Genomic DNA, 71,244 nt, shown 5'->3' on the forward strand with positions numbered 1-71,244 from the left:
ATACAGGCAACCCCTGAAGAGGCACAGCAATGTCAACACAGAGGCCTAAAAAACAGCGGAGGGAGGGTGGGGATCAGAAATGCAGCCAAAGAGAAAGAGAAACCAAGCATTTAGCCATTTATACCCCAGGGGTTGGACTTACCACTTGCAACATGCTATTTTGCCCAACAACAGCCCAGGACCAATCGGGCGGTGGCCACTCATGCCCCCACCTTTGACTCAGGAGTGGTTTGCTAGCCCCCACCGCAAATCTCTATGATAGAGAACCCGCATTGCAGTTTTAACAGGTTTTCCACACTATGTGATTTCTGCTGTGATAATAGTGTGTCTAGAGCAATCATGTTCTTCATTTAAGAGTATGGAGCCTGGCCCTGGCAAAATCGTCATAGGAAGAAATTACAGGTACTTTGCCAGCCCTCTTCACAATTTCTCTTTCCTAAGAATATGGCACAAATGCTGGACCTCCCAAACCACTACACATATTGATTGGGACATAGAATGTGTATATAAATGATTGAGGGATGGCCTTCAGATGTAGAAATATGCAAGAACCAAAATTTGTGGGTTCTTATGAGGAGGGAGCTTTAACATTTGCATCTACTATAGTGCCAATTCAGATTAGAACCCAGGAAGTAGCCAATTGCTCGCATTGAGTGCCCAAGCCATTAAGACACACCCAGGTCACATATCAAGAGTTTAGGAGCTCTGTTGATTATAGCTGAGGAGCACTCCCGTCAACCCATATGTAGCCAGACAGGATGGAGGCAGGCAGTCATCTCAATGGAGACACATTACTGGTACCCAGGAGCATTCATGTTTTCATCTGTGATTTTTTTTGGAAGGGATGTAATGATTACATAGTTAGAAAACACACTTGGATTAATGATTTGTCTCTTTTATTTTCCCCATGTGTGCAGTCAAACTAGTCCAGCCCATGTTTGTGAATAGGATTTGAGGATATATTAAAGGCCAAGTAATAGCAGACTGCTGCTCTTTCATATAAGGAGTGGTGAACCAAAAATAAATTTTGGTCCCTTTTTAGTGGGAGTGCTTGTTCTAAGTGCACCGACTTTGAAATAAACTCAACCAGATAATTAAGAAACTGTGCAGCACCGCTATGTAAGTGCATCATAAACAACACTGGGGTAAACATCAAGTGGAAACCATGACTGCAACTAAGGTAAGTGGGGGATATGAATTAATATTGACAATGCAGTCGGATATTTGCATGCTGAATAGTATTTTTCTACCACTTACAGTAAAAGAAATCTCAAAGAATTTAAAAAGTTTTTTTTAAAAAAAAACATGTTAAAGCAATTTACAACGTAGACTAGACTCACTGAAATAAATGAATCTAAGTTAGTTGTGTCCATTAATTTCAGTGTGTAATCATAAATTGTGAATCGTATGATGCCATTCGAACTCTGCACCATACTTAATCTAATAATTATTTGCTATGCAGTTCTTTGAAACTCTTGTTTGTGAGCATTTACTCCAAACTAATTGGCCAAGGAGTTGCGTGTTGAGGTCACAGGACATCCCCCCAATAATTCACACATCACACAGCAATTTAAGTTTTCAGTTTTTGACATTATTTTGGCCACAACTTTATTTAAAATACAACAAAATGTGAGTGGTTGCTTAGGCAGTAAATGTGAGTGGTTGCTTAGGCATTGCTTCATCCATCTGTCCCCTGCCCTGGGACAGATCTGACATCCCTAGCCATCTTGGGAAGTCAGTAGGTAAACACCCCCTGAGAGAGGATGGAGCCGTGTGTCAGGCCCTTCACCTCTCCCTGAATGCTTTTGCATGGCCCTAGCCCCTAGCGGGGATACAGACGAGAGCCCGTCGAGCCCCAGGATTCCTTTAACGGAATACCTCTATAAGCAGCAGCAATTTTGAGGGGTAGGCCCAGCCTTCCCATACCCTTCCACCAACCAATTTTTAAACTAATGCCTAATCACCAACCTTACAAGTTGTGATGATTTGCTACGCAGTAGGCAAAAACCAAATGGCAACAGCCAATCAACCAAATAGACAAAATTCCTACCAGGCCCTGCCCCAAAGCAGGCGACCCCATGACAGGCATAGCAATGTCAAAGCAAAAGGCCCTTCAAGAGTGAAATCAAAAGCTGCCCACAGGAATTTATAACGGCTATCGCTATCAATCATTAACTTGCAACATGACTTTTCCTCCAGCAACCAAACTGCCCAATCACCCTGTGGCCATTTAGACTAATCTGCCCAGCAACCCAGGGGAATGTACTGTTAACCCTTCCGCAACATGTGCTCTCAATGAATGGAGAACCCGATCTATGGTATTGCATGGTGAGCCATACAACTCTCAAAGCTGCCCCTCCTCCCAGAGGCTTGATGAATGTCCAAGGCTATATGATCCTATATATACTCAGCTGTGGGATTATTCCAGTTGATCTCAGTGGATGTTAATTTCTTAGCAGAGATGTCCAGGATTGAATCAGCTTAATGGTCTTCCTTCTTTGCAGTATCTCAAAGGAGAAGACTTCTGACATTGCCAGGTGCTTTTCTTTCTAAAAAAGAAACAAATCTGATTGTCAAACCTTTCCAGTTAAAATTAATTCTCTCAGTGTGATCCAAATGATATGCGGCCATGGAAGTTAACAATCAAACTTCTGTGACAGAATTCATCTTACTGGGCTTCTCGGGCTTCTCTCAAGCACAATTTCCCCTCTTTGTGGCTTTTGTATCTGCCTATGCAGGAGCTCTAGTGGGCAACGTTTCTATCATCACATTGATCAGGGTCTGTCAAACACTTCACACTCCCATGTACTTTTTCCTGGTCAACCTCTCCCTTCTGGACATTTGCACCATCACTGCAATCATTCCCCAGATGCTGTTGAATTTAATGGATGAGAAAAAGACCATCTCCTTCCAATGCTGCTTAACACAGGCATATTTCTTTGTCGTCTTCCTGGCTGCTGAACTGCTGTTGTTGGCTGTGATGGCTTTTGACCGCTATGTAGCTATCTGCCACCCTTTGCGCTACACCATTATCATGAGCCAGAAAGTCTGCAGTTACTTAGTGATTGGGACATGGGTGCTTGGTATTCTACTTGCCAATGTTCATGTTCTCTCTGTCCTCCGCTTGTCCTTCTGTGGACCCAGTACTATCAACCACTTCTTCTGTGAGCTGCCACCACTGCTTCAGCTCTCCTGCACAGACACAACCTTCAACCAGTATCTAATGTTGGTGACGGACCTCTTTTTGGGCTTTGGTTGCTTTCTGATGACTCTAGTCTCTTACATCTACATTGTTTCCTCTATCCTGAAGATCCAATCGGTGCAAGGGAAGAAAAAGGCTTTCTCCACATGCTCCTCTCATTTGATGGTGGTGACACTTTTCTACAGTTCAGTCATTTACACTTATGTTAGACCTCCATCCATGTACCTTGACATGGACAAAATTGTAGCGGTATTGTACACAGTGATCACCCCTATTCTCAACCCCCTTATTTACAGTCTAAGAAACAAGGAGGTAAAAGAGGCATTTAAGAAGTTTGTGAGGCTGGACAGAAACTAAGGTAATCCTCAACTCAGAATTGAAGAATTAGAACAGATTTTCTTCTAGCCTGATATCAGAAATACTAGGGGTATTCTACATAGTGGCCACACCATCACTCTTAATGTAAATCTCTCATTGCCTTGGAGCTAAACAACACACATTTCCTATGTATGTCTTTTGGGTACCTGTATCCCTACACTGAAATTCTCTTTAAAACCTGTTTAATGTGATAAATTTCACTAGAAAAAGCATGCTAAATAATGTTGCAACAAACACTGGAGCTGTTGGGGGGGTGAGAGGCAGATCAGATTTGTCAAGAGGAATGGTTAAATAGCCAAGACTGTGCATCACAATGAATTATCACAGTTAATTTAACATGATTTCCTTTTATTATTAAAACATGTGGCAAATTGTTACATATGTGAAAATTCATCTTAACTACATGCTAACACTAGAAAGCCTTCAGTTGCCTTTCTTTTTAATTAGAAACACTTCAGTTTCATTTTCTTTTTAATTAGGATGATTCTATATCATGTAGCAAACTCCCTCAGTAAAGATGGGAACAAGAGAATGTGACCAGGTCTGGGTGATTTAAACTTAGACAAGTCAGATATGTCAGACACTATGAATTCAGAGGTTCTCTGTATGTGGCAGTGTTTACTATATTCCAGCAGCAACTACTCTTGTTGTAGGGGTCCTGTGACCACTTATTTCTTGAATTGGGAACACCTTAACACTCAGGGGGTGGTTCCAATAGAGCATAAAGTCTTCCTTTGGGTCTGCTGTTGGGGCATTTAAAGCAGCCTGCCCTGGCTCTGGTGCTCAGTTCCTCGTTGGATCACCCCCCTCCCATTGTGTAAAGGTTTGTCTTGGGTAATTTGACCTAGCTATGGACTCTGTCAGTTGCCATATTCAGGGCCAGGCAGGAATTTGTCCACCAGGCCAATTGGCTCCAGTCTGTTGGTTTTGCCTACCAAATAGCAATGGTCATAAATTTGTTGGCTTAGGCATTGAGTAAACCTTAGTCTTGGATGGAGAAGAGATTGTAGTCTCTGCCTGCTCCTTCAAGTGAAAAGGTATCCTGCTAAAGGGATCTGAGATGAGTTGCTTCTGTACATGGGGAGTTGTATATACCCAAGGGGTGGAGGAGTGGGGCTTGGGCCACAACACTCCTCAAGATGATGATCCCCACAGGGGCCCTCCTATTTTATGTAAGTCCTAGGACCCTGCACTGTCAGGTTGACCCAGGGATTCACTTCTGGAAGGCAGGCCAGAAGTTGGGGGTTATCCCCAATGCCTATGCCAGACCTCTTACATCTTTAACCAATAAAGTTGTGGCCTTATTTGACCCCTAAACTGTATTATGTCTGGTTCTTCCTAAATAGCTGAAGGGCGGTGGGTGGGTGGAGTCTTGACAAAACTTAGTTCATTATTTCCCTAGTGGAATAGGGATTAAAAAAATGTCATATGAGTAAAGTCACGGATCATGATGAAGTTCAGCAGCATAAACACAATCTATGCTTTTTGCACATGCACTTCCAGGTGTATTTCTATCACAATTTCCAAGAGTTGTCGTGCAAAATGATTGAACCCAGAAATAAATGTTATCACTGGTGCTATTTTTCTAGAAAAATATGTGCTTGAATTCACCATGAACACCTCCCTTGTTCTCCCTTGTTCTCTTAGAATAGCAATAGAATTCATCTGAGAGGTGCCGGAACTGAGTTCCAGTGAATGAATGAATAATTTATTACGGTCGGAGACCAGCTTTTAAAACACGTTTGGGGGAGCAATCCCAAAGGACAAAATATACATATAAAACTTTGTACAATGATAAAATTGTACTTTAAGATAAGCTGCTGCAGAGAACTGGCTCTGGCCCTGGGTCGCTCGGGGAACCGGGTTTAGGGACTTTGAAACAACCTAGTTTGGCTCAGGGGAAGGTCTATGTCTGCAGATCTGAACACAGAATCTGGTCGATCATCCGGGTTGTCTTCTGATCTTTTCCTAACAGGAGCAGGTTGTATATTTGCTTTTCCGGGAGGTCAGCTAGCCTCACCAGCATGGAATCAAGGATCTCCCTACGTGCCTCTTCGTAGAAGGGACATCTAAAAAATAGATGCTCTGGGCTTCCTATTTCCCCCAATGAACAGGCACAGAGTCTTTGGCCGTATGGGACTTTTTTGTAGGATCCTTCCAGGACCGGCAAGGGCAGGGCCGAGCTTCTGGTGAGTGTGAAAGCCCTTCTTGCATTTTTGGCTAAGAGGAAGGAGAGGTAAGCTGCCGGAGCGGCTATATATCTCTCTGTTTCTCCAATTGTATAGTATCTTGAGTAGTCCTGTTCCCTCTCAATGTCTATGATTCTTTGTCTAACTGTGGCTTTTGCTTGGACCAACCACAGACTTAGAAGGGCTTGGGGAGCAAAACCCATTTTCTGGAGGGTGTTCAGGACTGTTGTCAGCCAGCCTGACTGAGTTCCAGTGCGTTTACATCAGCGTAATAGAGTTAGCCAGGATGCCAGAAGGGATGCAATTTATGAGCTTTCTCCATTATCTGCACAGCAGCAGGTGTTTAGTCAACAGTGCAAAGCTGAGCTGAAGCATTCCCCACTGGTTACCTGTTTTCAGCAATAGGGGTCGCTGTTCGGTAGTACCCAATTGGTTAGCTGTCAGATTCTAGAGCTCCCTATTGGTGTCTCTTAGGTAATTCACAAAATACAGAGTGCATTCATGAAACACAGTGTTCATTCAAAAGCAGTAACATAAATCTCCATTGCTACATATTGGGTGTATATTTCAGCGCTTGAACGTACAGGTTTATGGCCATGCTGCAGTGTAGTGCTTATGCGACTATGAATAAAAGGTGGCTGGGCTCATTGTCTCAGGCTTTTTTGGGGGGGAGGTGACAAAACTGATTTTCAATACCCCCCCCATTATTTCCACAACAAGTCCTTGAGTCTGTACTCTGAATAGTGACACCAGGGACCTAGAAGGTGCAGGGCTTGTCAGTCCAACCCCTACACTGTCTCATCAGGGCTGACCTTAAGGCAATTGGAGCAATTTGGCCAAATTGGGCCCCTTACCAGGACAATCTATATGGATTTTATTTATATCTATAGGATTTTTCAGACTTTGGCTGTGAACTGGGGCCCTACAAAAAAATTCACCCCACTGTTGGGCCCCACTGGCTAGCCCTGAGTCTCATAGTTGCTGGGCCTCAGTTGCCCTGCCCTTGCATGAAGTCTTGAGTTTGCAATTTTAGGAGAGGGGAGACTGCAGCACTGAGGAGAGGGCAGGCTGGTGAGGCCCCCTAGATTTTGAGTCCTGAGTTGCTCTTCCCTCGCATGAAGTCTTGGGTTTGCAATTTTGGGAGAGGGGAGACTGCCTGCTGGGGAGTAGGTGGGCTGGTGAGACCTCCTAGATTTAGAGGCCTTAGACTTCAGTCTACTTAGCTTGTACATGAATCTGGTGCTGCCTCTAATCATTTCCATTCAGTGAAAAGTGAAAATCTTCCCAGAATCTTTAGCAAGGCAGCTTTGACTTCCTGGTTCCTCAAAGTATAAATAAGTGGGTTCAAAACTGGTGTGACTGCACTGTATATAAGGGTCACCGTCATGTCCCTTTGAGACGCATTACCCACAGAGGGGAGCATGTAGTTAAACAAAACAGGCACATAGAGCAAACCAACCACCATCAGATGGGATCCACAGGTGGAGAAGGCTTTCTGTTGACTACTTCGGGATTTCACTTTGAAGAGAAGGAAAGTGATAAAAGTAGGAGAGGAGTGTTGCTATAAAAGGACCGATTGCAATGCAGCTGGTTACAGTATTGAGGAGCATGAGGTTGAGGTGGGTGCTGCCACATGCCAGTTTCAGCAAAGGCTTGATGTCACACACAAAAATGCTCAATGTGATTTGGCCCACAGAAGGGCAGACGGGCAGTTGCCACTGCATGCATCAGGGCATGAAAAAAGCCAGTGGACCATGTGGCTGCTGCCAAGAGTTGGCAGACCTGCTTGCACATGATGATGGAGTAACGCAAAGGATTGCATATTGCAACATATCAGTCAAATGCCATTATTCCCAGAAGAATGACTTCGCTGCTGCCCAAGAAATGGAAAAAGTGGAGCTGAGTCATGCATCCAGCAAAGGAAATGGTTTGTAGCTGTGACAGAAATCCAGCTAGCATCTTTGGAACAGTGACTGTGGAATAAAAGATATCAAGGCAGGAAAGGTGGCAAAGAAAAAAGTACATGGGAGTGTGAAGTTTTGGCTCAGCTATTGTGACAACCACAATAGCTGCATTCCCCACAATGCTGGCTAGATACATCAAGAAGAAGATAGCAAATAGTGTGTGCTGAAGGTCCCAAAGATTGGTCAGTCCCATCAAGATGAATTCTCTCACATCTGTTTGGTTCTCCGTTGCTAAAAGACAACAGGGAATAATAAGAGGAGGGGAGGGCATTACAGAATGCTAGTAAAATCATTTACCCGCATCAGAAAATTATACAGTCAGTAGGCTCTGAACCTGCAGTGGAAATAGAAGCTGGACGAAACAGGCTAATGACATGCACACAAATGATGGAAAGTGACTTAGAACTTCCCAGTCTAATTGTAAATGCACCTCTCATTTGGTTTAGAGACATCAGCTAATAATATGAGCTTCATCTTCATCTTATCTCTTATCTCATGGGGGGAAATGACTTACTAGAGGTATTGACCTTGTAATAATGTAGAGAACAATACACTGCAGTCCTCCTGAGTCTTTAATCATAAGAATATTCAATCCAACATTCTGTCCTGATACATGGACAGATTACAAGGAGAATATGAGGGCAACAGCACTATCTCACCCTTTGATTCCTAGAAAATGGTACTGCATTATGCCTCCAACCATGGAAGTAGAACATAGGCATCATGGCTAGTTTCCATTGTTAATGTACCTTTGTAATTTTAAAAACAACCGTTCATCTCAGCAATAAGGCAATATTGTCAGACATATGATTTTTTTTCCCTACGAGTCTTTTAAAAAATAGTACTCCTGTATCTCAGGGCAAAACATCTTTTGGGTCCATTTTGTCTTCTATTCCTCAGAAGCGAATTTTTCATATATTAGCAGGTGGCAAAGGGGTACAACTGTCGCCAGCTCTCATGACGTTTGTGAATGCACACACAACACAATTAATGATGTCTCAGTTGATTATTTGAAGCTGCAATGTAGCATCAGAGTCCATCATGACCAATAAAATCCATACTTTCAGTCAACAAACTCAAAAACGTTCATCCTCCAACATTCATACTTCTTTGTATTTTGCTATGCAGTCTTCCAACTAAGTAATGTGTACAGAAAAATCACATGCTGAAATGAGGAGTGAATGAATATGCATTTGTTAGTGAGGCAGACATACACCAATGAATTATATTACATAAAATTTGTTTTGAAAAGATGAGTATATTTAGAGAAATTCATGCAAACAGGGTGCTGGATCTTCATGCAGATAGATAGCGAGATGTAAAGAATCAAATTTAAGTTTGAAAAAATGAGATGCTGAGGAAAACCAAACAGAGATATTTGGCCATCCCTACCACAGGTACATATACTAGGTGAATTTTGTAGCTGGTACACAGTCTTACAATCTAGCTAGAATCTGGATTTCCTGCATCAAAATACAAATGGGGGAAAGAACCAAAACAATGGCAGTTATATTTGGAAGCATACAAGTCATGAACTTAGGTTACAGTAGTTTGCCTTTTGAAAAAAAAAGTGTGCCTATTTGTGTGGCAGAGATAGGAAGGAGGCCTAATTTCGGTCAGTGTTTGGCCTCTTGGGAATAGATGAACACCAGTGTTTGGGATCTGGATGAAAATTCAGAATGAAGTGGCTTATGGAATCTGCTGTAAGCTTTTGAAGGGAAAATGGGTTATAAATATGCAAATACCCTTTCTTCACCACATTTTACAGTTGGTGAAAATAGCATTCAGAATTTCAAAATTATAATGAATGCAAAATGTTCATAAAGAGTTCTAATGAGACTATGAAACTTTGTCCCTTCTGCAGTTCAGGTAAGATGCTACTTGCATGTTAAAGGTGGTAGACTTTGCTGAAATATTTTCACCTTGCTTAGAAGCGCTTCTGAAGCACAGCAAAGGGTATCCTGCCTCAAACCACAATAATGCAAGGGGCATTGCCGCCAAACATTGATGATAACTCAGTTTTAAAATTAAACACTTGATGCAACATAGTGTTGTGTCTATGCCCGTGTTACCCATGGAAACATACGCAAACACAAAGGAACAGGCACTCATATTTTAATATTGAATTCCATAAATAACGAATGCAATATTGTTAGTGCTTTCTCTTTCCAGTATGCCTCTTTGGGGATCTTCTGACATGCTGTATAGGATCAAAGAATGGAAACAGATAGCATTGTTTAGGATCAATGTGTGCTAAACAATTATTTGAGTTGTAGACCACCAATTCTATTCAGTTTAGACCCACTGAAAATAAAAACCTAACTATGTAATTTTCAATAATTTCAGAGGATGCTATCTGTGTAGGACACAATATTTGTATTTTATCATGAGCCTTTTCATTTTCTATTGTGTTCTTTACCAAGGTTTATCAGCTGTTGCTTTCTGCAAAACAGACTGTAACCTCGAACATGTACACTGCAACTTTCGTTAGAAAGAATGGGACAAACATAAAGGGCTTCATTAACTTCCTGTTACATATTGTGTTCTGTAAAGCTACAGACAGCTCCTACCTTGATCAATCCACTTGTCCATAACATAAAACGAGAAGTTAATTGAAGCTGAGAATACTATATGAGGTAGGAAGCCATATGACTTTTAATAGATAAAAAGAGTGTCACTGATTGCTGAACCACACATAAATTTATTTGCCTAAATCCTGGTATGTAACATGTGACAAATTGGGGGGAAAGAACTACCAACCAGCATTAAGCTAGAGACTCTTGATTGCTCATTTGGGAATTGAATCTAGAAGCCTATCTATTTTGAGAAAATTAACCAGTTGCACTTTTGAGATTACAGATCGTGCCTTTGAGAAAATAAACATTTTGTGCAACCAATGCATGCTGGCAAGTTGCATGCAATGATCAAGATTTGATATATATATATATATATATATATATATATATATATATATATATATATTGTGTGTGTGTGTGTGTGTGTGTGTGTGTGTGTGTGTGTGTGTGTGTGTGTAAAGGGGCCCCTGACCATCAGGTCCAGTCATGTCTGACTCTGGGGTTGTGGCGCTCATCTCACCAGGGACCCAGGTGGCGCTGTGGATTAGATCACAGAGTCTAGGGCTTGCTGATCAGAAGGTCGGCGGTTCGAGTGTGTGTGTGTGTGTGTGTGTGTGTGTGTGTGTGTGTGTAGGATTATGAATTTTGTGTCGTCCCCCCCCCCAGTAATATCTAAAAGGACTAGATTTCAGACTAGCAAGACCCACATAGGAAATTGTTATGTGTGGCAAAGGGGGAAAAGAAAGGTCAATGAAGGGTTTGACATTTTAGTCTCAAAGCCAGATAGAGAGAACTGGATGGTAGTGCTGAGGTTCCCCACCCATAACTTACTGTTACACCGAAACCTGGGGTGGTCATTCCCCCCCCTCCAAACAAACCACAGTGTCATGGACAAGCTGGATTCAGAAGAGTGGTGGGAGGTACAAGCTGAGGAAGCCTTTAGGGAAGACCCAGAGGGAGAAGGCTCAGAACCAAGTAATTTGTGGTAAGATGACAATGAGTGGTCAGAGGGAGAAGGAGCAGACTGAGAGGAGGAGGCATCAGAAGCAGAAGAGCCGACCCTCCGAGTGTCCCTATTTTCCAGGGAGGTCCCTGATTTAGAGAAGCCATCCCGGTTTCTGATTTGATCCCAAAGTGTCCCACTTTTCGTTTGGACGTGCCTATTTTCATTGGAGAAATGTTGGCGGGTTTGGAGTTATCTGACCTCCGAGCCATCTGAAGGCAATCCTGTATAGGGAAGTTTTTTTTAAAAAAATGTTTAATGTTTTATTATGCTTTTATATATGTTGGAAGCTGCCCTGAGTGGCTGGGGCAAACCAGTAAGATGTGTGGGGTATAAATAGTCAAGTTATCATTATGGAATGGTATGTCCCTATTTTCATTGGAGAAATGTTGGAGGGTATGGAAGAGGTGACAGGGTTTAGGGAACAGGAAGAGGCCAAGGGAGAGCACAGTTCAAACTCTGAGGCAGAAGAGGGGGCTGTAGAGGGTTGGAACCAAGAGATAGAGAGGCAGGCTGCTGAAGAAGTCAGCTGGTCTACCCCCTCCTGCTGTGACCAGCTACCCCTTCCCCGGTCTCCTAGAACATGCTGAGAAATGAAAAGGGCAGAGCAGAGGGTGGTTGTGTGCAGACATTGCCTGAGACTGCAGGTGAAAGACCTGGAGAGGAGGAGTCCTAAGCAGCACCAGGAAGATGAGAATCTTCAGTCCTTGCAACGACTTCTTCGGGGAAATAACTCCTAGAACGAGTTGCTGAAACCACTGGGCCGGATCTGTTGTTTGTTTCCTAGAATATAGAGTTAACTTCACTGACCTTGGGTGATTTATTGTTTCATTGCTGACCTACTACTGACTCCAGTCCTGACTCACAAGTTGTAATTAATGTTTGTCATTAGTTTACTGGTTTGGGTTTATCGAGACCCAGGTTCATATGGAATTTGAAGCCAGGAAATGTATGTCCTCCTGGCAACAGCTCAAGCAGGAAGCATCCACAATAAAACAATAAAACAAAAACAAACCAATAACCCCCTCCCCGACCCACTCCCCCAGCACATTTTCACCTGATGCCAAAAGGTATGTAATGAAGGCACTAGCAAAACCTCCTTGACCAGAGCATTCCATAAATGGGGAGGCACTGTAGAAAAGACCCCTTCACATATTGCCACCCTCCAGACCTCTCATGGAAGAGGCACATGAAGAAGGGTGGCAGATGATGATCTCAGTGTCCAGGTAGATTTAACTATGTTTCAAAGCAAGGAGGTTCCATTCTGGTCTGCAAGGCAATTTCCTGAAACTGCATCCACCTATCAATCAGCTGATGTTGCAAGTGATGTCAACTGATGGAAGGGAGGATAGAATTTAGTTTACTGGATGTGCATCTCTGTTCCCTGCTTGGAACAATCCTGTGCAAGGGATGTTTACCAGTGGACAGGACAACCCATTCATCTTTTATGTGATATTATAATGAAGTAATATGATCAACAGGAGGATTTCACTCCCTTAAAATTGGCACATGTGCTCAAGGGGGGAAAAGGGGAGGGTTCATCCCTGAAATATGAATGAGGCCTCAGCAATTTATTTTTCGGTCCTTTGATAAATAGAGCGCTCGTTGATTACATAAGATGTAGAATGTAAAGCATATTTGGAGATTTTACTGAGAAAACACATCAGAAGTCCTTTAGAAGTTAGCTGAAGAACCATGACACCCATAAAATTTCTCAGGAGTGGTGGCTTACAGATTTAAACAAAAAAATCATCCACTATCAGAGTCCTGTAAAAACAAAGTTGTCTTTCTCTCGCAGTACTGCTACAGTGTGAGTTCCTGTTCTGGTGGTTACATGCCTAAGAGTATTACCATTGGGGGGGGAACCCTCCTTTCATCATTTCCTTTCAGTGAAAAGTGAAATATTTTTTCCCCAGAATCTTTAGCAAGGCAGCTTTGACTTCCTGGTTCCTCAGAGTATAAATAAGTGGGTTTAAAAGTGGGGTGAGTGCACTGTATATGAGGGTCACCATCATGTCCCTTTGAGAAGCGTTACCCACAGAGGGGAGCATGTAGTTAAACAGAACAGGCACGTAGAGCAAACTAACCACCATCAGATGGGATCCACAGGTGGAGAAGGCTTTCTGCCGACCACTTCGGGACTGCACTTTGAAGAGAAGAAAAGTGATAATGTAGAAGTAAGAGAGGAGTATGGCAATAAAAGGACCCATAGCAACACAGCTGGTTACTGTGTTGAGGAGCATCAGGCTGAGGTAGGTGCTACCGCAGGCCAGTTTCAGCAAAGGTTTGATATCACATAAAAAGTGTTCAATGCGGTTTGGCCCACAGAAGGGGAGACGGGCAGTTGCCATTGTATGCATCAGGGCATGAAAAAAGCCAGCGGACCAAGTGCTTGCTGCCATGAGTTGGGAGACCTGCTTGCGCATTATGATGGTGTAACGCAAGGGGTTGCATATTGCAACATAGCGATCAAATGCCATTACGCCAAGAAGAATGCCTTCACTGCTTCCCAGGAAATAGAAGAAGTGGAGCTGAGCCATACAGCCACCAAAGGAAATTTTTTGCGTCTCTGATAGAAAACCAGCCAGCATCTTTGGAACCGTGGTGGTGGAATAGAAAATGTCAAGGCAGGAAAGGTTTCCAAGAAAAAAGTACATGGGGGTGTGAAGCTTTGGTTCAGCTATTGTGACGAGCAAGATTGCTGCATTCCCCACTAGGCTGGCCAAATAAATCATCAGGAAGATTGCAAAGAGTATACACTGAAGCTCCCAGAGATTGGTTAGGCCCATTAAGATGAATTCTGTCACCTCTGTTTGGTTCTCCGTCACTAAAAGACAGCAGAGGATAATAAGGTGAGAGGAGGTCACTGTAGAGTGCAAGTAATGTCCATTACCTACAATATGTAAGAAAATTGTTCAGAAAGAAGTGTATAAAATGGTTCAGTGAAATTGTAAGATGCGTGAAATACTGATAACATGTATATAAATGATATAGGATGCTTTGTTTTCTATTCCTTAAAAGTATGAAGGTTTTCATAAGTGCATCAGGTAGCAACAGAGTACAACTCCCAGCAGCTGACATGGTGTGTGTGTGCCTAACAGATACCAGGAACCTGCCTTTTAGCATCAGAGTCTATTGACAGAATTCATACTTTCAAAAAACAGCCTGGGGAGCAAACACAGCCTTCTTCCAAAATTAACACTTATCTGAATGGTGCAACTACAGCCTTGTAGTTTGCACAAAGATTGATATACGGTACATGCAAGTGCACACATAGTGTGCATATAATTATTCCAGAAAATTTATTGTGATTTTGAGATTAGTGATCTGATATGGTCAACTCTTCCTGTCTCTGTTTATCCCTTCCTAGCTCTGGTTTTCTGTGTTTTATTGTTTTCTCTATCCTGGTCAGTAAAAGCCTTTGATGTATGGCCTCGTATTTGAGCCTGTATTAGCCCTAACAGGCCACAGGTCTATAAAATATCTAGTTTTGGGGCATAGAAGTCAGAAGTTCAGCACAGTCTATTGGCCGCAGAGCTGCACATCGAAGTTCTACCTGGGGGGACACTTCGCCACTTCTTCAGGGCTTCTCAGTGACAGATTGAAGTGTTTGCTTGGTAATGTATATTTTCCTTGCTGTTTGGAATAAAATTTGTAATCTTCTCACCCACTTGCATTTGTATTGCTTCTGAATCTAATTTTAAAAGAATCATCTTGCATTTGGCAAGACACTGAGAGATACCAAAATTGAGATATTTGTTCATCCACCACAGAGCCTAGGGCTTGCCGATCAGAAGGTCGGTGATTTGAATCCCCATGACGGGGTGAGCTCCCGTTGTTCGGTCCCTGCTCCTGCCAACCTAGCAGTTCAAAAGCACATCAAAGTGCAAGTAGATAAATAGGTACCGCTCCAGCAGTAAGGTAAACGGCGTTTCCGTGTGCTGCTCTGGTTTGCCTGGAAGCTGTACGCCGGCTCCCTCGGCCAATAACGCAAGATGAGTGCCGCAACCCTAGAGTCGGTCACGACTAGACCTAATGGTCAGGGGTCCCTTTACCTTTACCTTTAACACTGATACAGATACAAGGTGAATCTTGTGGCCTTTGTATGCTTCCCAGCATTAGATACAATGGATTATTGTAGCTAGTGTGCACCCATGAAATCCACGACAGATTCTAGATAAGCCACCTTAAAGGGATTGGAGGGCCAAAACAATGACAAAACAATGACATTTGGAAAATGGGTAGCAAACTTGCTTGACGCACATCATGCTAAATATTCTGTTTGATCATGCTGCAGGCAGCTCCTACCTTGATGATCCCACCTGTCCATTAGATAAGTAAATTGAAGTTTTGAATCCTGTAAGAGGTATGAAGGAAGCCATATGGGTTTAAATGTGACTGGGGAAAAATCCACTCTGATGGCTGTTTGAACCCCACATGGCTTTATAAGCCTAAACCCTAATATGGAACATGTTCCCAGCCAATTAAAGATTTTTGCTGTCATTGGGGAAAACAACTACAATCATCAAGTTAGGGACTCTTGATTGTTCAGATGGGAACTGAGCGCACAAGCATATTGGTTTTAAGAAAATAAACCATTGCTGCTTCTGATTGTGCAATTTATGCTTTTGAGAATAAAATAATTAGTGACATCGGTTAATTCTAACAAGTTTTATTTTATGGCAATTTTTTTTTACTGCTGTAGCATCATTATATCTGGCTGTTTCAATAATTTTTAAAAGGCTCACATTTCAGAGTAAAAGGTCTGTTATAAAGCACCATTATATTCACTCCTTGAAGACTGATACACGGTACAGATTTTCTCATTCCCTCTCATTTCACTCACCCACAAATCTCTACCAACCTCTACTGTAATAACCTTGGGTTCAATGTATTGAGAAAATGGTTGACATGGTAGTATTAAGTAACACTTAGAACAAGCAATAATTTTCTACTAGAGCCCTTTCAGCCAACTAGGATCAGTTCATTTTTGTTCCATTTATTATATTTCTATGCTGCTTTTCACTCACATGAGTGGACACCAACAAATCACCAATTGATAGGTAGAGTTGTGTAAAGGTGAACTTGAAAGTCATTTTTAATGTTATCCAGAATATTGTTGGAAATTGATTTCATTAAACCATACGATCATTCTATTATGCTGTTTAAACTGAGGTAAGGTTAGGTCAAGGATGCTTGGATGAGAAATCATCGACTCTAACATGGATTTTATTATCAAGAACCAAACTGGAACCAAACTCAGTTATCAGTTTTGGACATCTGGTGGCATTGGGCCCAGGTTCAGATGAAAGATGAAAGCAGGAAATGGCTTAGCTCTTAGCAACAACACAAACAGGAAGGTGTGAAGTATCCACAATTTCAGCTACGTCGTAACGCAAGAGTAGGGAACCTCCACCCCACAGGCCAATTGTAGTCCACTAGGGGTTCAAATTTGTTCCGTATGCCATTTCTGCAAATCATGCTCAACTATCAATCAACTGATGTCGCAAGTGATGTCAGCTTGTGGGTTGGAGCTCCTAGTAGAATACTAACTTGCATGCCTGTTTCCTACTGGGAATAGCCAAGGAAAGCATCCCCAACATTTTGCAGCCAGTGGCTGTGGCAGGGATTCTCCTGCCTACAACTAGGGTTGCCAGACTCAATAGAGGACAGGACTTCTGTGCCTTTAATTGCCCTGCTCTCTTTTGAGCCTGGAAACCTTAAAGAGAAACCAGCAGACCCTTTGTTCCAATTTTGAGTTTCCAGACTCAAAAGAGAGCAGGGCATTTAAAGGCACAGAAGTCCTGTCCTCTATTGAGTCTGGCAACCCTACCTACAACCTTTTTTGGGGGGGGGGAATACTGGTTTTTTTCTCCACTCTCAATCACTTGATTGGTGATAGGTAATGGAAGTGTATAAACTATGCCTTAAAGCAAGGGGTCAATCTAAGCCCACCAGGATGTCCAATTTGGTGGATGATGTGATTTCCCCAAACCACATCCACATATCAATCAGATGATGTCACAAGTGAGATCAGCTGGTGAGTAGGAGGGTAGAGATCAATTCTGGCTTAGCTGTGGATGCAAGTGTCCCCCTTTTATGCAGGCATCAACTGTGAGAGGGACTTACCTTGCATGCAAACAATCCTTCAAAGTACAGACTTAGTTCTCCTCTCTCCATCACCTGATGGAGAGGGGATAATCGAGGCTTGACAAGTTAGATACATACTTAGAACTCCCAAAAGAACCAAGGAAAGGGCAGAAAACACCTCTCACACTGTGATTCCCAAGTGAGTGAAATCCAGGTGATTTTGGCTGTTTGGGAACCCTGCAGAAGGGATTTTTAGTGGTGGGAAGAGTAAAGCACCCATCAATCATATGATTGATGAGTGGATTTCCCACCCATCTGTCAACCTTGGGTTTCAGAACCCAATAGGTTCTCCACCCAGGTTTAAATTGACATGAATGAGAAACACAGCATCTGATTTTTTAGTGCTTTGATAAGTAAAGGGTCCATTGCATTTCACAACAAGTGATAAAGTACATTTGGAGATTTCACTTAGGAAACACATCAACAGAACTCTCAAAGAAAGCTAAGAGACCATGATATACATTTGGTTTCTTAGGAGTGGTGGCTTATATTATACTATGTTTAAACAAAAGATTTTAGCTGATATCAGAGACCCGCAATGATGTCCCACACTGTAAAAACCCATCTATTTCTTGTTATTCTTCTCGTATTACTGTTGTAGTTGTAGTTTCCCTTTTGGAGTACACTTGTCTTAGTGTAGTGTTAGTCACAAAGTCTTCTTTGATTTTTTCATTTCAGTGGAAACTGAAATGTTCTGCTGAAAATCTTTAACACAGCAGTTTTGACTTCCTGGTTCCTCAGTGTATAAATAAGTGGATTCAAAACAGGGGTAACTGCACTGTATATGAGGGTCACCATCATTTCTCTTTGATAAGCATTCTCCACAGAGGGCAGCATGTAGTTAAACAACACTGGAATGTACATCAAACCAACCACCATCAGATGGGATCCACAGGTAGAGAAGGCTTTCTGCCAACCACTTCGGGATTGTACTTTGAAGAGAAGAAAAATGATAATATAGAAGTAGGAGAGCAGCGTGACAATGAAAGGTCCCATGGCTACGGAGCTAGCTACAGTATTGAGGAGCATGAGGTTGAGGTAGGTGCTGCCACAGGCCAGTTTCAGCAAAGGTTTGATGTCACATAAAAAGTGTTCAATGTGGTTTGGCCCACAGAAGGGCAGACGGGCAGTTGCCACTGCATGCATCAGGGCATGAAAAAAGCCAGCGGACCAAGTGGCTGCTGCCAAGATTTGGCAAACCTGCCTGCGCATGATGATGGTGTAACGCAAGGGGTTGCATATTGCTACATAGCGGTCAAATGCCATTACTCCAAGAAGAATGGCTTCGCTGCTGCCCAAGAAATGGAAAAAGTGGAGCTGGGCCATGCAGCCACCGAAGGTAATGGTTTGGACTGGCAACAGAAATCCGGCTAGCATCTTTGGAACAGTGACTGTGGAAAAGAAGATGTCAAGGCAGGAAAGGTTTCCAAGAAAAAAGTACATGGGAGTGTGCAGTTTTGGTTCAACTATTGCAACAAGCACAATAGCTGCATTCCCCAGCAGGCTGGCTAAATACATCATCAGGAAGATGGCAAAGAGTGTACACTGAAGCTGCCAGAGATTAGTCAGGCCCATCAAGATGAATTCTCTCACCTCTGTTTGGTTCTTTGTCACTAAAAGACAGCAGGGAGGAAGAAAGATAGGTGAGGTCACTGTAGAGTATTATTCAAATCCATCACCTATATCAGAAATCTGTACAGACATAATCAGATACATTCTAAAACCCCTTCCATTCTATATAGATAAGTGACTCTCTTTTCCTTTAATCATATTCATTACTTGTGAGATTCCTAGTCATATCATACAGATGAATGAGTTGTAAAATATACAGACTTTTTAAACATGCAGAGAAGCTCATGGGACACTCCTTGTGAGAACATTTATCCCAGGATCCTGTTCTCATACTGTGCTGTGCATTTACAATTTTATTTGGTAGAAGCTGAATTATGGTTTGGATGATTTGGATTTTATTGAATTTGGTTGTTTTAATCGTATTAATTTTAATCTCAGTTTTAATTAATTTGTTTGCTGCTTTAAATTTATCAAATTGTTTTGTTAGTTGTATGATGAATGCTGTATTGTTACGTAGATATGGGCCTATGGCTGTAATAAACTTGAACTTGATCCTGTTCTCACAGTGGTCAACCAGATGTCTATTCCCAGGTCACAAGCAGAACCTCATTGCAGCTCCACTTTTTCCACCTACCATTCCCAGAAGGAAATGGGAAACAGAAGGAAATGGAGGAAAACAGTGGAAGAAAACCATAGCCAAAATGGTTAAGTCTCTTAAAAATAGAATCTAGCTAAACTCTGTATTTTGCAGCTTACTTGCATTGCAGAGCATGTTACAGCAAGGACAAAAATCTTTGTAAATTTTAAACAGGTCACAAACTTTGATTTGCTTGCCTTCTGGGGCGGGGGAGAAGCATGTTAGAACAGGGATAGGAATGAGACAAAATTGTTGCCAGTGATTGGCCTGAGAATAGCTGGTGAACCCCAATATATGGTGTCTTGGGAGAAAACCAGCAGGAAGCTGTTAATTAAAAATGCTGTAAGCTTTCTAAAGAATAATGAAGTACAAATATCCGAAACATCATTAACTTGCTTTAACAATACATTTTTGAGTTTGTGTAAATAACATCTAGAACATCTACATGATAATTAATGCAAATGTTCAGAGAGAGCTCTAATGTACAGGGAGGTTTTTAATGTTTGATGTTTTATTGTGTTTTTAATATTTTGTTGGCACCCACCCAGAATAACAATAATAATACAGTAATAATAATAATAATAATAATAATAATAATAATAATAACAACAATAAGTCTCTTTTGCAGCTCAAGTTATACATGGTGGACTTTGCTACAAGATTCTCAATGAGTCTGCTTAAAAAGCACATCTGAAGCACAGCAGAAGGTATTCTGCCTCTAGCAACATTAATACTGGGAAATTGACTTCAGACATTGATGAAAACTCAATTTCAGTATTAGAGACTTCATAATTCAACAAAACGCATTGTTTTTTCTTTTTCCTTGTTCCTGTTACCCACAGAAACAGACATTGATGTATGAATATTTCATTGTCCATCACACAGGAATAGCATTGCAGGGGGTTGGATTAGATGTTCCTCAGAGTCTCTTGCAACTCTTTGATTCTATGAGACACTCACATTTTAGTATCTGATTCCATAAATAACTACAGCAGTGGTGAAATGAAGGGGGTTTAGCCTGGAATTTTGCCCTGGGTAAAGCCCCTAGAACAGAGGTTCCCAACTTTTTTTGGGGGGGGGGCTATGTCCCACCTAAGCATCTCTAAAATCTTGATTGCTCCCCCCCCCCCCCGGTGACATATAATTCTTATTCAAAAAGTGAACTCCTATTAACTTGGTCTAATTCATTCTCAAATTTCCCCCTCTTAACAATCAAATTGCCCCCTTGTGGGGCATGTGCCCCATGTTGGGAACCATGGGTCCAGAGCCATTGAAGCTCCGAGCCTCGGAGAAATAAGCCTGGGCTGCCCAGTCAACCCCACCCACTCCATAGCGGTTTTGCTTTGGCTTTGTTGGCTCCCTCGTGTGACTCTGTGGGGTTGGAAAGCAATGAAGTTTTTTCTCTCTCTGTTGCAACAGAGTTCTCTCCCTCCTTGCAAAGAAGACCCACAACAAAGGTGCGTAACAACTTTTAAAGACTTTAGAAATACAGAAATCCTTTAACTAATGTCTAAAAAATAATTACTAATTTCCCAGTCACCCTACATATGCAACAGAAGCTTAGGAAAATGTTAGGTATGCAATGGAAGGGCACTTCCTCCTTGAAAATAGACTCACAAAAAGAATTAATGCAACTTATATGGAACCTAAAATGACTACAAAGTATAATTTCCTGAAATGAATAACCTGGATAAGAGCCTTTGCTCTCTGTTATCATAATTAAAATTTCATTTTTCTATTGTGTGCTTTAGTCAGGTTCGTCAGCTGTAGATTTCCACAAATGCAGACTGTCAGCACAAATATATATATACTTTCATCCTTGGAGTAAAGAATGGGATGAGCATACATTTCTTTACATTTCAGCTATATAGTGTATCTTTCAAGCTACAGACAGCACCTACTTTGATAAGTCCGCTTGTCCATTGAACTTGAGACTGCTTTAAGTGGTATGGAGGAAGTATTTAAAGGAGACAAAGCAACAACAACAACACTCTGATTGCTGTGTGAGCCCACGCGATTTTTCGTATGCAACATGTGCCCAGCTTGTTAAAGATTGTTGGCCACCGTTGGGCAAATAAGCTACATTCATTAATTTACTGCCTCTTGATTGCTCATCTGGGAATTGAGTCCACAATGCTCTTTATTTTGAGGAAAATAAACAATTTGTGCTTTTGAGAATACAAAGTGTGCTTTTGAGAATACAAAAATTATGCAATCCATAAATTCTGCTACATTGTTTTTATTAACCAAGATTATTGTTAACATCACCAATGTTTGCTCTTTCAATAATTTTTAAAAAAGGCTCACATTTTTAGTAGATTGTCCATCTTAACACCGGTTACAGGTAGGTAGCCGTGTTGGTCTGGATCGAAGTAAAATAAAAAAATTCCTTCAGTAGCACCTTAAAGACCAACTAAGTTTTTATTTTGGTATGAGCTTTCGTGTGCATGCACACTTCAGGTATCTGAAGAAGTGTGCATGCACACGAAAGCTCATACCAAAATAAAAACTTAGTTGGTCTTTAAGGTGCTACTGAAGGAATTTTTTCATCTTAACACCATTCTCTTCTCTCTTTAGAAGTTGCGTGCCCAGACCCTACCACCTGCAATGATTCCTGGTTTAGGAAAAGAATCAGTCAAGACACACCATTTACATTTTGGGGTCAAATAAGACCACAACTTTTATTCATTACAAATCTAATAGGTTTGGCATAGTTTTGGGCATAACCATTAATATCCAGCCTGGCTGCTGGAAGTATTTCCAAAGGGGTTTGCCCCCTGAGACCAGGAGGACCTATAAAATACATCAAAATGGATCACCCCCACAAGAGAACCACCTTAATGGGTGCAATGACCATAGCCCCCTCCTGGGCATCCTCCTACATCCATTTAATGGGATACCCCTTTCCTTTGGTGGAACAGAGGACAGCCTGTCCTCCACCAAGACTAAGGCCTAGCAAATGCTTAAACTGCCACATGAGCCAACCACTTTTGGCTTGCCATCAAACCAATCACATTTTCAACCGGCCCTGTAAGTCTTCAACCAAATCCATTAACCAGGCATCATTCCCTGCAGCTGACAGGTGGACACCATCATGTCTAAACAAGACCTCTGATTTGTGCAAACCTGGTTGTTGACACCACACCATTGCCTCCTTTCTAACAGTTCAGACCCATTTGTGGGTAAGTTACATGGTATGACTCAAATTTCGAAAGTATGGCCCAGGCTACCTGCTTTGATTTATTCCTCAGCATCTCCAAGTAGGACTAGGAGAGGACCCTGTCTTCAGTGGCATCGCAACGTGGGGGCGGTGGGGGCAGTGCGTTCCTGGTGCCATGTCTCTGAGGGTGACAAGGCGGCACTCCACTGTGGCAGCGCGAGCAGCAGTTTGGCGCCGGCGCCACTCCAGCGCCGTACAGACGATGCCAGGATCCTCTGCTCACAGCTGCAGCCATGACCAGAGGATCCTGGCACCGTCCGTACGGCACTGGAGTGCCACCTCCGCCAAGCCGCTACGTAGCACGCATGTGCGGCATCACTATGTATGACGCATGCATCACACGTAGCAACCCCGCACATGTGCGCTACGTAGCGATGCCCCACCCCCGGGTGCATGTCATGTTTGCCGATCCGGGTGCCCAAGCGGCTCCCTCCGCCACTGCCTGTCTTATACCCTGGAGAGCCATCATGAGTTAGTCAAATAGATCAATGATCCAATTCTGGTATAGCCCAGCTTCCTAGGTTTGAAATATAATTTTTCTGCATAATATTTTCCTCAGAGCAGATTTTACTTCTTGATTCCTCAAAGTGTAGATCAAGGGGTTTAAAACAGGTGTGACGACACTGTATAGCAGAGTGATGCTCATTTCTCTTTCAGAAGGTTCACCAGTAGAGGCAAGCATGTAGTTGAAAATAACTGGAACATACAAAAGTGCTACCACTGTTAGGTGAGAAGCACAGGTTGAGAAGGCCTTCCAACGGCTCTGCCATGACTGGACTTTGAAGAAGAGGAAGGAGATGATATAGAGATAAGAAAGGAGAGTGAGGAAGAAGGAACCTAGAGCAATGCAGCTTGTGACAACATTGAGGAGGGTCATGTTGAGGGCAGTGCTACTGCAAGCCAATTCTAGCAGGGGCTTGATGTCACAGAAAAAGTGCTGGATAATATTGGGGCCGCAGAACCACAGCCGGGAAGTGACTACTGTGTGCATTAGGGCATGAAAGAAGCCCGCGGCCCAGGTAGCCACAGCTAGTGCAATACAAGCCCATTTATTCATGATGATGGTGTAACGCAGAGGGTTGCATATGGCCACATAGCGGTCATATGCCATGACTCCCAGAAGCATGCCTTCACTGCTGCCCAGGAAGTGGAAGAAGTGCAGTTGAGTCAGGCAACCAATAAAGGAGATAGTGTTGTGCCTCTTTAGGAAGCCATTCAGCATTTTGGGTACAGTAACTGTGGAGCAACATATATCCAGGCAAGAGAGGTTTCCAAGGAAAAAATACATGGGGGTGTGAAGGCGTTGCTCAACCAGGACTACTGCCAAAATGGCCCCATTTCCTAGCAAGCAGGCCACATAGAGCAGCAGGAAGACTGTGAAAAGCATGTGTTGCTGTCTGTGGTCATTTGCTATACCCAAGAGAACGAACTCATGGACCTCTGTCTGGTTCCCCATCTCTGTTCAAATAAAAAAAAATGGGGGGAAATAGGCCAGTGGTTCTAGAATAGAACTAGAAGAGAATGTACTGCAGTGATGAATGAATTGAAAGACAATGGATTGTGGTGTTGGGAATGAAGCCATGAAGGCAATTTGACAAGGCTTCTTTCCCCTGGTGAGTTTTTAAATTAATTTTAAGGAAAGCAATATGAGAAAGAAAGGCATGAAGATTATTTTCAAAGTATGTAGTATTTAAGCAGAAGTCCAGAGTTTTGGATTACCATCATTTCTTCCATCTTCGTGATTCTAAGTAGAATGCTGAATGCAGGATGGAAGACATCTGATGTGGCATTTATCTCACTCTGTCATTCCCCAAAGAGTGATGAATTTGCATTAGAGCAGGGGTAGTCAAAGTTGTGCCCTCAAGATGTTGTTGGACTCCAACTGCCACTAGCTCTAGCCAGTTTGTTCAAGAATGGAGTGAGTAATAGCATCTTCTGGTGCATACTGCATTGGCCGCCCCTGAATTAGAGAAACACAGTTAGTGACATATTGAATGATCAGATCACGTTTTGTATAAATTGAGTTTGTTTCAGTCTCCTCTATCCTACACACACACACACACACACACACACACACACACACACACACACACACACACACAATTCCCAAGGAGAACACCATTCCCCCTGTGGGAGAAGTGCAAAGCAATAGTAGTAGTAGTAGTAGTAGTAGTAGTAGTAGTTGCACCTTCTCTCCATCACCTGTTAACACTTCACTGTCTGTGTCTTGTACAAGCAATGAATGTGCCCCTCACTTCTTCTTCTTGCTCTGAACCACTTTGCATTGCTTTGTCATTGTTTTAGCAACCTTTGTAAACCTGCCTTACATCACCCTTACATGCTTGGGCTATCTATTGCATTGGTCTGTGGTTTTATGCCCCCCTTTCATTTCATATACATATCCTAAAAGACTCACCTCACCAGAGTGCTGACTGAACAACCAAACTGGCTTCTTCAGATGTGTCCCATGTTTCTTTTTGTTCCCCCTTCCTTTTATTTGTTAAATGTGTAACAATATAACAAAATAACAAAAACAACAAATGTTGCATAAACTAGAAAAGGTTTATTCTTGTTGATTCAGATGAGCCACTTTAACTGGCCCCTGTAGCTGTGTCATTATGGGAAGTTTGATGTCACTCCCCCCCCCCCAAGAGAAACTTAAAAAGACATTGAATTAAACATTATTACCTGCGAAGTTGCTCAACATCAAACTGTACTTAAAGTTACAGTACAATGGGGCAGCTGCAAACATGGGAAATTCATTGCCTCAGTTGCATGCAAAGGAAGCATTTTAAGACATAAAAAATGAAAGATAGTGAAATTTATGGAAAATCCATGTTGTACACCTAAAGCATGTTCAGCCCACATTTGAAACACATTCTTCACCCCAAAAATTGTAGGAACTATAGCCCCCCCCCATCTCAGAGCTACCATTTCTAGCACTCCTAATAACTTATACTTCCCAGGGTTCTTTGAGAGAAGTCATGTGCTTTAAATGTGCAGTGCATGTGCTTTAGATGTATAGTGCGGATTTGACCATAGCTATGTATTTTGGGTAGCTCCATCAAGTTGCATCTCCACAGATTCCCCACTAGTTATTAGGCAACATTTAATCAGATAAAGATTTTTACTTGGCATGGAGACAAGTGTTTAAAACTGTTAATTGCTGAAGATCAATTCTTAATTGCTGAAGTAATTATTAATATTGAGGACTAGCACAACAGTATTACTATGAGACAGAAAATGAGACGTTTTACATGCGCAGACCGTAAAAATCATGCTTTGTATCATTTCCCACATCTATTCCACTTTTTCCACTGTGGGAACTGTACTCCTAAGTTTTAACTCATTTATTTCTTTAATTCTGTGATGCAACCAATAGAGGAGAATAGAGGTAGGAAGGTATCTGAAATCTGCTAAGCAGATGGCAGTTAATTAGGGCTGCCATATGTCTGGATTTTCCCAGGATTTCATTACTGGGATTTCAAAGGTGAAATTGACGTCCCGGGGTCATTTCCTAGAGATGCTTTGTACTGGATCTTAGATTAGTTGACCAAAAATTATGAGATTTTTGTGTTTTTGTAAAAGAAAAAGAAAGAAAAAAGCTCAATGATCTTGGAGTTTGTTTAAAAACAGCTCAACTTTGTGAAATATGGCAACCCTATAGTTAATGGATCCACATACTGAATGCATTTTTAAAATCTTTTTAAATACTGTAAGTTGCTTGCTGCTGCAGCTCTTACCTTAGCAAACTATATACTTCGTTCAGTCTAGATATTCAACTTGTAAATAGATTAAAATCCACAGAACCAGAGTGAGATGTTATCATCAGTTTGCCTGCACTCATATTAAAGCAGAGGAGAGATATAGCTTTTTTGTATACTTTTGAGTGTGCTAATTTTATCACATCTACTCTCCCTTGGAAAAGAAAAACCTTTAGGAGAAAAAACCAAAACCTTTGGAGATTTTTCATGTCATATGAGAATTCCTTTGTTTTTGAAAACAGAAATGATTAATATGGTCTTTCGGGATGGTATGTTAATTGTTTGTTTTATATGATATTGTCTAGAGTGGGAGAGAAAATATTGAGCTTGTTTAAGCAAACTTGCTGATGAATTCCAGCTATGAAATTTCATGTTGGAGTCCATCTTTGAAATTCTTTTGTTTTTCTTTTCTTTTCAGGCCACTAACAGTGAATCCTTCTTCTTTTTTACCCATTGGTTTCTTCACTTTGCCTTTTTTATATATCAGATCTGTATCCATTTATTAGTTTCAAAAAAGGTGCATCAGTTTGTTCTTTGTAGGCAGCAAATGGGTATTGTTGACAACTAAAGGAATATATCATATTGGTTGATTTCATCATGTCTCATAATACCATTGCAAATATGGAGATTTCACCTCAACTTTCATTTCCTATATGCCTTCCCATCCAAATAATTTTGGTGAGCTCAGTATAAAACTTCAATACTTGATTGAAAACCACCAAGTAAGTTGTGGTAGAGTTATTAAGTTATAATGGACTTGTGTTAAGTTAAACTGGAAAAGTGTTCATAATGTTTTCCGGAATATTTTTGGGAAAACACTTGTTAAATACTATGATTGTTCTGTTAGGCTGTTAAAAGTGATGCAAGGTTCAGACAAAGATCCTCAATTTGTTTATTTGTATTTATTTATTAAATTTTATACCACCCTCCAACATTTCTCCAATGAAAATAGGGACATCCCATTCCATAATGATAATTTTACTATTTATACCCCACACATCTTACTGGGTTGCCCCAGCCACTCTGGGAAGCTCCAAACATACATAAATCATAATAAAACGTTAAACATTAAAATAACTTTCCTATACAGATTGCCGTCAGATGGCTCAGGGGTCGGATACCCTCCAATATTTCTCCAATGAAAACAGGGACGTCTTAAGGAGAAGTGGGAGATTCTGGGATCATATCAAAAACCAGGATGACTTCTCTAAATCAGGGATGTCCCTGGAAAATAGGGACACTTGGAGAGTCTGCATTTGCAGATCTCAGGGAGATTATCAACATAATAATACACCAAAAACCACAAAAATATAACAATAACAATAACAACAAAACAAAACCAATAATCCCCCTCTCTTGCCCACCCAATCCTTCAACACATTTAAAAGGATTTCTGGTGTCAATCAGTCAAAATCATGGTTGGAGAGGTGTATAATGAAGGCACTAGACAAACCTCATTGAGCAGAGCATTCCACAAATGAGAAGCCACTGGATAACAGTATCCTTCAGACCTCTCATGGGGAAGGCCCATAAAGAAAGGTCTCATGGAGGAGTCACGTGAAGAAGGGCTTCAGATGAAGATTGCCTGGTTTGGGTCAGTTCATATGGGAAGAGGCAGTTCTCAAGATATTTCAGTTCTAATCTGTTTAAGGCTGTATAGATCAAAACCTTGAATTGGACTTATGAATTGAAACAAAATATTATGTCTGATATCAGAGACCTGCAGTGATGTCCCACAAAGTAAAAAAGCCAATTTTCTTTCTCTTGCAATACTGCAGCAGTTTGAGTTATTCCTCTGGTGGTCACATTTCATAGAGTACGATCAATGAAGAAGTCTCTTCTTATCATTACCTTTCAGTGAAATGTAAAAAAACTTTCTTCCCATAATCTTCAACAAGGCGGTTTTGACTTCCTGGTTTCTCAGTGTATAGATAAGTGGGTTCAAAACTGGTGTAACAGCACTGTATATGAGGGTCACTATCATATCCCTTTGAGAAGCATTACCCACAGAAGGAAGCATGTAGTTAAACAACACTGGCACGTACATCAATCCAACCACCATCAGATGGGATCCACAGGTGGAGAAGGCTTTCTGCCGACCAGTTTGGGATTGTACTTTGAAGAGAAGAAAAATGATAATGTAGAAGTATGAGAGGAGTGTGGCAATGAAAGGTCCCATGACAATGCAACTGGTTACAATATTAAGAAGCAAGAGGTTCAGGTGGGTACTACCACAGGCCAGTTTCAGCAAAGGCTTGATTTCACAAAAAAAGTGTTCAATGTGATTGGGCCCACAGAAGGGCAAACGGGCAGTTGCCATCGCATGCATCAGGGCATGAAAAAAGGCAGTGGAGTTGGCAGACCTGCTTGCGCATGATGATGGTGTAACGCAAAGGATTGCATATTGCTACATAGCGATCAAATGCCATTACTCCAAGAAGAATGGCTTCGCTGCTGCCCAAGAAATGGAAAAAGTGGAGCTGGGCCATGCAGCTAGCAAAGGAAATGGTTTGGACTGGCAACAGAAATCCAGCTAGCATCTTTGGAACTGTAGTTGTGGTAAAGAAGATGTCAAGGCAGGAAAGGTTTCCAAGAAAAAAGTACATGGGGGTATGCAGCTTTGGTTCAACTATTGCAACAAGCACAATAGCTGCATTCCCCAGCAGGCTGGCTAAATACATCATCAGGAAGATGGCAAAGAATGTACACTGAAGAGCCCAGAGATTAGTCAGGCCCATCAAGATGAATTCTCTCACCTCTGTTTGGTTCTTTGTCACTAAAAGACAGCAGGGAGAAAGAAAGGTAGGTGAGTACCATTCAAGTCACTTACCTATATCAGAAATCTCTACAGACATAAGCAGATAAAACCCAGTCTAATTCTAAACCCACTTACATTCTTTATAGGGAAATTACTTTATATTTCCTACAACCATAATCATTACTTGGGTGCCCAGGTGTCACACAACCCTCAAACCTGTCTGATGAATAACAGTCAAGAAACAGTATTTTGAGTCAAATCAGGGACAACTTTATTGCCATCCCCTCCCAGCCCCAGAAATAGACACTCACATTATAGCATATCATTACATAAATAACTACAGCAAAGTTGTCCCTCTATTCTCCTTTCAGTATGACTCTTTCAGAATCATCTGAAATCCACATTTTGACAAAGAATAGTTACAAATAGCATTGATCAAGATTAATGTTTGCCAATTCAATTATTTGAGTTGCAGCAAACACCCATTTAAATGATTGAATCCAAGTTATGTTCATTAACTTCAAATGGTCTTTTCTTACTAGCAGTAGCACTGGTTTCAACCCTTTGCTTTACTTTATCATCATGAGCATTTCATTTTTCTATTGTGTTCTTTACTCAGGTTTATCAGCTGCAGTTTTCACAAAAGCAGACTGTAAGCACAAACATGTATAATTTCACCCTGGGAGTAAAGAATCGGATGAACATAAATTGCTTGATTAACATCCAGCTATATACAGTATACAGTAATGTGTTCTTTCAAGCTGCAGATGGTGCCTACCTTGATGAATTCGCTTTTCCATTAGATGATTGAACATGAGACTGATGTTAAGTGGTATGAAGGAAGTATTTAAAGGAGACAAAAGAAATACACTCTGATTGCTGTGTGGCCCCACATGAATTTGTAAGCCTAAGACTTAGTATGCAACATGTGATACAGTAATTAAGTTTACTAGCAAACCATAGGTTGAACTAACACATTTGTAGCCCTTGTAGCCCCAGAAGGAGGTCAGGGAGCATTTGCATGACACACCTACACACTGCAGCCAACACACTAACGTGTTGCAACACAGTTTGGAAATGTCTGTGTTAACTGTGGTTGAGAGTCAGAGGTAAAACAAGTGTTCTGAGCCCTTGGTTGGCAGTTCTATCACAGACAGAAGGGTGTTCCTCATTGTAAAGCCTATGCATGAATACATGGTTCTTCTGAATGGTTCTTCTCCTCCTTTCCAGAAAAAGGTGTAGTTCTTCTCTTGGAGGCAGCCATTTGAAGATAGTCTGGTCTTCTTTAGAGTGGCAGCGCCATTGTGTTTTCAGCTCAAAGTCATGCAACATGTGCTCAGCTTGTTAAAGATTGTTGGCTGTCATTGGGGAAATCAGCTACATTCATTAATTTAGTGCCTCCTCATGTGGGAATAGAGTCTATAAATCTCTTGGTTTTGAGAAAATAAACACTGTGTGCCTTTGAGAATATAAATTGTGCTTTTGAGAACACAATTTGTAGAATCAATAAATTCTGCCAAACTGTTTTTAATGACCAATATTATTTTTAGAATATTCTTTTATAAGGCCCACATTATTGAGTACAGAATACATCATAATGTAATTGTATTTGTGCCTTGGAAGCTGCGTTCGGATTTTCTCCTCATGTGCCAAGGCACCACCACTACCCTGATGTCCCCTGATTTAGGAAAAGAACCAATCAATACACAATAATAATTTTGGGGGCCAAATAAGGGTACAACTTTTTTTCATTACAGATTTAATAGGTTTGGCAAACACACTGGGTATGACCATTAACACCCAGCCCAGCTGCTGGAAGTATTTTCAAAGGGGGTTGCTCCTGAGATGAGGAGGACCTGTAACATACATCCAAATGAAATGATTTTTGTTTTCAACATTGAATAAGGACCATGCCTTCCATCAATCAAGATCTACCCCAAGGAGATGAGGAGGACCTGTAACATACATCCAAATGAAATGATTTTTGTTTTCAACATTGAATAAGGACCATGCCTTCCATCAATCAAGATCTACCCCAAGGAGATGAGGAGGACCTGTAACATACATCCAAATGAAATGATTTTTGTTTTCAACATTGAATAAGGACCATGCCTTCCATCAATCAAGATCTACCCCAAAGATCTTACCTGCATTACATTGCAGCGGACAGTTTCGCCATAGAGTATACACTTGGCTAAGATCTACAGCCAAACCCTACAGGCATGCTCACATGGTATGCATGTTTTAAAGGCATGTTGGCTTTATCTCTGTGTTACATACATTTTTAGGTGTGTACAGGAAAGGGGAATCACCATAATGATTCATTGTGAAAAGCTGTAGACCAAGGATGGGAAGCATTAGCTCTCCATTTGTTCTTGGACCACAACTCTCATATTCTTTGGTTATTGGCAATGATGTCTGGGATTATTGGAGGTACAGTCCAACAGCACCTGGATTGTTCTACATCCCTATTGTACACCTTTTGTGAGGTTGAACCAGTTTCAGAGACCACATCTATCCAACAGCTTATAAAGGTGCAATATAAAAGAACTGTGGATTTGATCTGATAAAAAAGATTTACAGAATTCATGCCCATTGCATGAAAATATCCCATCCACCAATAAAGAATCCAGCTATAGATGGCCCCCTCCCTTAGTTCAACACAGGAAAGCCTAAAAGTGGTTATGAGGATCTTTTGACATTCTCTGTGCCTAGCTGCATCTTATGACCTTCCATGGCCAATATCAGTTCTCTGAAACAAGGGCAATAACAAACAATTAAGTCCATATTTAAGGTCTGCACTTTTGATTTATTAATTTCTTAATAGCAGTTTTCACTTCTTGATTCCTTAGAGTGTAAATCAGAGGATTCAGAACTGGAGTGACAACAGTGTACATAAGAGTGACCATGATTTCTTGCTTTAGGGATTCTCCTGAGGAGGGGGGGACATAAGTCAAGATCGCCCCAGCATAGAAAAGAGTCACAACTGTGATATGTGAGGCACATGTGGAGAAGGCTTTTGCTCTGCTTTCCTTAGACTTTACTTTTAAGAAGATGAAGGAGAGGATGTAGGTGTATGAGAGAAATGTTAGGAGGAAAGGGAGCACAACAATTAGGCCTGTAACTATGTTGAGGAGCTGGAGGTTAAGAGTGGTGCTACAGCACGCCAATCTCAAAAGGGGTTTAATGTCACAGAAGAAGTGCTGGACTATGTTAGGGCCACAGAAATGAACCCGAGACGTCATTATGGTGTGCATGAGAGCATGGAGGAATCCCGTGGTCCAGGTAGCCATGGCCAAGAAAAGGCAAGTCTTCTTGTTCATGATGACAGTGTAACGCAGTGGGTTACATATTGCTACATAGCGGTCATAGGCCATGACACCCAGCAGTAAAGCTTCACTGCTACCCAGGAAGTGGAAAAAATGAAGCTGTGTCAGGCATCCAATAAAAGAGATTTTCTGGTATCCAAAGAGGAAGCCTGTCAACATCTTTGGTACAGTGACTGTGGAGTAGCATATGTCAAGGCAAGAGAGGTTCCCAAGAAAGAAGTACATGGGGATGTGCAGACGTGGCTCAACCAGTGCTATGAGTAAAATGATGGCATTCCCCACCATGCTAACAAAGTAGACAAACAAGAAGATGATGAAGAAGGTGGTTTTCCGCCCAGGGACATTAGTCAGACCCATGAGGATAAAATCATTCACATTTGTCTGGTTCTCCATCACTGAAAATAAAGGAAGAAATATTACAAGGAAGCATCATTATCACAGGCTGTTTCAGCTGTAAATGAGCAAAGATGAAGCCAAAGAAAGAAGTAAATCAGGTGGAAGGGGAAAAGGATAAGTAAGTCTAGAACATCAAAAATAGAAATTGGTCTCATAGGCCTCAGTAAATCATAGAATCATAGAGTTGGAAGAGACCACAAGGGCCATCCAGTACAACCCCCTGCCAAGCAGGAAACACCATCAAAGCATTCCTGACAGATGGCTTAAAGACCTCCAAAGAAGGAGACTCCACCACACTCCTTGGCAGCAAATTCCACTGTCGAACAGCTCTTACTGTCAGGAAGTTCTTCCTAATGTTTAGGTGGAATCTTCTTTCTTGTAGCTTGAATCCATTGCTCCGTGTTTGCTTCTCTGGAGCAGCAGAAAACAACCTTTCACCCTCTTCTATATGACATCCTTTAATATATTTGAATATATCACATCGCCCCTTAATCTTCTCTTCTCCAGGCTAAACATGCCCAGCTCCCTAAGCCGTTCCTCATAAGGCATTGTTTCCAGGCCTTTGACCATTTTGGTTGCCCTCCTTTGGACATGTTCCAGCTTGTCAGTATCCTTCTATCACAGCTAGGATCCTCTGCCAAATCTAAATGATCCCAGACTACACTTCTCTTGTTTCATTCCTGACTACGCTAAAGGGTATGCATAAGATTTGGGGTGGGCATGTAGAGAAGAGCTGATCCCTTCATCTTTGCTGACTCCTCAGTCTCCAATCTTCTCATATTAGAAAATTGCTCTAAAGATCAGCCTACAATGATGTGATGGGCTTGTTGGCTCTGAAGTGAAGATTGAGAACTTGCCTACACATAAAAAAGACACTGTGTGCTACAAAGGCCTGCCCACCAACCAGTTTTCCAAGCAAAAATATGTTTCTGATGTTTCATGCCTGTATCCATCACAGTCCTAATCAGCTTTGTACCACCTGTGTATAACAGGTACTGGGAATCACAAGTTGGGAGAAGAATATTGTTCTCAGGTTCTGCTTGTATGCCTCCCATAGGTGTCTGGTTGGTCCCTGTTAGAGCAGGCTACTCTACTATGTTGGTGTGACAATCACCCCAAATTTAGGGACAGCATAGAAGGAGTTAAAGGGATTAGCCAGTTAGAAGCCTAGGGGGCGGAGTTAGGAGGATTATATAAACCCACCCTGAGAAGAGGAGGTGGTTGGTTTTTTGGAGGTTTGAGAAAGGGTGGCGGGGAGTTCTGAGAGGGGCAGGGGGAGAGAGTCTGAGGGGAGAGAGAGGTAGTGAGGTAAGAAGAAGGGAGAGATAGTCTGGAACTGTGATTGATTAAAAACTGTAGGTATAGGCCGGTATAAGACTTGTTATTAAAGATAATAAGAACTATTCATTTGGAAACCACACGCTTATGTACTGAACTTCAATAAGCACAGTTTGTTCCAACATTATCCCTGACTGGAGTGAATGAAGAGATTATCAGGCATATACTGGTTGGTGGCAGCGATTAATTGATCAGTGGTTGGTGCAGGTACCAACGGACCGTCAAACGTCTGGGGCTTCTGTGCAGGTGGAGTGAACCGCCACAGTTGGCCTTTGACCTGACTGAGTGGGACTCTTCTTGTGTTCTTATGTGACATTGGTGTGTATATCAAGTGCCTTGTTCTCACTCTAAAATTTTTGCACCTCATCCCTTTAGAAGAAGTTTATGTCTGCAAATTTTCATCCACTTCCCCTCCCCAAGTTATAAATGTTTCTTTTCCCATTATAGGATACAAGGCAAGCATCTGAAGCTTGGGGAAACAAGGCAAGACACTCTCTACCAGAGCTGTCAAAGTGGGTCCAAAGCAATTATTTTCCCCTACTCCTTTGATGCTCCAATGGTAGTAATGACAAAAAAAATAGTAGTAATGCCCCACTTCCACCATGCAACTGCCCTGCTATTATGGGACTGGTAGATTTGGACTTGGCAGATCTTCTTCCATGACCACTCCTTTCTTTGACCAGATAGAATTATTATTGAATTACAGAGCACCTTCATTGTTGGCAAAGACCTAAGAAAGGAGAAGTCATGCTGGAATTAAGGAAGGATGTTTTCTGAAGATGTTGTAGGACTTCAGCTCCCATTATCCCTGATCGTTGGCCATGCTAGCTGGAGCAGATGGGAAATGGAATCCAAGAAAATATAAAGTTAAAATTGTTGTTATTAAATTGTTGTTATGTTATTGTTTTGCTCTGTTATGATGAAATTGTTTTTGTAGTGTTTGAAATGCATCCCGGTTTATTTATTGTAAGCTATTTTGAACATGACTTTTGTCTGTGGAAAATTGGCATACAAAAAGAAAGAAAGAGAGAGAGAGAGAGAGAGAGAGAGAGAGAGAGAGAGAGAGAGAGAGAGAGAGAGAGAGAGAGAGAATATGGATAGCCACAGGTTCCCTATCCCTATATTCGGTCCAGAAGCAATTTCAGACCATTTTCTACTCTTTTAACCTTTCTCCAATTTCCGTCCTATATCCCACTCCCTTTACAACTATTTTACCCACTGAAAAATTGACATTGTAAATCAGGAGTTGACTAGACTCAAGCACAGGAATGTGTGGACGTAGCTCATATTTCAATAGTACTTACACAAACATAATTGCTCAGCACTGGAGTGTTTCCTTTTAGAAGACCAGAGGAAGGAAAGGAGAAATTAAGAATACAGAAAGTATACTTTATACTTGCATCTTTTTTTAGGGACCAAGCATTAACTTTGCCAGCTATTCTTCTCAGTCAATGGTGTTCAGTGGAAAGCAGTATTCCAGAAAATTAGACAACTGGTGATGTTGTGGTTGTATGGTGCCGTTCATACCCAATAACAGTCCTTGTTTATGCAGTCCCTTTGTATAAAATCAATACACTGGGGATGCAGCGAGTAGAGGGACAAGAGATCTGTTAATTACTCTCAAGGGGAGAAAATGCATAAATAAATGAGGTAGTTTACTCAGGGTTAATGCAAGCAAAGTACAATCCAACCCATATCATACTCTAAGGAGCTCAAGGTGGCACACATGAATGTTACCTTCCTTTTTTATCATCACAACAACTCTGTTAGGCTAAGAGATGATAACTGATCTGAGGTCACTTACTGTTATTTATGGCTGAGTGGGGATTTGAACCCTTAGTCCCCTAATCCTGGTACAACACTCATATTGTTCATATCAGTGTGCTTCCACTGGAACAAAACACAAGACTTTATTTTGATGCAAGGGGCACATTTTTATCAACCATTTTCATATGCAACAAGCAACTTCTAATTAACATTATCTCAGGTCTGCTGACTTGGAGGGGTCTGTCCTGTCAAAAGGCAGGAGGGCTGGGTTGTCAGGGCACAGTGGGGGGTGGGGTGGGAAAAGAGAGGAAGGCAGATTCTGCAAGGCCTGCCCTGCTGGTGCTTCCATGTGGTAGGACATGGAACATGTTGGCAAAGCTTCATCACCAGGATTGAACACTGAGCCCTGCCACCCTTCCTGGCTGCACGTTTAATTAGGGTTCACAGGGTGGCTACAACAGCACACTTTATTTAATTCCAAGCAACGAGTATTCAGAAGCGCACTGCCTCTGAAATTGGATGAAGAAAATAATTGTGGTTAGTAGCCATTGACAGCCATTGTGAAGTGGGAAAGTAGCCATGGTGGGTGCAGGGAGTTGCTAGAGAGGAGAAACACGAAGGCCCCAAGCTTGGCAACCTGGAAGTGCAGCAGTGGATTATGAGAACAAACACATTTTTAGTTGGGTGATAAAAATGCAGCTGGGAGATAAAATGACACTCAGGGTCGGGGAATGCTGTGCAGGCAAGAGAGGAAGAGACCAGCCAGCAAAAGGCTTGAAAGGATCTGTCTTGGATATTGACCAAATAAAAAGAGGTATAAAGTTGGGGGCAGAAGAGGGGGTGGTTATATGAAGGTTGCAGTGAAGTAACTGTAAGAGCACTTAAGGAGAGATTCAGGGCACAGTGCCTCAGAGGCGTCTTTGCCATAGGGCCTAGTGGCATGTTGCGCCAGGGCACCAGCCTCTGGGGGTGCTGGCGGGGCGCAACCAGCAACTAAGCCCTATGCTGGTTCCGCCGCCATGCTGTGCCTCCTTCTCCTTTTCCCCGTGCTGTGTGCGCGCTGGTGGCGAAACCTCTCCAGAGGCCACACTCTCCCCTTCTCGGCCCTGCAGCGATGGCTCAGCTGAGGCGGAGTAGTTAGGCCTCCCGGCAAGGGGGAGGCGGTGAGCACGGCGGGCCTGTTGTGGGACGTGGTGGCGGTGGAGGACGAGGCACCGTGGTCGGGGCTTGGCGGGAAGGCGCACTGCGCTCCCCAGGAGGCTTCGGTGCTGCTCTTCCCTGGCCAAGTCAGCTGCTGAGGAAAGTGCGGGCAAGGCGACAGGCGTGCGTGTGGGAGGGTGGGGGGATCCCTGCACCCTAGGAATCCTGGCACCAGGGCACGAGACAAGCTTAAGACACTACTGGCCTGCCTAGAAGGCCTAAAAAAATCTATGAGGAGAGAACTCATAGGTGAGGCAAGGGAACAGCAATAAACAGTGTTGTTACTCAGATGTTAACTATATGCTGGAGCACAGAGTGAAATTAACTGTCCTGTAAAATTCCAGGGTGGGTTGTTACAGGCAGGGCCGGATTTAGGTTTGATGAGGCCCTAAGCTACTAAAGGTAATGGGGACCTTTATATGTCCAGCAGTCCGTTGTCAACAACAACATGCCACTGTTTTTTGTGTTGAATATATGTTATATGGTAATTTATGGACCCAATAGGTATCTAAAGCCATTTGCACATAACGAAATATGTACCAGTATTTTATCAAAGTGCATTCAGTGTTTTCTTTTCCTATAATTTTTTTTGGGGGGGGGGCGCCCAAGAGATTGGAGCCCTAAGGTATGGTTTGTTTAGCTTATGCAGAAATCCGGCACTGGACAGGGATGCTATACAATTATCCAGTGCCAGTTTTATAAGCTTCCACCAATCAGGGAATGCTAGGTAAGGTTGGGAGGGAGAAAGTATATGGGGAAAGGAGTCGTCAGTATGTTGTTGGAACTCAGGTCTATTCCACTGATACATCAAAGTCAGCAGTCCGCAGTCACCAACCCAAAAAGTTATCTGGCTACAAAGGTTGGCTGACTGAAGGCCAAATATCAGAAGTTAAATGCTGATAGGGCAGAGGCTCAGTGGTTGGCCAGTACCCAAGTTTAGAGATTGGGAGATTTGCCTGTTATGGATGGGGTTTTACTCCCTCTGAAGTAACAGCTACATACCGTAGTCTCGGGATGCTACTGGAAGCCAAGTGATGGGAAGCCAAGTGATGTCAGCAGCAAGGAGTACCTAACCCTTATTCATCTGGCAAACTGAATATGCCTATTCCAGTAGCCTGGATTCTGAGATCTATGCAGTGGCAATCACAATACCGTATTAGATTCCTGTAATATAACTTTTGTGGACCTTCCCTACCCACAGGAAACAGAACAAAGTATCACAGCCAGCAAAGCATATAAATGTAATTGCCTTTAAATGTAGCAGATTCTTTACTAGTCACTTGACTGAGTTAAAAGAAATGGAACATATATTTGCAGGACCCTGAAATTCAGTATACAACATTTAGAGTACAGTACCAGCTTCTTTGGCCAGGAAACACCCTCCCCCCCCCCAAGAAAAACCCTGCCTTATGTTAAAATCTTGAACATTTTAAGTACTGCACTGATAAAGAATCTTACTAAGTAAATTAACTATCAGTAAAAATATGTGGGGCAAACAATACAGTTTATGAACAACACGGTTTATGAATTTTCGGTTTACGAACGCCGCGGACCCATCTGGAACGGATTAATTCACTTTCCATTACTTTCAATGGGAAAGTTTGCTTCAGTTTATGAATGCTTTAGTTTATGAACAGACTTCTGGAACCAATTACACCCATGCTTCGGGTTAAGTACGCTTCAGGTTGAGTACTCCGTGGACCCGTCTGGAACGGATTAATCCACTTTCCATTACTTTCAATGGGAAAGTTCGCTTCAGTTTATGAACGCTTCAGTTTAAGTACTCCACGGACCGTCTGGAACAGATTAATTCACTTTCCATTACTTTCAGTGGGAAAGTTCACTTCAGTTTATGAACGCTTCAGTTTATGAACAGACTTCCGGAACCAATTGTGTTCATAAACCGAGGTACCACTGTATTGCAGAATGATCTGTTGATAGAAATTTATCCATTAACACTACAAGTTGTGTCTTGTATTTCCTCCAAACCGGGCCTTCCATTTATGCCAAATATGAATAACCTATGGACGAACTTGACTCTAATACTGGACAGATCTGGATCTAGCAGGCTATATAACACTGGCTACTCTTTACCCCTCAAAGGGGAAAAAAGAGTGTCTGATTAAGAGAAAAAGGAAGGGAAAAAATATTCTACTAGTTTTTTTTATTATTCAGGATACAACCTCGGAAGTCGACAACACATTGGGGAAATGATAATCATACCCGTCAAAATTGCTGGTTTATGCAGTTGACATTCAGCACATGTTAGCAAGATCAAAAACAAGTGTCTGAAGGCTATAAAACACTTGTATTCTTCAGAATTAGATCTAGGTAGAGGCAGGGCCCTGTCATTCTTCTGTTAGATTCTTTCACTTATATGTTAGGATATATTTCAACAAGCTGCTTATTATTCTTGAAACAAAAACAAACATAATCACTCAAAGTAAAGTGAGGAGATAAAAACCTGGGTCTAGAGTGCATGAGTCCCACTGCCATCAGCGGGAGCGGGAGTCACATTCAACGAAATTATTCTTCATCCAGCTCAAAGAGAGAATAGATGAACAATATTAGCTAGAACAGTAGTCTTCCTCCCCCCCCCCCAGCATGGGCCACTTCTTTTATTTTGAATCCTGTGTTTTATTGTATTCCAGATTGAATTTTATAGAATCCAAAATTATAATTGTTTTATAGACATGCTGTGGATAGCCTGAATGAAGTATGAACACCACTGGTGGTCGACAAGCAGCAATTTGAGAACCCCTGAACTAGAAAACAAGCATACTGGCATCCACATTCCATAACAGACCAACTTGTAAATCTGTGCAGCCATAGTATTATACACCATTCAATTGAAGCTGTAGCAACTGAGGCTTTCAAAACGGACATTTGGATGGGTGGTTTTTCCAACAAGGCTATGATGGTGGTGGTGTTGGTGCTTATACTGCTGTGTCATACTGTATGCAAGTCACATTTTATTAATTGCAGCATTCGTGATGACCTGCTCCCTATTCCTCATGAATTTTACCAGCCAGGGGACCTTGTTATTGGTGGGATTGTTTCTCAAGTCTTCTACCTCTATGATTTACTTTCTCTCTTGGAGCAGCCTACACATATTGTGCCTCGTGAACCTATGTAAGACACCATCTCCCTCCTACCCTCCTCTCAAGCTTTTGTAATATGTTCAGACCATAATTACCAGGAACTCATATTTAAGGAATATTGCATTTATTTATTTATTGTGGGTGTGGAAAGATGATATGTTGGCAATGCTTGGAGTTGTTAATATATATTTTACCTTCTAGATAATATTGCTAAGCACAAGGAAATAATAAGCTTTCCCTCCCAAGTGCCAGTGAAACGAATGGATCTGGTACATTTTCTCTTCTCCTCTGCAGAATTACCTCATCAAGGAATATGATACTCACATATTACATGGGTGAAATTCAGTTTTAATGGTCCGTGGCCCACATCATATCTCACTGCCTTAGAAGCATAGCTGCCAAGTTATCCCTTTTTTACAGGGATTTTCCCTTATGCTGAATAGGCTTCCTCGCGAGAAAAGGGAAAACTTGGCAGCTATGCTTAGAAGACCTTCTGTATAATAGGTTCATTGCAGCTCTTTGAAATGCATTTAAACGTGCACAGATAAAATATTATAGGGGGTTGGGGGTTTTCAAAGGGTTTTTGAATTGGTCCTAAGTAACTGTGGTATGGTTTTCAAATGTATGTAGAATATTGTAAGATTTGCGATTCTATATTCTACTTGTAATCTTCTCTTTTCATCGCCTAATCATAGATGATCTCCAGGAGCACTAATATATCCAGATCATAAATGAGCCAATATTAATTACTAGATATGACACCATCTTATACTGTATTTCACATTTAAGACCAGTAATAAAATAGTTTGAATTAAAAAGGTTGTTCCTTGTATGCTAATGAACATTTTATACATATAAAATTGTTGATGGCTAAGCGAAATATTTAGCCACCAACCATAATAATAATAATAAAATTAATAATAATAATATCTTTATTACGGTCATAGACCAGCAAAAAAGAAAAAGAAAACCGGCCACCAACCATAAATTTTATATATAAAATTTAAACTGATATGAAATCCTTTATGTATATGGTAAAATACGCTAAGGGACATAATACTTTTCATTACTAAGGTGGGTTTTTTTTTACCTATTGTGAGTGTTCTCAAATTTGGTGGTTGATGTTTAATTTTCAAAATTCCACGGTTCTTCTTTTATGCTCTTTGAAGGCATGAAACGTGCAGGAACATTTTGAGCATACAATTCTTTTGTTAAGATATTTTATTTTCATTTTACTTTGAATTTGTTTTCTTCTAAGGGTAGCAGTTTCACTGGAGTCTTGAACAGATACAGATGACAAATGAAGAATACAAATGGGTTTTTTTATTGCTTTTGTTATTATTATTATTATTTTAAGAAAATACCTGTAACTTACATTACAGTTCAATACCTAAGAACTACCAGCACATCTTGGCCTTAGCCTTTGCTGTAAAGGAGATAAATGAGAACCCCGACATCTTACCAAACATTTCTCTGGGATTCCATGTTCTCAATAGTTACTACAGTGCTAGGATGACCTATAAGGCCACCATGAGTCTGCTTTCTAAACAGGAAAGATTTTCTCCTAACTTCAAGTGTCAAAATCAAAACAAACTGATAGCTGTTGTTGGAGGAGGCATCTCTGGAATCTCTGCCAATGTGGCCACCATTTCAGCAATTTACAAGACTCCACAGGTAACCTGTGTACATAGGGGTATGAGCATTAGAGATATGTGAGCTTTGTGATGTGGCTGTAAACAGATAAATTCAAGTATAGGCTGAATTAAAAGAACCAAGGAATTGGATCCAATGCTAACCATATTTAGTGTGGACCTACTGAAATTATTCAGCATGACTAAGTTAGGTTTCACTGGATGTAGGTTTAACTGCATACAACCCAATGTTTCCAAGTCTCCAAAAATTTCAATTCCACTTCCTTTCACACTAGTAAGACCTCATGTTGACTACTGTGACCAATTCCAGTAGCCACACTTAAATAAGAATGCCTTAATTTCAGAAGAGATTAAGAGGAAGTGAGTAAATAATGACAGTATTTTGGAAAATACATGATATAGGAAAGGGTGAAGGAAATGTGTCTCTTGAAAATGAGTTCGAGGTGCAACATTACAGCAATCTTCAAAAATTTAAACAACTCTCAAATTGTTGTTGTTTAGTCGTTTAGTCGTGTCCGACTCTTCGTGACCCCATGGACCATAGCACGCCAGGCACTCCTGTCTTCCACTGCCTCCCACAGTTTGGTCAAACTCATGTTCGTAGCTTCGAGAACACTGTCCAACCATCTCGTCCTCTGTCTTCCCCTTCTCCTAGTGCCCTCCATCTTTCCCAACATCAAGGTCTTTTCCAAGGATTCTTCTCTTCTCATGAGGTGGCCAAAGTATTGGAGCCTCAGCTTCACGATCTGTCCTTCCAGTGAGCACTCAGGGCTGATTTCCTTAAGAATGGATAGGTTTGATCTTCTTGCAGTCCATGGGACTCTCAAGAGTCTCCTCCAGCACCATAATTCAAAAGCATCAATTCTTCGGCGATCAGCCTTCTTTATGGTCCAGCTCTCACTTCCATACATCACTACTGGGAAAACCATAGCTTTAACTATACAGACCTTTGTAGGCAAGGTGATGTCGCTGTTTTTTAAGATGCTGTCTAGGTTTGTCATTGCTTTTCTCCCAAGAAGCAGGCGTCTTTTAATTTCGGGACTGCTGTCACCATCTGCAGTGATCAAGGAGCCCAAGAAAGTAAAATCTCTCACTGCCTCCATTTCTTCCCCTTCTATTTGCCAGGAGGTGATGGGACCAGTGGCCATGATCTTGGTTTTTTTGATGTTGAGCTTCAGACCATATTTTGCGCTCTCCTCTTTCACCCTCATTAAAAGGTTCTTTAATTCCTCCTCACTTTCTGCCATCAAGGTTGTGTCATCTGCATATCTGAGGTTGTTGATATTTCTTCCGGCAATCTTAATTCCGGTTTGGGATTCATCTAGTCCAGCCTTTCGCATGATGAATTCTGCATATAAGTTAAATAAGCAGGGAGACAATATACAACCTTGTCGTACTCCTTTCCCAATTTTGAACCAATCAGTTGTTCCATATCCAGTTCGAACTGTAGCTTCTTGTCCCACATAGAGATTTCTCAGGAGACAGATGAGGTTATCAGGCACTCCCATTTCTTTAAGAACTTGCCATAGTTTGCTGTGGTCGACACAGTCAAAGGCTTTTGCATAGTCAATGAAGCAGAAGTAGACGTTTTTCTGGAACTCTCTAGCTTTCTCCATAATCCAGCGCATGTTTGCTATTTGGTCTCTGGTTCCTCTGCCCCTTCGAAATCCAGCTTGCACTTCTGGGAGTTCTCGGTCCACATACTGCCTAAGCCTGCCTTGTAGAATTTTAAGCATAATGTCACAGTGGCGCTGGTGGCTACTCTAGAGTAACGACTCCTCACAGCTCTGCATTTTATCCTTTTATTTAGTGCAGTCTATTTACAGTGCTGAAACAGTGCTATGTACATGTCAGTCGGGTGCAGAGCCTCCGAATGGAGATTCCCGCGTTTTCCTCCAGCAAAGTAGCCTGGGGATACTAAATCTCCGCCCACGACGTTTCCTGCGCAATTCCGGGGTCGCTGGGATCGGTCTTCTTCCCACGGTTTCCCTGCTTCCCCCTTCCGTTCCCAAGCGGCGCCTTGGCTCGGCTACCTTGCCCGAGCCCTGGCTCCTACTTACTGATTCCTCGCTAGAAACATCCCCCTCCCCGCTCCCACTTCCGCTTGGCGAAGAGCTTGTGGTTAAGATGGGAGGTGGCTGTCTATAGCTTCTGTCCCTCACACATAACCTTGCTAGCGTGTGAAATGAGCGCAATTGTGCGGTCTTTGGAATTGGGATGTAGACTGATCTTCTCCAATCCTCTGGTCATTGCTGAGTTTTCCAAACTTGCTGGCATATTGGGTGTAGCACCTTAACAGCATCATCTTTTAAAATTTTAAATAGTTCAGCTGGAATATCATCACTTCAACTGGCCTTATTATTAGCAATGCTTTCTAAGGCCCATTTGACTCCACTCTCCAAGATGTCTGGCTCAAGGTCAGCCACCACACTACCTGAGGTGTACGAGGTCAAAGATCCAATGATAGGACAAATGAAACAGCCATTTATGGCAGAAAGTGTGATTTTGGTTTTCAAAAGATATTGAACTAGAAGGCCTACAGGACCAACTGCAAAATATTGATTTTCTATCCTCTTGCAATCTGTCTCAGAAATATTCATACATATTATTACAGCTCACCTATGGATCATTTCTACCAGTACAAAGGACAAAAATGCTATTCCCATTCTTGTACCAGATGGTCCCCAATGAAGCCCAGCAGCACAAAGGAATTGTGCAGTTACTCCAGCATTTCAGATGGACCTGGGTTGGGCTTTTTGCCGTGGATGATGACAAAGGGAATATGTTTTTACAGACAATAGTGCCAATGCTTATCCAGAATGGCATCTGCTATGACTTCATAGTAAACATACCAAAATGGAGTTATATGGATGAGATGGTAGACGGGTTTTTTAAGCACTTGGATGCCTATCTCATTATGTTTGAAAGAAAAGCCAATGTATTCTTTGTATTCGGGGAACCTCCATCCTTTCAAGTTCTAAGAGTGATGTTGTTTCTAGCACCCTTGGCGGACTTGCCCCCTCTTGGTAAAGTGTGGGTTATTACATCCCACTGGGATTTTGCATCACACTCTATTCAAAAGATTTGGGATCTACAAACCTTCCATGGATCCATATCTTTCACAGTTCACTCAAATCAGCCATTGGGATTCCAAAATTTCCTTCAGATGCTAAGACCTTCATGGTCCCAAGGAGATGGTTTTATCCAGGACTTTTGGGAACAGGCATTCAGCTGTTCATTAGAAATGTCTAATTGGCAACATCAGGAAAGGAAATTCTGCTCAGGAGGAGAGAAGCTGGAGAGTCTTCCTGGGACCTTATTTGAAATGGAAATGACTGGCCACAGCTACAATGTCTACAATTCTGTCTATGCTGTGGCTCATGCTTTGCAAGCCATTTACAAATCCAGTTCCAATGGTAGAAGGTTAGGAGAACGACAGGAACTGTTTTTTCAGAATGTGCAACCATGGCAGGTAATTACAAGAACATTTTATAAATACTATGTTTTCCTCAGGAAGCGCAATGAATTTTAAGTGTGCATGATATAAGTCATGTCTGTGGTGGTTTTGATTTCATTTCTGGTCCCCCCCCTTTTGACAATCCATATTGATAAGTAGTAGTGATCCCATGATAAAATATTGTTATTTTAATTCATAGTCACCCACCAACATGGTGCATATGGAAAGTAATGATTGTTATGATTATCAAATAATCATTTAAGGTTTACAATTCAATAATAAGACATGACTGGCCAATGGATGAAGTCATCACATACACTGTTGAAGAATTTTGAAACAGTTTCCACTTTGTTGATACTTTCTTTCTATCTAGGTCCATCATTTTCTAAGGACTATGTCATTCAACAATAGTGCTGGGGATTCAGTGCGTTTTGATGATAATGGAGAATTAGTTACAGGTTTTGATGAAACAAACTGGGTTATTTCCCCGAATGGTTCGTTGTTTAGGGTCGAAGTTGGAAGACTGGACCCTCAGGCACCTTTGGGAAAACAGTTAAGCATAAATGATGATCAAATTGTGTGGCATAAAGTTTTTAATCAGGTGAGACATAGCTCTGCGGCAATTGATGCTCATTCAAACAAGATGAGTTTTAACAAAGAGAAATGTAAAGTACTACACTCGGGCAAAAAAATGAAAGGCACAAATACAGGATGGGAGACACCTGGCTTGAGAGCAGTATATGTGAAAAGGATCTAGGAGTCCTGGTAGACCACAAACTTGACATGAGTCAACAGTGTGATGCAGCAGCTTAAAAAGCCAATGCAATTCTGGGCTGCATCAATAGGAGTATAGCGTCTAGATCAAGGGAAGTAATAGTTCCACTGTATTCTGCTCTGGTCAGACCTCACCTGGAGTACTGTGTCCAGTTCTGGGCACCACAGCTCAAGAAGGATACTGGCAAGCTGGAACATGTCCAGAGGAGGGCAACCAAAATGGTCAAAGGCCTGGAAACGATGCCTTATGAGGAACAGCTTACGGAGCTGGGTATGTTTAGCCTGGAGAAGAGAAGGTTAAGGGGTGATATGATAGCCATGTTCCAATATATAAAAGCAGGGCTGGCTCTAGGTATAGTCCCGGTGGTGCGGGGTGCCAGGGCCCTGGGCCGGCAGGCAGGTCACTGCACGGAGCGATCTCCGTGCCTCAGCGCCAGGGCGCCCGACCTGCTCGAGACTGCCCTGTATAAAAGGATGTCATCTAGAGGAAGGTGAAAGATTGTTTTCTGATGCTCCAGAGAAGTGGACACGAAGCAATGGATTCAAACTACAAGAAAGAACATTCCACCTAAACATTAGGAAAAACTTCCTGACAGTAAGAGCTGTTCGACAGTGGAATTTGCTGCCAAGAAGTGTGGTGGAGTCTCCTTCTTTGGAGGTCTTTAAGCAGAGGCTTGACAACCATATGTCAAGAATGCTTTGATGGTGTTTCCTGCTTGGCAGGGGGTTGGACTGGATGGCCCTTGTGGTCTCTTCCAACTCTATTATTCTATGATTCTATGACTCAAAATTTTCAAAAGCTTTGAAGGCATTTAACTACATTCCAACTTTAATTTTTGTGAAAGCCCATGGGATGTTTTATTATTTCAGTAATCTTTTTTTAAAAAACAGTATTATATTCTAGTTTTAATGAATTCCTATTATATGCTTTATTTTACATCTCCTCCAATAAATAAATTGTTTATTTCATGAATAGATTTCAGGATAAGGGGCTACATATTATCTGTAATAGACCCTTTTCATTTTAATAGATATTTAAATATTTAAGGGAGGTATATTCACCTATTTCAAAACTATAGGTTTCTATATACACTACCAAACATACATCTCTCTGTAGTTGCAGTGAGGAGGCAATATAAAAGTTCAAGGACACATTCTAGTCAATGAAAACAAAAGCAAAAAAGAGGTACATAAAATGAAACATACAAAGTTCTCTCCACAGGTAAATCTTAACTAGACAACTAGAAAACAGTGAGTTTTCATTTCTTTTCCCAATCTACTTTTGTGTGTGATCTCTTATGCTCTCATTACTAATCTCTCTATAATGTTTCCCCCCCCCAAAAAATATTCATTTTATATAAACTTACAAAAACAAAAATTACACAATACAGCAAACTAACAACAAGATAACAAACAATACAGATAAATTATTATCTATTCATCTTTTTCTCAAACCATTATTGTGTACTTCCCCAACCCCACATCTGATTTTCATTTCGACTCATCTTTAGCAGTTTCATGAATCATATTCTTAATCATTTTTACGACTTAACCATTACTATAAATTTCTCACATTATTACACTTACTAATGTCCCTCTTACATTCTAAACTATCATCTACTTCTAATCCTACAGCCTAAAATTAAATTCCAAGAATATCCAAAATCTTAAATGTTGCAGTATCTTTCTAAATAAGCTTTAAAAACCTTCCAATCTTCTTCCACTGTCTCTTCCTTCTGGTCCCAGTGTCTCCCAGTCAGTTCAGCAAGTTCCATATAGTCCATCATCTTCATTTGCCATTCTTCAATAGTTGGTAATTCTTGTTTCTTCCAATACTTTGCTATTAAAATTCTTGCTGCTGTTGTGGCATACAAAAAGAAACTAACATCCTTTTGTGGAATTTCTCCCCCACTATTCCAAGTAAGAAAGCTTCTGGTTTCTTAATAAATGTGTTTTTCAACACTTTTTTTCAATTCATTATAAATCTTTTCCCAGAAGTCTTTTACTTTAGGGCACATCCACCACATGTGATAAAAGGTTCCTTCCACCTCTTTACATTTCTAGCACTTATTGTCATGTGTATGATAAATCTTAGCTATCTTAACCAGTGTTAAATACCATCTGTACATCATTTCCATCATATTTTCTCTCAATACATTGCATACAAGACATTACATTACATGCTCAATACATTACATTACATTACATCCCCTTTTCCACATCCTGTCCCAATCTTCCATCATGATATTGTGCCCCACATCTTTAGTCCACTCAATCATTACTGACTTCACTTGTTTGTCTTTTGTATGCCATTCAAGCAATAAATTGTACATTTTAGAAAGATTTTTCATTTTTGCATCTAACAATTCTGTTTCCAACTTGTACTTCTTTATCTGAAAACTAATTTTCTTATTCATTTTAAACACTTCATTTATCTGGACGTATTGGAACCTATCATCCAATTTATCTTTAAGTTGATCATAAGGTTTTAACTTAAATTGGTCCTCTACTTCCATCAAAATGTCATTATACTTAACCACTTGTCTTCCATAGTAAACCTTTTTTGTTTCTTAGCCTCCTAAGGAGAAAACCACCTGGGTGTTTTTTCTCTATAATGTTTCTCTACAGGTGCTTCCCCTTTCTGTGTGCAATGACTACTGCTATCCTGGGTACAGCAGGAAAAAGAAGGAAGGAGAGAAATTTTGTTGCTATGATTGTGCTCCATGTCCAGAAGGGATGATCTCTAAGTACAAAGGTGGGAGTTACAATATTAAGTATGCAGTCTTGAATGCATATGGAGGTATCTTGCAATGCAAAGTTTTGAACAAAAAATAAAAAGCCTACTGGTAATAATTAATTTTTAGGAGTTTCAAAGCATGTGGGACTGAGTAAATTGTGTTCATCACTATCTCTCAGTCTAAGCAACCTCACAGGGTTGGTGTGAAGCTCCCTAGCTAGGTACTTCCACTGTCACTGACAGTCATTCCTAGAACGTTCCATTCCCAATATCCAAAAGAACCTTTTCCTAGTAGACCTTCTGGCATTTCAAAAATATACCGTGCTTTTAATATTGCTTCATTTAATTGGTTTTTATAATCTTTCTGCATATCCAATATCAGATGTGAGCACTCATTGTGGAACATTTGTTCCTCAGCAGCACTGAAAAGCCTGCACTCACGGAAACCCAGTTTTGGAGTTTATTTTACATACCCTGATGATAATATCACCTACATATTGAGGAGCATTTCACCATTATGTTTTCTCCGCTTTGATAATCTTGCAATGCAGCTTCTAAGATTCTTAAGGACCGCAAAAAAGTTAAGAACCAATGCTTTAGCTGTATAATGCTCAATGTCTGAAATATTTAACCAACTCTTCCATTATTCCAGATATGGCTGCCTGTGTGAAATGTCCAGAAGATGAGTACCCCAACCATGGCCAAACCCAATGCATTCCCAAGGTCCCAAGCTACCTCTCTTATGAAGAAGATTTAGGACTCATCTTAGTTATCTTGAGCATTATCTTCTCACTGACCACAACATTAGTACTTGGGACTTTTCTGAAGCACAATAACACTCCCATAGTCAAAGCCAACAATAGAACTCTCACCTACATCCTTCTCCACTCCCTCCTGCTCCTTTCTCTTCATTGGACAGCCTGGGAAGGTCACCTGCCTTCTCCGACAAATCACTTTTAGCATCATCTTTTCTGTGGCCCTTTCCAGTGTTTTGGCAAAAACCATTACTGTGCTGCTGGGATTCATGGCAACCAAACCGGGATCCAGGATGAGGAAATGGATAGGGAAAAGGCTCGCAAATTCTATTGTCCTTTTCTGCTCATTTATTCAGGCTTCCCTTGGTATGCTTTGGTTAAGTACATCCCCTCCATTCCCAGATACGGATATGCACTCACTGCATGGGGAAATCATACTTGAATGTAATGAGGGTTCAGTGGCCATGTTTTATGGTGTCTTAGTCTATATGGGTTTGCTGGCCACTGTCAGCTTCATCTTGGCTTTCCTTGCCAGGAAGTTACCTGACAGTTTCAATGAGGCCAAATTTATCACTTTCAGCTTGCTGGTATTTTGTAGTGTTTGGTTGTCCTTTGTTCCCACCTATCTGAGCACCAAAGGAAAATATATGGTAGCTGTGGAGATCTTTTCCATCTTGTCCTCTGGTGCTGGATTACTGGGTTGCATCTTTTCCCCTAAGTGCTACATTATCATACTCAGACCTGAGCTTAACACCAGGGAACAACTAATCGGCAAAAATAGTAAAAGAACATGAGTGCATATGTTTCTTTCTGCTTGTGTATGTAGTTCATTGGAAATGCTGGTGGCAGGGATGTCATAAGAATTCGATTATGGGTACTTTCTTAAGCAAATGTCTTTCCTTAAATTCTTGTGTGCAGAGTTTGGCCAGAAACATTCCATTTCAATTTGGTTCTCACTTTAGTTTGCTAACATCCCATGCATTAGAATGCAGAATTTCCTATTTAACTGTTCAGTGTAATCCCAACTCAAATGAGGACACTATTATTAACTCATACGTTTTCTCATTCTGAGGGTCTCAAACATTTAAATGGCTTGGAACAATTTTCTTTGTATGTCTGTGTTTGGATACGCACACACCCACACACACACTCCCCATACATACAATCAGTGGCTCAAAATCGTTTAAGTGGTTTTCCAGTACAAAACCAATTATAAAATATAGCCACATGCAATTAAAATACAAAGTAAATGAACTTCATCTGAACACCAATGATTGAAATATACCAGAGTGATCAAAATAATTAAAATAACAATTTATACTGAAGTTAGTGGGGGAAGCCAAATATGTTAACTTTCAAAGATTCCTGAGTCATGTGTTTTCTTGCTTCTACATTTTCTTAGCCTAGCAGAAAGAACTTCAAATGAACTGGCAAGATTTTGCTTGCCTCTTTGAGAAAAACCATCCTCCAAAAGTCATAAACATGAAAAATGAGTGCTAACATCCCCTGCATTTAAATCCTAGATTGAATGAGGATGCAGTTATCAACTCATATGATTCCTTCTCATGTGGGTTCCAAACATTTAAATTACTAGGAACAAATCTCTCACTGCCTCTCTCTGCCTCTCTCTGCCTCTCTCTGCCCCTCTCTCTCTCTGCCTCTCTCTCTCTCTCTCTCTCTCTCTCTCTCTCTCTCTCTCTCTCTCTCTCTTTCGTGTGTGTGTGTGTGTAAATATCCACATACATATGATTAGTGGCTCAAATGACTTTCAAGTGATTCACAAGTTTTGTTTTTTGTTTTTTAAAAAAGCCATTAAAATGCTCTGGGAAGAGCTCTGGGAAACCAACAACCAAAAGCGATTTTTAAAAAAAAAAAAATTAATGATCTTTAAATGGAGCTTATATCTTTCGGTAAAATAACTCTCAATCACTTCAATTCACATCATTATTCAATGACAGTTCCTATAATAGGAGCACTACTCAAAATCCTCTTTGGAGTTTCCAGAGCACAGTCCCATTTCTCCTTTAAGGACTGCCATAAGAGGTGGAACAGCTATCTTTGAGTAGAATTCTGGAGAATTTCTGAGGAGAGTTTGAAGAAATTCAGAGAGCAAAGAGAACCCAAAGACTGCAAAGGATGTGAAAATAATGAACCAGAGCAGGACTGTATACCCACTGCAATTGTTTCCATTGGTTTCTTCCCTCTCCTTCCTGCCATGTGAAGGGGAAGAGTAGCCATGGTGGGTGCAAGGAGTTGCTAGAGAGGAGGAACACACAAAAACCAAGCCTAGCAACCTGGAAATGCAGTGGCCGATTATGAGAACCAATCCTTTTTTTAGTTGGGAAATAAAAATGCAGCTGGGAGATAAAATCACACTCAAGGTTGAGGAATGCTGTCCAGAGACAGGAGGAGTAGACAAGCCAGGAGAAGGCATAAGAGGATCTGACGGATATTGACCAAACAAAAAGAGAGAGAAAAGTGGGGGCAAAAGAGAGGGTAGGTAGTTGGAGTTATGCTGATGAGAGAGGAGAAGAGGGTTTCAGTGAAGTAACTGTAAGAGCACATATAGAGAGATTTGATCTGTGAGGAGAGAACTCACAGGTCTGGGTTTTCACCTTCTCCCAGTGGCAAGGCAAGGGAACAACAATAAACACTGTTGTCATTCCAATGTTGAATATATGCTGGAGCCCAGAGTGACATTAACTGTACTCTAAAATTCCGGGGTTGGGTGGATGGTTACAGGGATGCTTTACACTTATCCAGTGCCAGTTTTGTATGCTTCCCCCAATCAGGGAATGCTAAGTAAGGTTGGGAGGGAGAAGGTATATGTCGAAAGGAGTCATCAGTATCTTGCTGGAACTCAGCTCTATTCCACTGTTACATCAGAGTCAGCAGTTGCCATTCACAACACAAAAATATATCGGGCTGCAGGGGTGGGCTGACTGAAGGCCAACTATCAGAAGTTAAATACTTGTAGGGCAGAGGCACAGTGGTTGGTCAGTTCCCAAGTTCAGAGATTGGGAGACACCTGTTCTGGGTAGGTTGTACTCCCTCTGAAGGAACAGGTACGAAGTCTGGGGGTGTTGTGGATCCATCTCTTTAATGGGAAGCCCAAGTGAGGACCTTAAACCTTCTTCATCTGGCAAACTGGATATGACTATCCAGTTGCCTAGATACTGTGATCTATGCATTGGCAACTTCAATATTAGATTCCTGTAATATAACTTCTGTGGATCTTCCCTGCCCATAGGGAGCAGAACAACTGACTCCTGCCTCTCTGACTAGAAGTCTGAAAGGGTAAACACCAAAACGAGTGAGCAATATTGATGAAGACTAACCGAAGCTCACCCCGGGGTTCCTGCGGTCCTGGCATGGCCCTAGCCCCTCAATCGGATTTTGGACGAAATCCAGGACCCCCAGATTCCTTTACCGAAATTCCCTGTTTCTGGAGGGGCAGGTGATGGCTACACCTCCCCTCCCCCATACCTCAATAAGCCAATGCCTAACCCCCAAACCTTACAAAGTTGTGACAATTGCTAAGGGGGTAGGCGAAAACCAAGAGGCTACAGCCAATCTGCCAAATGGAAAAATTCCTACCCAGCCCCTGTTCCAAAACAGGCGACCCAAACCAAAGCAAGGCCAAAGCAGCAACACCTAAAATTAGGGAGGGAGGGAGGGAGGGTGTTTGGCAGCACGAAGCAAGTGCCCCGGGAGTCTGCCGACCAACGTGTTTGGCCCAAACAGCCTGGCACGATCCCAGGGCCTGACAGTTAGCTTAACTCAGCAGGCGGGAGTGTCCTGGGGGTCAGAGCACAACCAGGACTCTCATTAAAGGGGATCCCATTTATGCCAAGTATGAATGACCCATGGATGAAGTTGACCCTAGTACGGGTCAGATCTGGATCTACCAGCTGTACAAGACAAGCTACTTATTATCAATAATAATAATAATAATAATAATAATAATAATAATAATGTAGGATTCAAACAAGAAGGGGAGAGGAAATATTCTAGCAGCTTTGTTATGCATGATAGAACATCACAAGTCAACAACACACTGGGGAATGATAATAATACCTGTCAAAATTGCTGGTTTATGCAACTGACATTCAGCACATGCTAGCGAGTTTCTAAAGAAGAGCTATAAAACACTTGTGTTCTTCAGAATTAGATCTAGGTAGAGGCAGGGCCCTGTCATTCTTCAGTTAGACAATCTCTCACTTATATATTAGGATATATTTCCACAAGCTGATTTATTTATTTTCTTTTTAAAAAATACATACAAAGTAAAGTGAGGAGATCTAGACTTGGATCTAGACTATATGAGACCTACCGGTACTCATATTAGCGGGAGATGTACAATACAAAATAGGACAGTGGTCCTGCAATGAGCCATCTGAAAATTGTTGAGGTTCTTTACAGATCACGTAATGGTCTGCTTGTTGTAGCAATTTTAAGGTGCTGAGGCTGTATAATCTTAAATAGTATGCTATTGCTTCTTTGATTTTGAATCCTGTATTTTACTGCATTACAGCTTGAATTCTATAGAATTCTAAGTATTCTTCACAGCCTGAATGAAGCAAGCAGACCACTGGTGGTCTACAAACAACAATTTGAGAACCCCTGAACTAGGACACATGGGTACTGGCACCCAAAATCCATAACAAGCCAAGTTGTGAATGAGCATTTGATTGATGCTGTAACAATTGCAATGCTATAGAGCATACCATGGGAAGTGACATATGGAGGGGACGTTTTGCCAACAGGATCATGGTGGTGATGGTGTTGCTACTTATACTGTTGTGCCATACTGTATGCAAGGCACATTTCATTAATTGCAGCATACATGATGACCCTCTTCCTATTCCTCATGAATTTTTCCAGGCAGGGGACCTTGTGATTGGTGGGATTGTTTCTCAAGTCTTCTTCTTGTATAATGTACTTTCTTTCCTGAAACAGCCTACACAGAATACGATTGGTGAACCTATGTAAGGCACCATGTCCTTTCCCCCTTTTCCTCAGTTTATTAACAAAAAAGCATGATCCCTAAACATTTTGAGCATTTAGTTATTCAGTGGAGATATCTTATTTTCATTATACCCTGAGGTATGTTTTCTTCACTGCAGTATTGAACAGATGCAGATGTCAAATGAATAATACAAATTTGTTTTTTGTTTTTTGCTTCTTTCACTGTTGCTTTATTAAAGAGCTGTAACTTACATTCCAGTTCAGTGCCCAAGAACTACCAGCACATCCTGGCCTTAGCCTTTGCTGTAAAAGAGATAAATGAGAACCCCGACATCTTACCAAACATTTCTCTGGGATTCCACATTCTCAATAGTTACTACAGTGCTAGGATGACCTATAAGGCCACCCTGAGTCTGCTTTCTAAACAAAAAATATTTTCTCCTAACTTCAAGTGTCAAAATCAGAACAATCTGGTTGCTGTTGTTGGAGGATGCATACCTGAAATCTCTGCCAATGTGGCCATCATTTCAGCAATCCACAAGACACCACAGGTAACTTTTAAAAAAATGTTTTTACAATAGTAGTACACCATCATAATTAGAGGAAAATGTCTGCAATCTTTTGGATTATGGGCAGCTGATGGGCAGGAACACTTTTTCACTTTATGGAAACATCTAGGGGTGAATGCCAGGGCTGCAAAGACAGAGGCAAAAGATTGCAGGGATCAGGAGATGTGACTCTTACTTTTGGGCATTCCATTATATTCCAGAAACACAAGAGCAAGCAGTGTTTATACCCACTGAACACAAAGGTATTTCCTCCTCCAGCAGGCAAGAGGCATCATCTCAATACAAAGACACCTTTTAGACACAAAAGATCACTTGCACATTCAGTATGGGATGAGGCCTGGCTAGAGACGTTTTGTCCTGTGCAGTGGCATGACCACTGACAGAGCAGAGACAGATTAATTTTAGATTCTATTATGTGAGGCATAGAGCAAGAAAATTCATTCTGTCCTTTCCAATGGGAACGGATGAAGTCAGTGTGAGGCCTCTATGTTACTACTCAGTGTGTTATTGAAACCTGATGGTGCAGATCAGGAGTAAGAAGCCGGTGGCTCAGTTTTCCCGAAAAGCTGCCTAGGTAAAATACTCACTTGCAATTGAGTATCTGAAATTTATTAAACAGTCCTAGCAGACAGAAATTCCACCAGAGGAACTCTTAGTAAAACGACAGATCATCTCCAGTGGCTGGACTGGGCTGTGGAATCCGAACATCACTAAGTTAGGTCCATTAATTTAGCTTTACCTGTATACAAAGTAATTTCCAAGCTTCCAGAAATTTCAATTGAAGTTCCTTTTGTACTAGTAAGACATCATGGTGACTACTGTTGCCACACTTAAATAAGAATGCACTCATTTCAGAATAGGTTAAGAGCAGGACAGTGCATATGGCCAGGGGAATAGAAAACACATCGTATAAGGAAAGGTTGGAAGAAATTGATATGTTCAGTCACTTGAAAATGAGTTTAAGGCAGAACATTACAACATTCTTCAAAGACTTAAACAGTTGCCACATAGAAGAGGTCAAAGATTCATTATCTACTGCCACAAACATAGTACTTTTTTAAGGTTCAAAATTCAGACTAAACATACTTCAATTATAAAACAAATGAAACATCCATTAGTTGCAGAAACTGTGATTCTGATTTTCAAAAGGATATTGAACTAGATGGCCTACAGGACCAACTGCAAAATATTGATTTACTATTCTCTTGTAATACAACTGAGAAAAATGCATGGATTTTATTACAGCTCACTTATGGATCATTTTTACCAGAACAAAATACAAAAATGCTATTCCCATTCTTGTACCAGATGGTCCCCAATGAAGCCCAGCAGCACAAAGGAATTGTGCAGTTACTCCAGCATTTCAGATGGACCTGGGTTGGGCTTTTTGCCATGGATAATGACAAAGGGAATATGTTTTTACAGACAATAGTGCCAATGCTTACGCAGAATGGTATCTGCTATGACTTCATAGTAAACATTCCAAAATGGAATTATATGGATGAGATGGTAGACGGGTTTTTTAAGCACTTGGATACCTATCTCATTATGTTTGAAAGAAAAGCCAATGTATTCTTTGTATATGGGGAACCTTCATCCTTTCAAGTTCTAATAATGATGTTGTTTCTAGCACCCTTTGCTGACTTGCCCCCGCTGGGTAAAGTGTGGATTATTACATCCCACTGGGATTTTGCATCACACTCTATTCAAAAGTTTTGGGATCTACAAACCTTCCATGGTTCCATATCCTTCATGGTTCATTCAAATCAACCCTTGGGATTCCAAAATTTCCTTCAGATGCTAAGACCTTCATGGTCCCAAGGAGATGGTTTTATCCAGGACTTTTGGGAACAGGCATTCAGCTGTTCATTACAAATTTCTAATGTGCAGCATCAGGAAAGGAAATACTGCTATGGAGGAGAGAAGCTGGAGAGTCTTCCTGGGACCTTGTTTGAAATGGAAATGACTGGCCACAGCTACAATGTCTACAATTCTGTCTATGCTGTGGCTCATGCTTTGCAAGCCATTTACAAATCCACTTCCAAAGGTAGAAGGTTGGGAGAACGACAGGAACTGTTTTTTCAGAATGTGCAACCATGGCAGGTAATTACCACTGAACATTTTTAAAAGTCTATGTTTTCATCAAGAAACATAGGGAAATCTAAGTCTGCGTGATACAGTTCCCCTTTCTGTGGTGGTTTTCATTTCCTTTCAGGGCTTTTCCACTTTTAGAAATCCATTATGATAAATATTAGTGGTCCTGTGATAAAATATTGTTATTTCAATTCAAATCACCCACCACCTTAGAGCTTATGGAAATTAATGATCATTAGGAATATGAAATAATCATATTAGGTTTCCAATTCAAGAACAATACATTATTGCACAATGGATGAAATCATCACATGCATTGTTGAAGAATTTTGAAACAGTCTTCGCTTTGTTGATACTTTCTATCTAGGTCCATCATTTTCTAAGGACCATGTTGTTCAACAATAGTGCTGGGGATTCTGTGTGTTTTGATGATAATGGAGAATTAGTTACAGGTTTTGATGTAACAAACTGGATTATTTCCCCAAATGGTTCCTTGTTTAGGGTCAAAGTTGGAAGACTGGACCCTCAGGCACCTTTAGGAAAACAGTTGAGCATAAATGATGATCAAATTGTGTGGCATAAAGTATTTAATCAGGTGAGAGACAACACTATGACATTTGATGTTTTGACTCAAAATTTTCAAAGGCTTTGAAGGCATCTAACTACATTCCAACTTTAATTTTCGTAAAATCCCACAGGATCTTTTATTATTTCATGTATCTTTTTGAAAACAGCATTATATTCCAGTTCTAATTTTGGTGGATTCCTATTTTTTGCTTTATCTTTCCTCCCCTCCAGAAAATAAATAAATTATTTATTTCATGAATCGGTTACAGGATAGGAAGCTATATATTATCTTTAATGGACCCTTTACATTTTAATAGATATTTCCATATTTAAGGGTGATTTATCCACCTATCCAGTTCAAAAGCACGTCAAAAATGCAAGTAGATAAATAGGAACCGCTACAGCGGGAAGGTAAACGGCGTTTCCATGTGCTGCTCTGGTTTGCCAGAAGCGGCTTTGTCATGTTGGCCACATGACCTGGAAGCTGTACGCCGGCTCCCTCGGCCAATAATGCGAGATGAGCGCACAATCCCAGAGTCGGTCACGACTGGACCTAATGGTCAGGGGTCCCTTTACCTTTACCTTTATCCACCTATTTAAAAAGTATAGGTTTCTACGTACACTACCAAAAATACATCTCTTCGTAGAGGCAGTGCTGAGGCAATATAAAAGTTCAAGACACATTCTAGAAAATAAAAAAGCAAGAAATAGGAAGCGAGAGAAAGAACATACAAAGTCTTAGCTAGACAAAACAGACAGAGATTAACCCTTCTTGCTCTAACTTGGGAGCTCTTCTTTCCTTCCTTCCTTCCTTCCTTCCTTCCTTCCTTCCTTCCTTCCTTCCTTCCTTCCTTCCTTCCTTCCTTCTTTCTTTCTTTCTTTCTTTCTTTCTTTCTTTCTTTCTTTCTTTCTTTCTTTCTTTCTTTCTTTCTTTCTTCTTCCAGTCTCAAATCTTCCATTCTTGGGCAAGTTGATTGAATGGGTGGTTTCTGAACAACTCCAGGCATTCCTGAAGGATGCGGACCATTTGGATCCCTTCCAATTGGGATTCAGGCCTTATCATGGGACTGAAACTGCCTTGGTCGTGCTGGTCAATGATCTCCATCAGGCTAGGGACAAAGGTGAAAGCTGTTTTCTAGTTTTGATGGATCTCTCAGCGGCTTTGATACCATCAACCATAACATCCTTCTGGACCGTCTAGAGGGGCTGGGAGCTGGGGACAGTGTTATACAGTGGTTCTGCTCCTTCCTCCTGGGCTGTGTCCAGAAAGTAGTGTTTGGGGATGAGTATTCAGACCCCTGTGTTCTTACTTGTGGGGTGCCTCAGGGTTCTGTCCTCTCCCAATGCTTTTTAACATGCGGCCGCTGGGAGAGATCATCAGGGGGTTTGGGCTGGGTGTTCATCAGTATGCAGATGACACCCAGCTCTACCTCTCTTTTAAATCAGTGAAGGCAGTGAAGGTCCTGTGTGAGTGTCTGGATGTGGTTGGAGGATGGATGGGGGCTAACAGATTGAGGCTGAATCCTAACAAGACAGAAGAACTGTTTTTAGGGGTCAGGGGGAGGGCTGGTGTGGAGGACTCCCTGGTCCTGAATAGGGTAGCTGTGACCCTGAAGGACCAGGTGCACAGCCTGGGAGCCATTTTGGACTCACAGCTGTCCATGGAGGCACAGGTCAATTCTGTGTCCAGGGCAGCTGTCTACCAGCTCCATCTGGTATGCAGGCTGAGACCCTACCTGCCTGTGGACTGTCTAGCCAGAGTGTTACATGCTCTAATTATCTCCTGCTTGGATTACTGCAACACGCTCTACATGGGGCTACATTTGAAGGTGACCCGGAAACTGCAACTAATCCAGAATGTGGCAGATGGTGACTGGTGACTGGGAGTGGCTTCCAAGACCACATAACACCGGTCATGAAAGACCTACAATGGCTCCTAGTACGTTTCAGAGCACAATTCAAAGTGTTGGTGCTGACCTTTAAAACCCTAAACGGTCTCGGCCCAGTTAACCTGAAGGGGTGTCTCCACCCCCATTGTTCAGCCTGGACAGTGATATCCAGCACCAAAGACCTTCTGGTGGTTCCCTCAATGCGAGAAGGGAAGTTCCAGGGAACCAGGCAGAGGGCCTTCTCGGTAGTGGCGCCCACCCTGTGGAACACCCTCCCATCAGATGTAAAGGAAATAAACAACTATCTGATTTTTAGAAGGCATCTGAAGGCAGCCCTGTTTAGGGAAGTTTTTAATGTTTGATGTTTTATTGTATTTATTTCAAATATTTTGTTGGAAGCCGACCAGAGTGGCTGGGAAAACGCAGTCAGATGGGTGGGGTATAAATAATAAACTATTATTATTATTATTATTATTATTATTATTATTATCCCAACCTGCTTTTGTTTGTGATTTCTTATGCTCTCATTACTAATCTCTCCATAATGTTTCTCTACAGGTGCTTCCCCGTTCTGTGTGCAATGACTACTGCTATCCTGGGTACAGCAGGAAAAAGAAGGAAGGGGAGAAATTTTGCTGCTATGATTGTGCTCCATGTCCAGAAGGGATGATCTCTAAGTATAAAGGTGGGAGGAATAACTGATAAAATCATATTATTTACCTTTCCATAACACAACATAAAGTGTAACCCCTTGTAATGCAAATGGAGGTGGTTTGCAATGCAAAATGTTAAACAAAAAACAAAAAAAACCTAACAATTAATTTTTAAGAGTTTTAAAGAGTGTGGGACTATGTGAATTTGTGTCCACCCCAATCTCTCAGTCTAAGCAACCTCACAGGGATGGTGTGAAGATCCCTTGCCAGGTAGTTCCACAGTCCCAATAGGGTATCCAAAAGAACCTTTTAACAGTGGACCATCTGGCATTCCAACAATATACTCTGCTTTTAATATTGTTTAATTTAATTGATTTTTATAATCTTATTTCAATAAAGAGCAGGTTATTAACTATTTAAAAAAATACATAATACAGGACATTTATGCTTTAAATATCCAATACTGCATGTGAAAACTCATTGCACAACATGGCAGCATTGGAAAGCCTGCACTCGTGGAATCCCAGCCTTGAAGTTTATTTTCTCCACTTTGATAATACTGCTTATAGGATACTGCTTATATGATTAATACTTCAAACAAAGAACAGAATGAATTGACAGCATAGCAGAAAAATGTAATGTTTAACTGTAGAATGAAACAACATGTAACGATGTGAAGATGGTTTATAGATTATGTCCATGTTGGGGGGGGGGGAATAAATTTCTAAAGCAATTAAATAAAATGAATGCAAACTTTTCTGTTTATGTATTTATTTGATTTTTTCTCTTAGGAGGGTGTACATCATTAGATTCTTACAGAGGTCTGTGACCCCAAAAAAGTTAAGAACCCAATGCTTTACCTGTTTATCGCTCAATGTCTGAAATATTTAAACAACTCTTCCTTTATTCCAGATATGGATGCCTGTGTGAAATGTCCAGAAGATGAGTACCCCAACCATCACCAAACCCAATGCATTGCCAAGGTCCCAAGCTACCTCTCTTATGAAGAAGATTTAGGACTCATCTTAGTTATCTTGACCATTATCTTCTCTCTGATCACAACATTAGTACTTGGGACTTTTCTGAAGCACAATAACACTCCCATAGTCAAAGCCAACAATCGGACTCTCACCTACATCCTTCTCATCTCCCTCCTGCTTTGTTTCCTCTGCTCCTTTTTCTTCATTGGACAGCCTGGAATCGTGACCTGCCTTCTCCGACAAATCACTTTTAGCATCATCTTTTCTGTGGCCCTTTCCAGTATTTTGGCAAAAACCATTACTGTGCTGCTGGCATTCATGGCAACCAAACCGGGATCCAGGATGAGGAAATGGATAGGGAAAAGGCTGGCAAATTCCATTGTCCTTTCCTGCTCGTTTATTCAGGCTTGCATAGGTACTATTTGGTTAAGTACATCCCCTCCATTCCCAGATACGGATATGCACTCACTGCATGGGGAAATCATACTTGAATGTAATGAGGGTTCAGTGGCCATGTTTTATGGTGTCTTAGTCTATATGGGTGTGCTGGCCATTGTCAGCTTCCTCTTGGCTTTCCTTGCCAGGAAGTTACCTGACAGTTTCAATGAGGCCAAATTTATCACTTTCAGCTTGCTGGTGTTTTGTAGTGTCTGGTTGTCCTTTGTTCCCACCTATCTGAGCACCAAAGGAAAATATATGGTAGCTGTGGAGATCTTTTCCATCTTGTCCTCTGGTGCTGGGTTACTGGGTTGCATCTTTTCCCCTAAATGCTACATTATCATATTCAGACCTGAGCTTAACACCAGGGAACAACTAATCAGCAAAAAAGGTAAAAGAACATGATTACATATGGCTTCTTTCTGCTTGTGATACATAGTTCATTGGAAATGCTGGTGGGAGGGATGTCATAAGAATTTCGTTATGGGTTCTTGCTTAAGGAAACGTCTTTCCTTAAATTCTTTTATGCGTAGTTTGGCCAGAAACATTTCATTTCAATTTGTTTCTGACATCTCCTTCATTTGAATGGAGAATTTCCTATTTAACTGTTAACTGTAATCCTACCTCAAATGAGACACAATTATCAACTAATAGGATTCCTCGTTCTGAGGGTCCCAAGCATTTACTGTAAAGTAAATGGCTTGTGGCTCAAAAAAACTTAGAAGTACAAAAGCAATTATAAAATATAGCCACATGTAATTAAAATACAAGGTAAGTTAATTTCATCTGAACACCAACGATTGAAGTATACCATAGCAATCAATATATATGTAAAATAGCATATGGTCCATAGGGTCACGAAGATTCGGACATGACTAAACAACTAAACAACAACAAATGAAAGAACTGGGAGAAGCCAAATATAGTAACTTCCAAAGATTCCCGAGTCATGTGTTTTCTTCCTTCTACATTTTCTTAGTGTAGCATAATCAACTTCATATTTCTGGAAAGGTTTCCCTTGCCTGTATTGGGAAAGACCACCCTCCAAAAGGCATTAAAAATTACTGCTAAAGAGTTCTGGGAAATACTGACCCTATACAGTGCGTGTGTGTGTGTGTGTGTGTGTGTGTGTGTGAAATTCAGCTTTAAACATTCATCGAAATCCTCCTGAAACACTTCGATTCACATCATTATGCATTGGAGGTTTTATAATTTGCATAGTAAAGTCCCCTTTAGGGTGCTAAAAGCACAACCCTGTTTGTCTTTTAGGGACTGGCAGAGGGCATGGAAAGGCTTTTTTGAGTAGTGTTCTGAGGATTTTCTGAGGAGATTGTTTGAAGTAATTGGGAGAGGAAAGAGATTCTAAAAACTGTAAGGGATGTAGAAATAATGAGCCAGAGCAGGACTCTATATCAATTGGAATGGTTCACCTTGGTCCCTTCCCTCTCCTCCCTGCCATGTGAAAGGGAAGAGTAGCCATGGAGGGTTCAGGGAGTTGATAGATAAGAGGACCACACAAACACCAAGCCTGGCATCTGGAAGTGGTGCGGTGGATTATGAGAACCAACACCTTTTTTCATTGGGAGATAAACGAGCTTGCCTTAAAATGAAGCAGAGTCTTTGCTAGTCAGTACACAGAGTTAAAAGGCATGAAAGATATATTTGCAGGACCCTGAAATTCATGTTACGCAACCTACTCCCAGATACAGTACATAACATTTAGAGCATCAGCCACTTCAGCCAGAAAACACGCAACACCAACCTGCCTTATGTTACAATCACGCACATTTTAAATACTGCATTGGTAAAGAATCTTAGAATTGAATTAACTATCAGTAAAAATAAATGGGGCCAGCAATTTTTGTGAAAGATCTTTTGAGAGAATAATATCCATCAAGACAACACGGTGTGACTCTCATTTCCCCAGACCAGGCTTCCCAGTTATGCTAAATATGAATGACCCATGGATGACGTTGACCCTATAATCACCCTAGTACTGGTCAGAACTGGATCTACCAGCTGTACAAGACTAACTACTTATCCCTCAAAGGAGAAATAATAATAATAAATGTATGATTTAAAAAGGGGGGAGGAAATATTCTAGCAGTTTTGTTATGCATGATAGAACATCACTAGTCAACAACACACTGGGGAATGATAATAATACCTCTCAAAATTGCTGGTTTATGCAACTGACATTCAACACATGCTAGCAAGTGTCTAAAGAAGAGCTATAAAACACTTGTGTTCTTCAAAATAAGATCTAAGTAGAGGCTTTGCCATTCTTCTGTTCAATAATTTCTCATTTATATGATAGGATATATTTGTTCTTTTTCCTTTAAAAAATACATACAAAGTAAAGTGAGGAGATATAGACTTGGATCTAGACAGTATGAGACCCACTGATATCAGCAGGGTCACATTCCACTAACTTATTCTTGATCCAGCTCAAAGAGAGAAACAAGAACAGTGGTGCTTCCATAGACCACTAGAAAACTGTTGCGGTCCTTTGTCCACTTAATAGTCTGCCTGTTGTAGCAATTTTAAGCTGCAGAGGCTGTATAATTTTTAATGGCATGCTACTGCTTCTTCGATTTTGAATCCTGTATTTGATTGTATTACAGCTTGAATTCTATAGAATTCTAATTGCTCTTTACAGACATGCTGTGGACAGCCTGAACGAAGCAAGCAGATCACTGGTGGTCCACAAACAACAATTTGAGAACCCCTGAACTAGAACACAAGGGTACAGGCACCCAAATTCCATAACAAGCCAAGCTGTAAATCAGTGCAATCAGAGTATTAACTACCATTTGATTGACATTGTAGCAACTGCAATGCTACGTATAGAGGGTACCATGGGAACTGAGAATTGGAGGGGACATCTTGTCAACAGGATCATGACGGTGATGGTGTTGCTGCTTATACTGTTGTGTCATACTGTATGCAAGGCACATTTCATTAATTGCAGCATACACAATGACCCTCTTCCTATTCCTCATGAATTTTTCCAAGCAGGGGACCTTGTGATTGGTGGGATTGTTTCTCAAGTCTTCTTCTTGTATAATGTACTTTCTCTCCTGGAACAGCCTACACAGAACGTGATTGGTGAATCTATGTAAGAAACCATTTCCTTTCCCCCTTTTCCTCGGTTTATTAACCAAAAGCATGATCCCGGAACATTTTGAGCATTTAGTTATTCAGTTGAGATACTTTATTTTCATTATACTTTGAGTGTGTTTTCTTTCCTGCAGTCTTGAACAGATGCAGATGACAAATGAATAATACTAATGTGTTTTTTGCTTTTGTCGCTGTTGTTTTATTAAAGAGCTGTAACTTACCTTCCAGTTCAGTGCCTAAGGACTACCAGCACATCCTGGCCTTAGCCTTTGCTGTAAAAGAGATAAATGAGAACCCCAACATCTTACCAAACATTTCTCTAGGATTCCACATTCTTAATAGCTGCACTGCTAGCATGACCTATAAGGCCACCCTGAGCCTGCTTTCTAAACAAAAAAGATTTTCTCCTAACTTCAAGTGTCAAAATCAGAACAATCTGGTAGCTGTTGTTGGAGGATGCATCTCTGAAATCTCTGCCAATGTGGCCATTATTTCAGCAATCCACAAGACACCACAGGTAAACTGTGTGCATAGGGGTATGGATTTATTTTTACAAAAGTGGTACACTATCATGATTAGAGGGGAAAGTGTCTGCAGTCTTTTGGATCATGGGCGGTTGCTGGGCAGGAACACTTTTCACTTCATGGAAACTTCTAGGAGTTGATGTCAGGGTGTGGGGACAGGGGCAAACAAGGGCAGGGATCAAGAGATGTGACTCTTACCTATGAATATTCCATTACATTCCAGAAACACAAGAGCAAGCAGTTTTTATACCCATCACGGTTAAGGTAAAGGGACCCCTGACCATTAGGTCCAGTCATGACCGACTCTGGGGTTGCAGTGCTAATCTTGCATTATTGGCCGAGGGAGCTGACGTACAGCTTCCAGGTCATATGGCCAGCATGACAAAGCCATTTCTGGCGAACCAGAGCAGCACACGGTAATCCCACTGTAGTGGTACCTATTTATCTACTTGCACTTTGACGTGCTTTCGAACTGTTAGGTAAAAATACACTATTTAGACAGGCAGTTTGAACAGGGTCAGTATGGGACGTGGCCATCATAGAGACCTTGTGTCCTGTGCAATTTCATGCTTTCTAACAGAGCGGAGACAGAGAATAATTTTAAGATTTTATTATGTAGGGCATGGATAAAGAAAATTCAATCTACCCTTCCAGAAATACAACCAGAGGAGCTCTAAGTAAAAATACAGATCGTCCCCAGTGACTGAATCTGGCTGTGGAATTCCAACATGTCTAAGTCAGGCCCATTCATTTAGCTTTAGCTATATATTACGCGGGTGGAGCTGTGGGTTAAACCACTGAGCCTAGGGCTTGCCAATCAGAAGCTTGGTGGTTTGAATCCCCATGACGGGGTGAGCTCCTGTTGCTCGGTCTCTGCTCCTGCCAACCTAGCAGGGGTATGGAAAACACATAATATAAGCAAGGGTTGAAAGAAATTGGTATGTTCAGTCTCTTTAAAATGAGTTTGAGGCAGAACATTACAACACTCTTCAACGACTTAAACAGTTGCCACATTGTTGTTGTTGTTTAGTCATTTAGTCGTGTCCGACTCTTCATGACCCCATGGACCAGAGCACGCCAGGCACTCCTGTCTTCCACTGCCTCCTGCAGCTTAGTCAAACTCATGTTCGTAGCTTCGAGAACACTGTCCGACCATCTCATCCTTTGTCGTCCCCTTCTCCTTGTGCTCTCAATCTTTCCCAGCATCAGGGGCTTTTCCAGGGAGTCTTCTCTTCTCAGGAGGTGGCCAAAGTATTGGAGCCTCAGCTTCAGGATCTGTCCTTCCAGTGAGCACTCAGGGCTGATTTCCTTAAGAATGAATAGGTTTGATCTTCTTGCATCCATGGGACTCTCAAGAGTCTCTTCCAGCACCACCATTCAAAAGCATCAATTATTCAGCGATCAGCCTTCTTTATGGTCCAGCTCTCATTTCCATACATCACTACTGGGAAAAACATAGCTTTAAATATACGAACCTTTGTCGGCAAAGTGATGTCTCTGCTTTTTAAGATGCTGTCTAGGTTTGTCATAGGTCAAATGATTCATTCTGTACTGTCACAAAAGTGGTACTTGTTTAAGGTTCAACACTTGAAGTAAAAAAAAATAATCAATGCTAGGACAAAGGAAACATCCATTTATTGCAGAAATTGTGATTCTGGTTTTCAAAAGGATAATGAACTACATGGCCTATAGAACCCACAGCAGCATATTGATTTACTATTGTTTTGAAATTTGTCGGAGAAATATTCCTGGATTTTATTACAGCTCGCTTATGGATCATTTTTACCAGTACAAAGTACAAAAACGCTATTTCCATTTTTGTACCAGATGGTCCCCAATGAAGCCCAGCAGCACAAAGGACTTGTCCAGTTACTCCAGCATTTCAGATGGACCTGGGTTGGGCTTTTTGCCGTGGATGATGACAAAGGGAATAGGTTTTTACAGACAATAGTGCCAACTCTTACGCAGAATGGTATCTGTTATGACTTTATAGTAAACGTTCCAAAATGGAGTTATATGGATGAGATGCTAGACTGGTTATTTAAGCACTTGGATACCTATCTCATTATGTTTGAAAGAAAAGCCAATGTATTCTTTGTATATGGGGAAACTCCATCCTTTCAAGTTCTAAGAATGATGTTTTTTCTAGCACCCTTTGTGGACTTGCCCCCTCTAGGTAAAGTGTGGATTATTACATCCCACTGGGATTTTGCATCACACACTATTCAAAAAATTTGGGATTTACAAACCTTTCATGGTTCCATATCCTTCACAGTTCACTCAAATCAGCCATTGGGGTTCCAAAATTTCCTTCAGATGCTAAGACCTTCATGGGCCCAAGGAGATGGTTTTATCCAGGACTTTTGGGAACAGGCATTCAGCTGTTCATTACCAATGTCTAATTGGCAACATCAGGAAATGAAATACTGCTCTGGAATAGAGAAGCTGGAGAGTCTTCCTGGGACCTTGTTTGAAATGGAAATGACTGGCCACAGCTACAATGTCTATAATGCTGTCCATGCTGTGGCTCATGCTTTGCAAGCCATTTACAAATCCAGTTCCAGAAGTAGAAGGTTGGGAGAACAACAGGAAGAGTTTTTTCAGAATGTGCAACCATGGCAGGTAATAACAACTGAACATTTTTAACAGACTATGTTTTATTCCAGAAACCAAGGGAGTTACCAGTCTGCATGATACAATTCCTGTTTCTGTGGTGCTTCTCATTTCCTTTCACGTTTTTCTCCCTTTTGGAAATCTATTTGGATAAGTGTTGGTTGCCCCATGATAAAGTATTGTTATTTCAATTCATCACCTTGGATCTTATGGAAATTAATGATCATTAGAAATAGCAAATAATCATATAAGTTTTCCAATCATATAAGAATAACACATGACTGCCCAATGGATGAAGTCACCACATACATTGTTGAAATGTTCTGAAAAAGTTGTTGCTTTGTTGATACTTTCTTTCTATTTAGGTCCATCATTTTCTAAGGACCATGTTGTTCAACAATAGTGCTGGGGATTCTGTGTGTTTTGATGATAATGGAGAATTAGTTACAGGTTTTGATGTAACAAACTGGATTATTTCTCCGAATGGTTCATTGTTTAGGGTCAAAGTTGGAAGACTGGACCCTCAGGCACCTTTAGGAAAAGAGTTAAGCATAAATGATGATCAAATTGTGTGGCATAAAGTATTTAATGAGGTGAGACATAGCTCTGTGGCAATCGATGTTTTGACTCAAAAATTTCCAAGGGTTTGAGGGCATCTAACTATATTTCAACTTCAATTTTTGTTAAACCCGATAGGAAGTATTAATATTCATGAACCTTTTTGAAAACATTATTATATTCCAGTTCTAATTCTGATGATTTCCAATTTTATGCTTTATTTTTCCTCTCCCCCAATAAATAAATAACTTATTTCATGAACTGATTTCAGGATGGTAGGACGTGTATTATCTTTAATGGACCCTCTTCATTTTAACAGATGTTTCCATATTTAAGGGAGCTGTATCCACCTATCTAAGAAGTACAGTGGTACCTCTACTTATGAATAACTCTACATACGAATGTTTCTACTTACGAACGGAGCTCCGTCTCCCATCTTGGATGCGGTTTAGATAGGATTTTTTCTACTTACGAATTTTTAGATACGGTTGCTTCGACTTTCTTTTTTTTCTCCCAATGCACTCATATGGGATTCGACTTACAATTTTTTTCGACTTACGAATGTGCGTTCGGAACGCATTGAACTCGTAAGTAGAGGTACCACTGTTTACACCACTAAACATACATCTCTCCATAGAGGCAGTGGGGAAGCAATATCAAAGTTCAAGGACACATTCTAGCCAATGAAAACAAAAAGAAAAAACTGGAACAGAAAATGAAACATACAAAGTCCCCTCCACAAGTAAATCTTAACTAGGCAACACAGAGAAAGGTGAACCTTCTCTGCTCTAACTTGGGAGTTTTCCTTTCTTCTCCCAACCTGCTTATGTTTTGCTCACTCTTATGCTCTCATTACTAATCTCTCTATAATGTTTCTGTACAGGTGCTTCCCCTTTCTGTGTGCAATGACTACTGCTATCCTGGATACAGCAGGAAAAAGAAGGAAGGGGAGAAATTTTGCTGCTATGATTGTGCTCCATGTCCAGAAGGGATGATCTCTCAGTATAAAGGTGGGAGGAACAGCGGGCAAAATTATCATATTTGCATTTCCATAACTCAAAATAAAATGTAACCCATTGAATGCATATGGAAATATTTTGCAACGCATAATTTTAAACAAATTATAAAATACCTTTCTAACAATATTTAAGAGTTTCAAAGAGTATGGGATTGAGTGGATTTGTGTCCATCACTAGCTCTCAGTCTAAGCAAGCTCACAAGGTTGGTGTGAAGATCCCTTGCCAGGTAGTTCCACAGTCACCGACAGTCTTTCCAAGATTTTTCCAATCACAATAGGTAAAGGCAAAGGGACCCCTGACCGTTAGGTCTAGTCACAGACGACTCTAGGGTTGCTCATCTCTCTTTACTGGCCAAGGGAGCCAGCGTCCAGCTTCTGGGTCATGTGGCCAGCATGACTAAGCCGCTTCTGGTGAACCAGAGCAGCGCACAGAAACACCGTTTACCTTCCCGCCGGAGTGGTACCTATTTATCTACTTGCACTTCGTGCTTTCAAACTGCTATGTTGGCAGGAGCAGGGACCGAGCATCAGGAGCTCACCCATCATGGGGATTCGATCCATGGACCTTCTGATCAGCAAGCCCTAGGCTCTGTGGTTTAACCCACAGTGCCACCCGTGTCCCAGTCACAATAGGGTATACAAAATAAATGTTTCCTGGTGGACCACCTGACAATTCAAGTATATAATTGCCCTGTTTAGGGAAGCTTTTAATGTTTGATGGATTTCTGTATTTTAGAATTTCTGTTTTTTTGGAAGCCGCCCAGAGTGGCTGGGGGAACCCGGCCAGATGGGCGGGGTATAAATAAATTATTATTATTATTATTATTATTATTATTATTATTATTATTATTATTATTCTATTTTTAATAGATTTGCGGGGTATAAATAATAAATTATTATTATTATTATTATTATATTTTTAATTGATTTTCATAATCTTATTTTGATGAAGAGCAAGTTATAAATTATTTAAATAAATAAATAAATACATACATACATACATACATAATAAAGGACATTTCTGCTTACTACATATCCAATATCGGATGTGAGAACTCATTGTGGAACATTTGTTTCTTAGCAGTTTTGAAAAGCCTGAACTCGTGGAATCGTAGCCTTGGAATTTAATTTACACAACCAGATGATAATATCACCTACATTTTCAGAATAATTTCACCATTATTTTTTCTCCTCTCTGATAATCTTGCAATGCAGCTTCTAGGATTAATACTTCAAACAAAGAACAGAATAAATTCTTAGCATAGTGCAACAACCTAATAGTTTACTGTTTGATGAGACAACATGAAACATTGTGAAGATTGTTTTTAGATTCT

The 71,244-nt window shown here is 41.0% G+C and overlaps 7 protein-coding genes and 3 pseudogenes across 7 annotated transcripts in view; 4 read left to right on the plus strand and 6 right to left on the minus strand.

Annotated features, from left to right (window-relative positions):
* The first annotated feature begins 2,629 nt into the window (after window positions 1-2,629).
* Window positions 2,630-3,559, plus strand: LOC118077900 (olfactory receptor 5V1-like). Its single transcript, XM_035101623.2, has one exon. The coding sequence runs from the start codon at window positions 2,630-2,632 to the stop codon at window positions 3,557-3,559; it is 930 nt and encodes a 309-aa protein (XP_034957514.2).
* A 3,462-nt stretch (window positions 3,560-7,021) lies between these two features.
* Window positions 7,022-7,953, minus strand: LOC118077925 (olfactory receptor 12D1-like; annotated as a pseudogene).
* Window positions 7,954-13,198: 5,245 nt separating this feature from the next.
* Window positions 13,199-14,137, minus strand: LOC118077901 (olfactory receptor 12D1-like). Its single transcript, XM_035101624.2, has one exon. The coding sequence runs from the start codon at window positions 14,099-14,101 to the stop codon at window positions 13,199-13,201; it is 903 nt and encodes a 300-aa protein (XP_034957515.2). The 5' UTR covers window positions 14,102-14,137.
* Window positions 14,138-18,131: 3,994 nt separating this feature from the next.
* Window positions 18,132-19,064, minus strand: LOC118077902 (olfactory receptor 12D1-like). Its single transcript, XM_035101625.2, has one exon. The coding sequence runs from the start codon at window positions 19,035-19,037 to the stop codon at window positions 18,132-18,134; it is 906 nt and encodes a 301-aa protein (XP_034957516.2). The 5' UTR covers window positions 19,038-19,064.
* Window positions 19,065-23,408: 4,344 nt separating this feature from the next.
* Window positions 23,409-24,347, minus strand: LOC118077903 (olfactory receptor 12D1-like). The gene has a single exon (XM_035101626.2). The coding sequence runs from the start codon at window positions 24,345-24,347 to the stop codon at window positions 23,409-23,411; it is 939 nt and encodes a 312-aa protein (XP_034957517.2).
* Window positions 24,348-28,477: 4,130 nt separating this feature from the next.
* LOC118077904 (olfactory receptor 12D1-like) lies at window positions 28,478-29,510 on the minus strand (annotated as a pseudogene).
* A 2,692-nt stretch (window positions 29,511-32,202) lies between these two features.
* LOC118077905 (olfactory receptor 12D1-like) lies at window positions 32,203-33,135 on the minus strand. The gene has a single exon (XM_035101627.2). It carries the CDS (start codon window positions 33,133-33,135, stop codon window positions 32,203-32,205), a length of 933 nt encoding a protein of 310 aa, XP_034957518.2.
* Window positions 33,136-33,209: 74 nt separating this feature from the next.
* On the plus strand, window positions 33,210-50,713 carry LOC132592893 (vomeronasal type-2 receptor 26-like; annotated as a pseudogene).
* Window positions 50,714-57,938: 7,225 nt separating this feature from the next.
* Window positions 57,939-62,482, plus strand: LOC132592894 (vomeronasal type-2 receptor 26-like). Its single transcript, XM_060281116.1, has 3 exons — window positions 57,939-58,145; window positions 60,565-60,691; window positions 61,572-62,482. Exons 1-3 carry the CDS (start codon window positions 57,939-57,941, stop codon window positions 62,480-62,482), a joined length of 1,245 nt encoding a protein of 414 aa, XP_060137099.1.
* A 1,558-nt stretch (window positions 62,483-64,040) lies between these two features.
* Window positions 64,041-71,244, plus strand: part of LOC118077907 (vomeronasal type-2 receptor 26-like) — an 8,326-nt gene continuing 1,122 nt past the window's right edge. Inside the window, exons 1-5 of the mRNA XM_060281117.1 lie at window positions 64,041-64,076; window positions 65,406-65,714; window positions 67,549-67,713; window positions 68,700-68,927; window positions 69,776-69,902. Coding sequence (XP_060137100.1) covers window positions 64,041-64,076; window positions 65,406-65,714; window positions 67,549-67,713; window positions 68,700-68,927; window positions 69,776-69,902 — 865 coding nt within the window. The remainder of the gene's footprint in view (window positions 64,077-65,405; window positions 65,715-67,548; window positions 67,714-68,699; window positions 68,928-69,775; window positions 69,903-71,244) is intronic.

Source organism: Zootoca vivipara, chromosome 13, assembly GCF_963506605.1.
Source record: "Zootoca vivipara chromosome 13, rZooViv1.1, whole genome shotgun sequence".
Classification (NCBI taxonomy): Eukaryota; Metazoa; Chordata; class Lepidosauria; order Squamata; family Lacertidae; genus Zootoca; species Zootoca vivipara.

Excerpts from the sequence above, each read along its gene's own strand:
- LOC118077901 (XM_035101624.2), bottom strand. The coding sequence starts at position 14,101 with ATGGGCCTAACCAATCTCTGGGAGCTTCAGTGTATACTCTTTGCAATC.
- LOC118077903 (XM_035101626.2), bottom strand. The coding sequence starts at position 24,347 with ATGGGGAACCAGACAGAGGTCCATGAGTTCGTTCTCTTGGGTATAGCA.
- LOC118077902 (XM_035101625.2), bottom strand. The coding sequence starts at position 19,037 with ATGGGCCTGACTAATCTCTGGCAGCTTCAGTGTACACTCTTTGCCATC.
- LOC118077905 (XM_035101627.2), bottom strand. The coding sequence starts at position 33,135 with ATGGAGAACCAGACAAATGTGAATGATTTTATCCTCATGGGTCTGACT.
- LOC118077900 (XM_035101623.2), top strand. The coding sequence starts at position 2,630 with ATGGAAGTTAACAATCAAACTTCTGTGACAGAATTCATCTTACTGGGC.
- LOC132592894 (XM_060281116.1), top strand. The coding sequence starts at position 57,939 with ATGTTGTTCAACAATAGTGCTGGGGATTCTGTGTGTTTTGATGATAAT. Across the intron at positions 58,146-60,564 it reads GGCATAAAGTATTTAATCAG|GTGCTTCCCCGTTCTGTGTG; the intron begins GTGAGAGACAAC and ends GTTTCTCTACAG. Across the intron at positions 60,692-61,571 it reads GATGATCTCTAAGTATAAAG|ATATGGATGCCTGTGTGAAA; the intron begins GTGGGAGGAATA and ends CCTTTATTCCAG.